The sequence below is a fragment of the Podarcis cretensis genome (assembly GCF_951804945.1).
Source record: "Podarcis cretensis genome assembly, chromosome: 10".
Taxonomy (NCBI): domain Eukaryota; kingdom Metazoa; phylum Chordata; class Lepidosauria; order Squamata; family Lacertidae; genus Podarcis; species Podarcis cretensis.
In genome coordinates, this window is record NC_137179.1 from 43,700,137 (window position 1) to 43,772,225 (window position 72,089).

Sequence of the window (72,089 nt, forward strand, 5' to 3'; positions counted from 1 at the left end):
TCCAGGGTCTAAAACTACCTAGCTGTGCTGCTGCTTCCAGTGTTGATGAAGCAACACTGATTTTTCCTCTACCAAAAAAAGCTATGCAAATGTTTAACAGGAGTCCATAGAGGATGTGGCTGCTGAAAGATGCTTCAGGCTGAACTGTGTCCATGACAGGGCTCTGTCAAAATCTTTTAATGTTAACAGTTGGAAGGGGAACTGTGCAGCTGGTAAAGCCTTTCATGCTAAATGCATTTTCAATGAGATAAAAGTAAGATTAATGTGTGATGATTTTGCAAAGCTCCTCATAATTCTGGAATTGTAAGAAGAGGCCTCTTAGAACACAAATAACCCAGCGATTTTCCACATACGGCAACAACCATTTCAGCAACCCCTGAGAGTAATCCTAGTGAGAGGAGATGTGAGCTTAGTTTCCCCTGTGAAATTTATTAGATTGCATTAGAACAATGGTTCTCAAACTTTGGGCTACAGGTTTCATCATGAAGGCACCCTATGGGTGATTGGTAGTTAAGGATGGGTGAATCTGTCAATTTTGGTTTCTCTTTGTTTCTCAATTTTCTAATCTGAAGTTTTGGCACTCCATGTTTGCGCATCCAATTGTGATTTATTCATTTTTTTTTTTGTTTAAAATAATACTCACCAGAATTTTAATGCAAATTTCTAATATACTCATTTTTGTACGTTACTTCGCCTAATATACACATTTTTGCAAATCATTTTCACTAATACATGCATTTTTATGCACATTTTGCCTTAGTATGTGCATTTTTTTAACCCATTGGCAGGAGAACTGAATTAAGAAATTCAGACAAGTACAACTTTGGAAAGATAACCTTTTTTCAGTTCACATATTGTTTTGAGAAAGGCAAATTAAATACATTCACTTTTAAATACTAAGTGAATCCAATTTAGCCCCCCCCCCCCGGTTTGTAATAGAAGACTCTTTGCCCACCCAGCTCCCAAAATCCTTGGCTATCCTGCTAGAAAAGTAGGCCATGTTCCTCCTAAATTGAACTCATCAGAGGGATTTCCAGATGATTGGTTTAATAAGCCCTCGTGGCAGTTCCCCCTAAGTCACCATGATACTCTGTAAATATTCAGAACTTAAAAACAAAACAGAAACTAAATGCTAATGGCAATACACTCACATCCAAAAGTCTACCCAAAATGCTCCATTGGATTTTTCATTGCTCACTTGGGTGTGCAGAGTGTCCAACTGCATTTTTGCTCCCCACAATCCTCTCCCTTTGCTCAGCTTGTATGAGTTTCTGCTTCTCAGTTAAGCAGGGATGGGTTGGGGAGGGGGAAGCTGGGATCAAACATCAGCTGCTCTACATTGCAAAGTATGATAAGATGATTCTTCAGCATATACCGTATATGGTATTTTTATAGGTGTAGACTTAGGGAAGGGATGCGGGTGGCACTGTGGGTTAAACCACAGAGCCTAGGACTTGCTGATCAGAAGGTCAGCGGTTCGAATCCCCGCAACAGAGTGAGCTAACCTAGCAGTTCAAAAGCATGTCAAAGTGCAAGTAGATAAATAGTTACCGCCCTGGCGGAAAGGTAAACGGTGTTTCAGTGCGCTACTCTGGTTCGCCAGAAGCGGCTTAGTCATGCTGACCACATGACCCGGAAGCTGTACACCGCTCCCTCAGCCAATAAAGCGAGATGAGCGCCGCAACCCCAGAGTCGGTCACGACTGGACCTAATGGTCAGGGGTACCTTTACCTTTACCTTTACCCTTACACTTAGGGATGAGAAATTCCATTATGTTAACATATAAAGGCAAATCTACCCAACTCTCATTCTCGGAAACAATACGAGAACCAAAATACAACCATTTTTCAAAATTCATTCTTAGATGAATTCTGCACTTCAGTTCTCCAACCAAGAAATGTGTACAAAATTTCAATATCTCCCCCTGCTCTGCAGCCTGATGGAATGTCTGTAGCCAGGTGACCATTGAGGAAAAGCCAGGCCCCAAGTCCATGGAATAGCTCTGCTTCCACTCTCTCCCTTGCTACACAGCCTGATAGAATGCTTCCCCATTAACATAGCATGTCATTACATTCAAAATTCTCCCACTCCACCTCACTGGCTGCTACTTGTGCAGGGAGCTCTGATTGCATTGATGTCACCATAACATGAAGCTTCTTCAACTAAACATTATTGGGGAAATATGGGTAGGAGATAAGGAGCTATTGTTCGCTTAACCTCTAGTTTTAGGGCACTAGTTCAGACCTTATAAAATCTAGTTTAGGTCTCAGGTTTCCACCACTATTTGAGACTTACGTAATTGCCCTGTACTACTTTTCCCTGTACAGTATCTCTGTATATTGCTTTTTAAATAGAGATTGTAAAAGCTTTGCATGCAGCATAAACAAATTAATTTTGCCTCTATTGCTCTAATGCAAGGGAGGGAGATTCAGCAATAGCTGAATATTCTGAAGATCTTCAACTGAATCCTTACACTTGCTGTGACTGAACCAACTGGCTCTAATTAAGCAAATGCCTCTTTGCAAATGAATAATGAAGGATTTTATACGAAAATTAAATTTTAATATCTGAGTAACTAAAGGCAGTGTTTGTGTAATGAGGGATTACATGTTCAGTTCTTAAGCATTAAGGATGTAATGTTTGCTTAAAATACAGCAAAAAGTCTTCTACATGATTTGCTACAATCACTTAATTAAATGGGCTTCCGTAGGATTTACCTGCAGCACATATGGGGTGGTGGTGTTTAAAATCCCACAATTATCTGCATGCTTAACTAGCCAGTGAAGTGTTCAATACAGTCAGCTACTTCATGTTCATCATAACTGAAAAGGGCTGGGTGCCTAACAAAGAGCAGGAAAGCATGATATCTGAAAATGTGTCTGAAGAAAAATGGGATTCAGCATACTCCTCTTTCTTCGTTGGTGTCTATTGCTGTTGAACAGCATTGCTCAAATAACTCATTTCCTCTCCAACCCCTTCTACTGCCTTCTTAGCAATAACACTCCAGATCTGGAAAACTCTCCCCTGTAAGCTTTGGTTGTCCCCGACTCTGAATATTTTTTGGTGGCAACTGAAGGCCTCTGTCTTAGCAGGCCTTTGGGAAACAGTGTGCTCAAAATGAACGATTGTAATGTTTTGTGACTATTGCTTTTAAAATGTATTTCTTATATCTGTTCATTGCCTTTGTGCTGACCTGCTACAAGAGCCCATGTGTGTGGAATGGGGGCGGGCGGGCTATAAAACCTATAAACAAAAAGACATCTTACTTGGTATTGAAGCCTTCATGTCTGCATTTGTCAAAAGTTCATTTTTTGTTGTGTATTCTTAGGAAGGGTGTTGCTGTGGGGACTGCCATGAAGAGCAACGGCACTTCAGAATTTACCACTGCTCCAAAGAGGATTTGTCATCCGAAGTGATGGCGAGATTCCAGTGACGTGATAATCAATGTGCTGCCCTTCAGATGCTGTTGTGCTACAGCTCCCCTGTTATCCCTGACCATTCACCATCTTGGCTGGGGCTGGTGGGAGTTGTGCTCCCCAAAACCTGAAGGCATCACTTGCTTGCTCCATAGCCCCTCCTGATATTACCTCACCAGTGTGGGACAACCCTGTAAAGAGAACTGTGCTGTAATTATAGTAACTGTTTTATTTTATGCTTGGATCCCTCTTCTTTACCTAATATGACTGCAGGTGCATGAGCAGTTTATATAATGCTTGCTAGAAGTACACCCACATATTATTTTATTTCTCAGCTGTTTCAGATGACTGGGCATTTTTCTTATCAGGTTTCTCCTGATCTGAAGTGATAGAACCAGATTGTTCTTCCACACTGGAGACCTTTAGCACTGCTGAAGCATTGCTTTGCTTGAATTAGCTGGAATGGGCCTATGCTGTAAGGATCTTGAAAGGCAGGTTAGAAATATTATAAATACATAATATGAGCATTCAACACAGCACTTAATAAAGATGGTATTATCTGATGATTCATTTCCCCATGTTCAAGAACTTTCTAAAATAAAGTAAGTCCCATTCAGCAAAAGTCCTTTCTAACAATCATTTCAAAGTTTCCTCTGTGCAGTTATTGTCTATTCTGTTTTTATTTCTCTTGATCATGGTTGGGGTAGTGATATATAGCATATAGCAGCAATATATAGCCTTTAATTGCCCTAATCCACCTTTATAGCTATCTAAGGCGATTGTACTCAGCACCTCATGTGGTAGTGAATTTCACAGTCTATGTGCTGTGAGAAAAAGTACTCAATTCTGGCTGTCCTGAAACTCACACTATTCACACCTTGGGATGACCCTAGGTTTTTACACTACGACAATTAAGAGAAATTATTCAGTTGACAATAAAAAGACTATTCTTCAGTAATCCACCAGCCATCGCCAAGAATTTGTTTCTCATTAGAATGGGCTGAACCTGCTCATTAGAATGGGCTGAACCTGCAAACAGGAGACTTCTAATCCAAGGTACAGGAGCTCTGAAAGTTACAGGAGCTCTGACACTAACAGCTTGCTACCTGCACTGGACAGGCTGATGCTGCAATTGTGTTTTATTGCACACACAAATAACACAGGAGTGCAACACAGAAAACACTGGAACTGTAATGGTTTGATAGCAATGTTTGCATACTCCATAAAAAGCGAATGAGCTAAACATGGCAACTTTTGAGAAAGAATCCGTGGGGAAGCAACCGTAGCTGTTAAGATTGTTTGATGCACCCAGTTTCAGAAAGCGATGTATCTGTTGAGGCGTGCGAGGCTTTTATTGTGCTTGTGGATTGCTAAGTTTAATACTAGTTCCCAGAATACCCAGTAACAAAGAATAGTTCTAGAGAGAAAGGCAGCTATTATTCATATGCCTGCTAAGTAGGCCAAGACAGAGGAATGCTAAAGTAATGTATTCTGTATATTCTTGCCTAAAAAGAGAGTTTTATAATTGGGGTTATCTGTAAAAGAAGAAACAAAAGGGGTGTGTGGGTGGGTGTATATATTTAATGCAATCAGCAAATAACTGCTATAAAACTATAGGAAAAACATATAATAATATGATTGTATTACTGTGAACTCATTTTTTAAATAAAGTGCATGCATTGTTGTGCGAGATCCTAATAGTAAGTTCTTCTCTCTCATAATTATTAGTAATGCATTCAAAAGGAACACAGTTACATTTTGCTACCACACTATGAATTCATTTCAGAAGCTAGTATCACAGCTGGATAACAGCATATTACTACAGTGGTACCTCGGGTTACATAAGTTTCAGGTTACATACGCTTCAGGTTACAAACTCCGCTAACCCAGAAATAGTACCTCGGGTTAAGAACTTTGCTTCAGGATGAGAACAGAAATCGCGTGGTGTCGGCACGGCAGCAGCAGGAGGCCCCATTAGCTAAAGTGGTGCTTCAGGTTAGGAACAGTTTCAGGTTAAGAACAGACCTCCAGAATGAATTAAGTTCTTAACCCAAGGTACCACTGTATAGGATCATCATTCTTTCATATTTAAAAGCAAAAGCTATGCCAAATGCAAATATACCTGTTCTTGAGTCTTATCACTAAGAATTCAAGCTTTTTATAATACAACTGTGCAGGAAAGTCATGCCTTTCATCCATCCGTTACTTCCTTGGTTGTTGTAAGAACATACCTGGATTTTAAAATATGGCCATTTGACAGATGCTTGATTTCCCTTATAGGCCATTTGATGATTTTAGTAGACATAATGGCATAGCTTTACTGAAGGCATTAATTGCATAGTCTTCTGTTATATCACTTATAAATTGTCTCCCCAGATGTGCAAACTCCTTGCAACCTGTGGGTTAGGTAGCCCAATGCACAGAATACCTCCAGAGGCACTGTCAAACAAATAAAAAATCTGCCTTTTACATTGGCACTGAGACCATGCAGATGTAATGCCCTGCTTTGTGGCTTTGTCTCAGTGGTCTGTCAGATTGTATTTATGCATTTGTTTATCTATTTATTCTGGAATACGGACTCCCAAAGCAGTTCATAAATGACAGCCATGAGACAGTCCCTGCCCTCAGAGTGACAATCTAAAAGACATGGCACAAAAGGAAAAGGGATTGAGCAGGAGGAGAAAATAGGCAAACTCAAGACACTGTTCCATATGTTTCAAAGTGTGACCAGGTAGAACTAAGTGATTTTAAGGCGATAAGCCAAAAATTGCTGGTCTTGCAGCAGAGGGGGCCCTACAGTACCATCGCTCTCCCTCTCCCATCCAATTTTAACCCATACTGGAATATCACTAGTTCTTCTAAAAGCCTTAAGGCTGTGTGGTACTGTACATGCAGGGGTGGGAGAAGAGAAACACTTCCCAGGCCAGGGACTGTGTGTGCATCGTTGATTGGTTACACACAACCACTGTCTCTAAATACTATTTTCAGCATAAGCTTTCTCTTCACACACTCTGTGGGATCTCAGCTCTTTTTATAAGATAATTATCAGAAAACAAAACACCTTCTTTCTTCTCATTTCCAGATATTTGTCAAAAAGAAACATAGTCCACAATTTGCGAGCTGACTGGTGAACGGTGACAGTGAACCCATTTCGACTTGCCTGGAAAACATTCATTTATTTATTTAAATGGCTGCCTTGGAAGCTCTTTTGAGGGAGAAAATTGAGGCTTTCCCCTAAGAAAGTTGCAAGGAAGGACCAAATAGGCAAAGTGGTATGTAATCCTGACTGGCCCTACTATGAGGTAAGGTGAGGCATCCACCTTGGGCAGATTTGGACGACATGAAAGGGTAGCAAATTGTCAAGCTCTTTAAACTGTAATTATTGCACTTTATTGCCAGGGAGTAGGAGAGATGCTTATGGGGTTTTCTGTCTGAGGTGCCCAAATAACTTGGTCTGGGCTGAGGTACTATGCACCTTCATTTGCTGTGGGGACATGGTACCATTTGCTACTCTGCCTCAGGCAGCAAAATACCTTGGTCAGCTCTGGCTCCTCCCTTTCCCCTCAGTTTGCACCTTCCTCCTCTGTAGCAAAGGAAGCTCCTAGCCAGGACAGTACCCAACACATTCAGGTATTTAATTCAGTAATGATTTAAGCATCTTATTTAAAATATATTCTTTGACCATTGGGCAAGCAGAAATGCTTTCACTGATGGAACAATCTCCTTAAGTTGAATTCTACCCAATATTCTTCCTTGTGTAAGTGATCCCAGAGTTTGCTTGCTTTTGTCTTTGGAGATTTCTGAAACCTCCAAACACTTAAAATGTGAGCTGTAGTTTGTTATTTTAATCATATGGGTCAATAAAGTAATAGTGGTTTCTCCTTACTTCCCCTCACCCCTTCACCCTTGCAGAATACATATGCAGATCCATAATAACAAACTGAGGACCAGTAGAGGTCCAGAAAAAGCAACTGGCAAATCCAAATTGATGGTAGACTGGAACCAATAGGGTTCACACATCCATCCCACAATAATACATTTGCAGAGCAAATATTGTGCAGACTAGAAGTTAAGCGAATGAACCCCTCGCTTTGATTTTGTCCTGCCAAACAGCCTCCCTCTCTCTATATGTGTGGTCACAATGGGCAGAAAGTGGCTTGCACAGCAGTTAGGACTACAGTTGTAGTCCAGCACATCTTGAGTGCATGAGGTGAGGAATGCTCTTCTATGGTGTGTACTTGCTTGGCCCCTTCCAGCTTATTTTGCTTCTCTCCATGGCTACAAAAATAGATTCCTGCAGGGTTATTTTCTATCAGCATAGGTATCTGATAGCCAGAGTGAGTCAGAAAGAATTGCCATCCTTGACATTTCTGATATACCGCATAAGGATGCTGAGTAACATCAATTAGCTTTATTACAGGCAGACGATACACCTTAAAAATGCATTAGGATAAGGTGAATCTTAATGCAACAGCTATTTTATTCAAGTATACTAATGTACACAAAGGAGACCACTGCTTCAGGTGCAAGGTGCATATGGCATAGATCCTATGCCATAACTTACTAAGTGAGCACATCTGCGAAGACTCTAACTAACCTACCCTATCTCAGCTTAACCAACCACAGATTGTTGTGCTAAAAAAGTGCTAGAGAGAACCATGTATGCAATGTGTGGGGAACTTTTTGCCCTCCAGATGTTGATGACTTACAACTCCCCTCATCTCTGGCCACTGGTCATACTTTCTGGGGCCAATAAAAGTTTTAATTCAGCAACATTTGGAAGGCCAAAGGTCCCTCACTTCTGAACTTTATGGAGTAAGACATATCATGTTGTGTGTCTCCTGGCCTCACCAGTCAATGATATGAAGTGGGCAATCATACATAGAAATATAATCTTTTTATTCTTAACTATGCAAAATGAAATTTGACTTTAATACAAAGCTCCATTTGAGAATAAACTTCAATATGAAAGACTCCACTATTTCAAACTGAATACCCAGAGAATATTCAAGAAAATTAGCATTTAAATTTTGGACGGTGAACTATTTTAGGAAACCCTCCAGATTGCCTTTAACTTATATACCGTTCTGTAAGACTACAAAACAAATTTTCTACCACCAAGAGAGGAGTTAAAAAGCTTTTTATTCCACTGTGTAGTTTCTTCAGTTGTAAGCCACCTTAAGGACCACTTCAATGAAAAGATGGGATATAAATCTTTTAAATAAACAATAAATTTTTGAACTCAGTTTGAGATGTGATGCCAGAGGGCTGAGATTTCAATGCTAAATATTAATCTGAGCATGGCTCACTGCAGTTAAAATAATAAAGCAAAAAGGCAGTGAATTAATCAAACTTCAAAAATAGAGCCTACTGAATTATAACACCAATTAATAATTTATGATAGCAGCACACGATACGACAGTTCCCAGATCAGAGAGACCAACGAAAAGAAGAGGCATTTGATAAGCTTTGGATAAAGATAGAAACTGATCCAGCAAGTTTTAAAAGGTGAACTTTCCACACAATAACAAGTAGGGTTGTTTGGGGGTTTTTTGCCGAGTAAGAGCCGCAGAGCCAACTGAACTTTCTTCCTGAGGAAATCTTAAGGATCTACAGTTCAGCCAGTGGCTTCTTAGTAGTTTGCAGCCAAGAGAAGGTGGGATGTTTCGAAGACAGTGAAAGAAAGGTAGAGCTCACCCACTGCTCCTATTCAATCTGTTTTCAGGACTCCACAGGAGTACATACAGTATATGAAAATGTAGCTACTGTACTTCTTTCGGTGTACAGTGGTGCCTCGCAAGACGAAATTAATTCGTTCCACGAGTTGCTTCGTCTTGTGATTTTTTTGTCTTGCGGAGCGCGGATTCCCCGGGTATTAACGGTTTTACGAAAAAGGAAGCAAACCCGCAATATGTTTTCGTCTTGCGAAGCAAGCCCATAGGGAAATTTGTCTTGCGAAGCACCTCGAAAAACGGAAAACCCTTTCGTCTAGCGAGTTTTTCGTCTTGCGAGGCATTCGTCTTGTGGGGCACCACTGTATTTGAAGGCGTAGAGTTCATTGTCTGCCAGTAAGCATTCAAGTCTTGAACCTGTCCATCCAAACTTAGGTAGTGTTACTAGAGAGCGAAGGTGGGCATGTGTCTCCTCTAAAAATGCCCCCCTTTCTTCCCCTTCTGCTGGAAAAAAACCACCGTATTGGAAGTGGATAGCCAAAGCGGGAACCACAACTGCTGATTGCGCCCAACAAGCCATATCTGCTTTCCACCTCTTTCTTCTGAGACATGCTGCAAGTGGCAAGGTTTTGTGTCTGTAAAAACCTATTTGACGTGGAAAGAGTTTTATGACATCATATCACATTCATCCCACCCACCCCTAATATTACCACTGAATCCGACATAATTGAGACAAGGTCAATGCAAGCATGTGGAGGTTCTTGCACAAGGATATGTCTGTCTTTTGTAGATATTTATCAAAGCATTATCAATCGGATTTTTAGCACAACAAATGCAAATTTGCTTACTCATTTGCTGTGCATAGTCTAGTGCCTTCTATCTTGAGGTCATTCTTCTGTTGCAGAGATACTGCATTTTCTGAGCGACAGATGAGCTGTATTTCATACCTGATGAAATGGGATGCTTTCCTTAGACAGTGCATCCATCGCTGAATGCTGTTGCACAACTGGCATGCCATTTAACTAATACTGTCTATGATGACATAACTCTGAACGATATCTGGAAAAGTTTACAGCCAAGGGAACTTTACAAGGTGCTGCTTATCATCATCTGAGCTTTCTTTTCTAACTAGCTTGCAAGCTGTATGCCAGGTGTGGGAATCTTTGGGCTCCCAGTTGTTGCTGAACTGTAACTCCCATCATCCCATGCCATTAGCGTGTTCAACAACATCTGGAGGTCCAAATGTTTCCCACACCTGCTGTGCATCATAAAGTAAGTTTACTAAGGACAAGAATATTGCAACACAGTCCCAGAACTCAGTCCATTAGACTCTGAATTTGAAAACCTGACAAAATGTAACGCTAATCATTACAAATATATTTAGTATGATAAATTCATGTTTCTGCGCAACTGCAGCAGAACTTGCAAATGGAAATATGTGAAACAATTGTTGTGGGTAGGTTACTGCATGTTAGTTCATCTTATATATCAGATTCTTAACAGCTTGAGACAAAATGTAAGGCATTGCCCCTTTCCCTTGCTCTCTAGCATTTAAACTGTACACATAAACACCGAGCATGTTTCTATATTATACATGCCTCACCAGCCCATTGATCTTATATTTTTTTTATGAATCACTTTCAGTTTATCGTGTAATATCTGCAGTTCCAATTGCAGTAATTGGGACAGTACTGGGATGATATAGGTATTGATCCTGAAACACAGTAAATATTTTGTATCATATGATTTAGATGAGTCTGTTTTATACAGACTGAATAGAACTGCAGACAGAGAAAACAAATTTATGCAGCAATTTTATTTCAATCAATACTTTGTCATCTAGAACTGACTCATATCTAACCCATGACCTTCAGCTCAGTCTGACATGGAAGTCTCCCAGTCCTATTTCTATGATGTCTGCTACCAACTTATACTGTAAAGGTAAAGGTAAAGGTGAAGGTAAATGGACTCCTGACCATAAGGTCCAGTCGTGGACGACTCTGGGGTTGCGCACTCATCTCGCTCTATAGGCCGAGGGAGCTGGCGTTTGTCCGCAGGCAGTTTTTCCGGGTCATGTGGCCAGCATGACTAAGCCGCTTTATACTGTAGCATCTTGTAAATAATTGTTCAGGCTCTGTTTCTCTAACATCTACTGTAGCTCTCCAGTTACCCTTTATCCCCTTATTACTATCCCAAAACCTGTCTTGAACAGTCGCTTGTAGCCCTGTGATCATCCCAAGGCAAATCTGCTTCGACTTGGTTTTCGCTAACACCCAGAGACCATGCTAGTGCCAGGCTCGCTGGCTACCCCCACGCCTTCATTCAAAAATGCATCCTTCCAATGCTTCCTTTCATTAAAGAAACAAACAAACCCTGTCAAGCTTCATCAGAGGTATTTGCATAAAACATGCAGTTTGACCCAGAAGAGGACTGTGTCACACTTTAGTATTGTTATCCAAAGCTACTAAAACACACTGTTTTGCATCTTATGCCACTTTCTGATTTTCTCTATGCACTGTACTCCCTGTGTGCATAATTAATCCTTGTGGTGTTAAGGCAAGAATCACGGTTTGTCCCTGAAGAGTTGAAAAACTAGTAAGAAATATATTTATGTCAAAAAAATGTATAATCACATTTCAACTTTTCATTCCACCCCATACCACATTCTTGTTCTCTTTTCTTTTCTTCTCATGATGTTCCAAGAGGTTCTACCTATATTTCTCTTCTTGACTGTTGTGTCCCCTGGGTGGATAACTACTCTTTTTTCGCTAACGCAAAAGAAACAAGTGAAAACAGAAAGATGGGTGGGAATCTCATTTAAACTTACATGGGGAACTGAATCCCCTGCAATGTGATAGCATCACTGGAGCTCTATTAAACTATAATCTAACTTGTTTCCTGATGAATCACTAATCTGCCTCTGCTCTAAAAATATCAGTCAGGAAGTAAAGAACAATAGGGAAGGTACTGTGAGTCCTTCACTGAATTACTATCTTGATTATATATGTAACATTTTCATTGCCAAGAAAAAGTGAGCATGTCATGTTTGATGCCCCACAACTGCCATAGAAAAATATATCTTCCAAACAGACTATTTACTGAGCCATCAATTTCTCTAGCACAATGCTGGCGCCATTTATTACAAATTACAATGTAAGATCCAAAGAAACCATAAATAATCCATATGCTAATGTCACCAAGCTCAATGAATGAACATGCTCTGATCCCGCAGCTTTAAGAATTTTGTTAGTGGCAAAATTCACCAAGTGGCACAGCTTTTCCCATCACAAAGCTGCAGTGATGGAAGAAGTCACGCCCGTGATAGTTGTCTATCCACTGTATCCACTTAAGTTGGTAAGTCTTTCAGGTGCCACAAGACTCCTTATCCTTTTTTGCTACAATTTAACTAAAACTGGGAAGGTATTGTATGTTGCAATTGTGTAAGCATCTAAATATGTCTCTCTACAGTCAGTTCAATTATGAGTTCTGTAATATAGTCAGTCCTATTAATACTCACTTTATTCTGGTAAAGGTCTCCTGTGAGGCTGCAATCCTACCTGGAAAATATAAGACTCATTGAATAAAATGGTATTTACTTCTGAGTTAAAATGCATAGAATTTGGTGGATACTTTCTGGTCCACTGCAGAAAAAGAAGGTTTTTGTTTCAAGAGTGCACAGCATTCTTCATTTTTGGGCACTTCCATGCTAGCCATTTACTTTATGCTTGCAGTGTCCCAGGCACTCATTTTTAGGTATATTTCCACATGACGTCATGCTGGAATTGAGCATGTCTTGATTCAAACCCCTCCCCCACCTAACATATTATATAGCTTTACCTAAGGGGGGGGGGATAAGACCAGTAAAATTACAAAAACTGGACAATTCAAAGAGAAACTATTTTATATTGTTGTAAATTGTCCTGTGATCTTTGGATAATTCAGGAGCAGCTGACACACACACACACACACACACAGAGAGAGAGAGAGAGAGAGAGAGAGACCTGTGTGAGTTATTGTGCAACCAATAATAGAGGCATGCCAGGCTTTTCAATGAAGCATAAGTCCTACTCCACCATGAAAAAAAGCATTCACGTCCAGCTGTCACCTCCATCCGCTACCATAGGTGCTGCATGAGTTATAAGTGTGGGCAGACAGTGACAACTGTACAACAGTGAACTTCATGTGGGCATACAATTCCAAAATCCCTGCTGTACTTTGTGATTTGTACATACGCTCAATGAGGTGAAGCAGATAGTCAGTGGGAAGCATTAAGAAAGGGGGAGGGCCTACATATGCAAAACAGGCACACTGAGTCATGCACTGATGTGGACAGGATACAGCAGACGTAAATACTTAAAATTCACAAAGGTGTGTGCCATTCCTGATCCTGAAACAAAGTCAATGCTGGTGCTGAGTCCTACTGCAAATTAAGGCTTGATGTCAGGAGTATTTTGAGCCTAACTGCTCAGTAGTAGAAAGCAGTAGGGCTCAAGCTTGCTTTGAAACCATCTGGGTATTGCTCCTGATTCACCAGATGTGAATTAGGCTGTGGCTGTTCAAGGGGGTGAAGGGAATGCACTCTTTGGGCTCACAAGCACTCTGTAATGGTGGTATCAGCATTGTTAAGGCATTTCTACAACAGATAAAAAGCTGGACACAGTACATATGCAGTTCAGGAAACTGATCAGAAGAAAGTCTGAATATGAGAATCCCCACAATACCTAACACTAAAAAATCAAGATGTTAAGTCTGAGCACTGCAAATTTCTCCCGTCTTCTGTTCTCACCTTGGTCCCCTCCTGTCTATTCAGCACTCTGCTTTGACAGGCAACACCTCTGCTTAGAATCTTCATAGCCTCACCCCTTTCTGATTGCTCTGCTTTTGAATCCTGTACATCCCTGCCTATTTATTTACTTATGTTCAGGACAAAATATCTAGGTGAACATAATACTTAGCCAATACCTGGACAATGATGCACAATAACTGATGGTTGAGCTATACATCTTAAAAATCCTTAAGTAGACTTAAGTAGCCATCTGAAACGAAATGATTCTTGCTAAAGAGTAATAGGCAAGAGGTTTAGTGTGTGCAGACACTAAATGTCCTCTGCTTTGTAGAAGCAAGGCAAACATCACGTGGCACCCTTAACCATGCCTCCCTGGCTGAATGTAATGATGGAGCAAATTTATATGGGGCAAGGCAGTGCCTCAGTTAACTGGTCCCAACCTGTTCAGGGTTTTATATACTTCTAGCAATACCTGGAATTTGGTCCATTAACATTTAGACAACCAATGCAGATCCTTATGCAGAAGTGCTATTAAACTGTTGATGGGAATCCCCCACCAGCAGCCAGACAGTTGCATTTTACACAATTTGTGGCTTCTCAACCAAACACAAGGGGAGTCCCACATAAAGTAGTAGTGTAATTTTGAGATTACCAATGCATGAAGCACAGAGACCAAGCTATCTTGATCCAGGAATGGCTGCAGTTGTCTTACCAGATGAAGTTTATAGAAGGTGCTCCCAGCCACTGAGACCACTTGGGCCTCTAGTGATAAAGATGGATGCAGAAGGACCTCCATACTTCAGACCTGTTTCCTTAGCATAAGCCCATCGAGGATAGGCATTTTACCTGTCTCCTAAACACAGAAACCACTCACACACTGTGCATCCATCTTACCAGGACTCAAACTTTGTTTATTGGCCCCCATCCATCCCACCACTGCATCCTGGCATTGGTCCAAGGCTTGCACAGTCTCACCTGATTCAGATGTAATAGAGAAGTAGAGCTGAGTGTCATTGGCATACTGATGATTTCTCACCCAAAAACTCCTAATGAAGCTTCCACCAGATTTATAAAGCTGTTTAAAAGCATTGGCGATAAAATGGCGCCCTATAACCTTCACTTGTCCATCTCCATAATCCTCAATTGTCCCAAGTCTCCAGCTTCCTCAAATGAGTCAGTCCTTTGTCCCTTGCTGACCCTTTGGCCTAGAACTCAGACCCAAAAGGACACCTGCGTTATTTCCTTGAAATCGCTCTCAAACCCCACTTTTTTGAGTGAAGCCTGGACAATTTATTTCACACTGACCTGTAATCAAGCTTAAGTACTAAAATAAACACATTTTATACTCCTGGCTCCATCTTCCTCTGCCACCTGTCCTGTATCAATCTGGAAACTCTTCGGGGCAGAGATCTGTCTTCTTACACTTTGTAATACACCGTGTTTGTGGATGGTAGCAATCATGATGGTGAACAGGTCAACATGGCAATATTGACCAAGTCAGCGCCAAAATGGGACAGAATGGAAAATGGGATCTCTCTCTCTAACACACACACACACACACACACACACACACAAAGTATATATACAGTACTGTGTACAGCGCCTGTGCATGTGCTTGAGTGTGGCCCCTTCCCACCGCCTCTCTGTACACACGTTGGCTGCAAGCGCACAGAAAAGACGCAGGCAGGATGTGCTTGAAGCTCTGCTCAGTCTGTGGCCAGGATTAGCCAGGCTGGCCGTCACGCAGAGCCGGAGGGAACCACCCAAGGCGCGCCCCAAGCTCTCAGCTCTCCCTTTCCTTGCCAACTGCCCGTCAGCCCGGGCTCGCGGCGCTGCAATCCTCCCTCCCTTTTCACTCCCCCCCCCCAACTCCACGCACACGCTCCACACACCCAAGCGCGCTCGCGCTCTGTTGTTTGTCCCAGGGAACCCGGGACCACGTGGCCTTGCCTGTGGCGTGCCCAAGGCCTGGCTCGCGCCCGGGCCGAGGTGGTTGGCTGGGACTTTGGTTGGCGGGCTGATTGGCGGGCGAGAGAGAGAGAAAGAGAGGCGAGAGGAAAGAAGAGCCCATTGCTTGTCACTAGGCAGCAAGGCTCGCTTTTCCAAGGCGCGCGCACGCACGGGGTTGCCTGGAGACAGGGGCGCGCGGGAAGAGGAAGGGGAGGGGAAGGACAGAGAGGAGGAGGGGGAGGGGGAGGAGGAGGGGGGGATGTTACGTGGTGACGTTAATTCTATATGAGCGCGAGCGGCGGGAGCTCGGGTCTTTTTACCGCCAGCCGCGCGGCGCTTCTCCCTCGCTCCTGAGTCACTGCGAGACCCGGCCTCGCGCAGGTAGGTAAGCGGGGCGCGCGGGCTCGGAGGGTGGGGGCAGCCTGTTACAATAGGAGGCGGTTGGTGGCGGGGGAGGGAGGGAGGGGGGAGCCCCTGCCCTGGCAGGATGGAATCTCGCGCTCTGCTCTGAGGCGGAGGAAGAGGGAGAAAATGGGGAGGGAGCAGAGGCGGCCCCCCTCTCTGGCGACCCCTACGCAGGGGGGGGGGGAAACGTTCCCCCACCGTGGCCGTTCTCGGTGGGGGGCAGTAAATGCGGGGAAAGGGCCGCCCGCCGGTCTTCGCTTCTCCCTCGGGGCGAGGCTGCGGTCAAGCGGGCCGCCCCGGCTTGGCCTAGTCTGGCCGGCTGAGCCACAGGCGAGCACGTGGGGACGAGACGGGGCTCTGGCTGGGCGGCCTCCGCTTCCTCGCCCGCCCGCCCGCCCCGGGCATGTTGAGGAGAAAGGAGCCGCGGCGCTGTGGTGCCGAAACGTAAATAAGCCTCGCGGCGACTGTGGCGGGTTGGGAGGGCGGAGGAGCGGGAGGGAAGCGGAGGGCCCGATGGGGAAGGGGAGGCACCGCGCCTGGGCAGGGCTTGGAGGGGGGGGGGAAGGTTGTGGCGGGAAGGTTGAGAGTCCCTCCTCGCTTCCTTCTGTTCGGAGGAGAGGCGAGACCGGCCAGAGCAGCTCCGGGAGGGCCGGGTGCTGCTCGAGGAAAGGCTCCCTGGCCGGGCTGCGTTCGCCAGGTAGCAAACAACCTCGGGCCTCGGTTTCCCGCATTTTGTGTGCCCTTCTTGTCGCTCTTGGAGATTGAAAGCCCGCAGGGTGAGTGCGTGTGAATAAAAATGGGCGTTTTGCTCTTTTTGAGGTGTCAACTAAGTGTAACAAATAACCGGCCGTTTCTGGCTCTGGGGGTAGTTGTGCTGCCTTTAAATTATTCCAAACGTCCTTTATTAGGTGTTTTTTTTAAAGGTGCCACAAAACCCGAGGTTTTCTTTTTATATGGTTAGTTTACAGTCGCCTGGGTGGGTTGCACTGAAGACGAGGGCACGGGGAATGACGCTGGGCGGAGGCAGGGAGGCTTACGGTCTTGAAGGTACTGCCCACTGCCGCCTTGGTTTTCAACTGGCAGATGGATCATCGCACGTGGGTTGCGTCTGATTCAAGGTGGGTCTCTTCTTGAAGCGGTGGATTACTGGTACCGAGAGACGTGCCATGTAAAATATTAAAAGAAGGGTCCGTGTTGTGGGTTAGGTTAAAAGTGCGTCTGAAAAGGCAGCAAAAGACGGATTTGTCTCTGTAATGATAGGCTGGCTAAGTGGAAAAGCTTGTTGTGGAACGAAGACCTTCAAGACATGGCTGTTTTCTGTAGTCTTTGTTTAACATCCAGCAACAGCCTGTAGATTTTCAGATAAGTGCTGAGAAGGCCTGACACTTGGCTTTTCTTAAACTGTAAATACCAAGCAAATCAGGCTTTAAAATTGGCTTGGATTTCAAACAGTGGGTTTCAAGGTTCATATTTACCTTGAAGATCTCATTGAACAATGGATGTTGAGTTTTTTACAAACAGGGATTTTAAAGATCAAAAGTGACCCTTCTAGGCTCCATGTTGTGTGTCTGGCCTAATATTAAATTTTGTGTGTGGACACTAATGTCAATTTTTGTGGCCTTAGTATAGTTGCTACATCAGTATAGGTAGTGTAAAAACATTATATAGATTTGTTGTTAACCTCAAGCAAGTCACTAGTCTTGTTTCAGTTACTCTTCTGAGGGTAGATTTGCAGAATTGTAAAGCACTTTGTTCCCCATGTTATTCAGATATTCATAGCAGGCAGTGATGAAACATTCAGAATAACAAAGTCTTAGTTTAACAGATTCCCATTGTGTGTGTTTTAATAGAGGTCTAAAGCTGGAATTCTTTTAGCAGTTAATTAGGAGCAAGCCCTGGTGAACTTGGTGGGACTTACTTCTGAGTAGACATATATAGGATTGTGCTGTTAGTGAATGCATTGTGGCTTAATTCCACATAGGTGTGTTTAGGATTAACCATGCTTGGCTTGCATATCTCATAAGGCTCAAAATTGAAAGGGGTATACAATTGATATTACTTACCACTGTGTAGTTCAAATAAGAATTGCAAAAGTGACCCTTCAGGTGTTCCTGTGCTTCAGGATTTAATAAAGTATGATTTAATAAACTAAATAATAAACATTCACACTTAAGATGGAGGAGAGTTGCTCTTCAGGACTAGGTAAAGGGGTTATGTTTAAAGTGATGGTGGTTACATTGGGTATTTCTTAGGCCCCTCAAGATGGTGAAATGTGTATTTCAACAATACTATGTGAGTTGAAATTTGTTTGAGATTGATAGTCCTATGTAGGTGCTGTGCCGATAAGTAAGAGGTATCGCAATATGGCGTGGAAGACCCCTGTTCCCCTTCCCCTGTGACAGTGCATGCACAGATGCTGTGTGTCTAGGTGCAAAGGCCCTGTATGATTTTTATCTTGTTCAGCTGTTTGCATTCCTTAACCTATGGGTGAGGGGAGCTGAACAGGAGTATTGGAGATCTGCACAGGCCTCCATTTTCTGTGTTCCCATGCATGTGTGCCATGAGGATGCATGGCACTTGTGCATTGGGGGGGGGGGATCCCTCTGCATATGCTTGTGGTCTGCTTTGAGGTTTCTATCTTACCTTGTCTCGGAAGGTTGCAAATGGCACCATGCATGTACCTTTAAATAAATGACAATCCTGGTTTACCTTAGTACAGTGACTTCACCTGACTCATAGCATCAACAGAAGTGATACTTAATGAAACTTGTGTATCGGGGTCAATGCATGGAAGTTAGACTGCATTTTGGAATTATAGTGCAGAGATGTAATAATTTTATCCAGCCCAGTAGAGAAAAGAAGAGGAGGAGTTTGGATTTGATATCCCGCTTTATCACTACCCGAAGGAGTCTCAAAGCGGCTAACATTCTCCTTTCCCTTCCTCCCCCACAACAAACACTCTGTGAGGTGAGTGGGGCTGAGAGACTTCAAAGAAGTGTGACTAGCCCAAGGTCACCCAGCAGCTGCATGTGGAGGAGCGGGGAAGCGAACCCGGTTCACCAGATTATGAGTCTACCGCTCTTAACCACTACACCACACTGGCTCTAGTGCATCCCTATCTACTATAAAAGTGCTTAATATGGGTAAAAATTGTTGAAAGAAGGTGACACTAGGTAGACTAGTAGCAAACTATGCATAATGTTGACAGAGAGAACTGGCCAAACACTGAGACCAAAATACAGCCACACCTGCTATGATGCTGTTCTGCCTTTAGTTCATATGACTCTTCTATGTCCGAACTCTTTTATTTGTTCTTTAGCAGTTCTTTTTTGTTGACAAAGTAACTCCAGGTCTCTTTTTACCATCTTGAAAGCAGCACTTTTTACACTTTGATGACTAGTGTATGTATTTCTGCTAGTCTTTTTAACATACTAGTAGCACAGTACAATGTCACAACTTGTTCTATTCACCAGTAAGGTCTCTTGATACAAGTTTGTTTTCATAGTTCAATTAAGTATAAAATTATTTCCTTTACAACTCAATCCTTCTCTATTGATTATATTGGCAGGAATTCTATTTTTATGTTGTAAGGATTGTGTGAGCTGTGACCAAAATGTTTGGGAAAAGTCTCAGAAAACAAGTAAGGAGGGGGTACTTAGAAGCCTTTGTCTTTCAGTTCCGTTGAATACCAGAAAACGGAATATAATGTGTGAAAGTTTGAGGTGGAAGAATTAGTTGCATACTGCTCCTCAAGTTGTCCTTTGCCTTTGTCCACTTCTAGAGGCTATCCCCCTTTACATTGAAATGCCTGTTGGAACATTTAACCTACTGCATGTTGATTGAATGGATCTGAGAGGGTTCTAGTGTACTGTTCTTGAATATACTTTGTTACTTCTAAATGATTGGCAGAAGTCCCTTGTTCAGTTTGGAAGCTCTAGGAAATACAGTGGATTCTTGGGTTGCGAACGTGATCCATGCAGGAGGCACGTCCGCAGCGCCTTGCCTGCGCATGCACGGGTTGCGATTCAGTGCTTCTGCGCATGTGCGACCGCTGAAACCTGGAAGTAACCCATTCCGGTACTTCCAGGTTTTGGCGCGTCTGTAACCCCCATAAAACACGCTACCTGAAGCGTCTGTAACCCGAGGTATGACTGTAGTTCTTAACAGAGGTAGCAAACATAGTTGTCAGATATATGGACTGCAACTTGTAACATTCCCAGCTAGGATTGAACAACAGACTTGTTTGAATCCCACACTGAATCAGACTGATTTGTGCTGAATCAGGATAGGGTCAAGGCAACTATAGAACATGTCAGGTAGACCCAAATTGATTTGTAGTGATATGTGCTGATCTAGAGCTCAAAACAGTCTCTCAAAACTCCAGATAGACTGCCTCCAAAGTTGTGCAATTATTGCAACATCATTTAAGGAGAACATCCAAGTGAGGTAGGAGCGGGAGAGGAGCAGGACATTGCTCATTAAGGGTCAGAATCTCATCCTGCATTGTCTCTTAGGAGTTCTGACTCTTAGAAGTAGTTTGGTGGCATTTATGTTCTTTTTCCTGCACAGTACTCTACCTATCCTTAGGCTTATTCATTTTCCATTCTTGATCAATCCCAGTCCCATACCTACACAATAACATAAACATATTTGTCTTTGTCTTAGCTACTTAAGCTGTGTCACACACCCCTCCCATTTGGACCCTAGTTTTTTAAGGTTAGGTTTGCATTTTATTTACATCGGTATTCTGTTTTCTGTGTCTATTTGTGCTTTTGTGTTGGCAAGTCTTCAAAGTACATTGTGTGTAGTCGGTACACAAGGAGCACACATACAGTATAATAGTGCATACATCAGCATTTTATTTTTTTTTCAAAAAAGCAAACTTCAGAGATGGCTAGCACAAAACCCCTAGAGGTACTAGTCTTAAATTTGGCAGGGTTAATCTCCTTTTGAGAAGCTATTCTATCTCCAGATTTCATGCACCTAGGTGAAAAAACAAAGTTATGGTCATTTTGATTTCCTGGTGCAAGTGAATTGGAATACAGTGGTAACTTGGGTTACGAACCGTCCTGCTTACGAATGCTTCGGGTTACGAACTCTGCAAACTCAGAAGTAGGTGTTCCGGGTTGCGAACTTTGCCCCTGGATACGAACGTAATCCGCTTCCGGGGCCTATGTAGGGAATATGCGCCTTGGGTTAAGAATGGACTTCCGGAACGAATTAAGTTCGTAACCTGAGGTACCACTGTACAAGTTTTGGATTTTAGGTAGTGTAGTATATGAGCTGTGTATTCTATGGGGCATCCACTGAAATAATTTTCTGTGTGAGATACTGTCATCTTAAAGGGTGTAATGGCAGTAATAAAGTTTGGATCATTACTGATTTTTTTCTTAATAGGACCTGTTTGTTACATCATAGAAATATTAATTTTCAGGGTGTTTTATCTTGAGGTCTGCATACTATTTCTATTTCTCAATAATACATATTTTAGTTGCTCACAGTACTGATAGTTTTTATTTTTACTTTATTGATGTATTTTCTATTTACTAACTGGGAATATTAGTCTTGTTCATGCTAGGGTACAGCAGCATACAAATCTTATCTCTGGCATGTTGTAGTAATTTTCAGTATTTTTTTCATAAGTCTATCCAAGTACTGTACTATTTTATACATAAACTAGATATGAATCTAGTAGCATCAGCATGCTTGTAAATTGACCTGCTCATTCAGGTGGGACTTACCCTTCCTTTTGGTCCCCTGCAGACCCAATGTGCCCCCAAAACCTGCTCTGGATGTTGGATGACCCTCAAGAGCTCATGGGAGGATAGTAGAGGACTGTAGAGGGAGACCATCTTAACATGTACATAAAATATTTGGGAAAAATTATTCCAAATATTTTAAAGTCTCTTTTAGGAAATACATTTTATCCCCCCACCCCCATGGTTTCAGAAACTAATATTTCTATACCATTTAATGTTTAGATGTGTTCTTTAGTACATTTCGGTTGACATACCATCTTAGCAAATTGCCCTGTCAAATATGTACGTGTTTACTTTAAAAAGAGAAATTCATATGAAAAGAGTAGATAGAATTACATTTGAAGCAACTTTGGATCTGGCGATCCTTTGTGTTTAACCAAATATGCTGTCTTGCATTCATCTTCATTTTCATTTCTTAAGCTGCCTTTAGACTTCAAACCATAAGGTATATATAACAATACTTTATCTCCCTTCTGCCCAAGAGCATCTCAGATAAGATTTGCTTCAAAGCTAAAGAGAAGGTACCATGTTTATGTTAATTATCATTTTCTAGCAGGTTGAAGCTAACAGCAATGACAAAGTATGAATGTTATTGTTTGAAATACATTAACTTCTGCAGATTGCTTTCTAAAGAATAAACTTGTACCAGGAATAGTTTTATAGAAGGCCATCCAACTACAATGTTTTCACTAAGTAAGACAGCTACCTGTCACAAACTTGAAATTTACTCCCCATCCACCCAAGAGTTCAAAGAGGAAACGTACAGTCCAGTTGAAAGCTGTGAGGAGAATTTCAAGGGAGGGGAGGGGGAAATCACTGTTATGTCTTCCTTTACCCCAAGTCTTTGCAGACTTGAGCATTGTGCAGATTGATTTTACCCCCTAGAAAAATCTAGCCATGGTTTTGCACTTTAAAAATCTTATGTATATGTCATGGTCTTTTTTTTTAATTAAAAAAGGACATCCTGCATGCATGAAATATGCAGGAAGTGACAGGGCTCATGCCTAACCCAACTTTTTGTTAGCAAGTGTTCATATTCTGACATTTCAGGATGAAACGGGCTGTTCATTTGGCTGAGAACCTGCTTCTACTGTATTACATCTATTTTCACTTATTCCATTAATATAGAAGTGCTTTTGTAACTTAATTCCTCCTATCAATATTTTAGTTGTCCTCCAAGTTTAACGTAAGTATATTTAACTGTGCTTAAGAAATGAGAGTTTGAACTTAGGGTTTGGTCTTTATAAGCAGCTGTTCTGATCATTATTGGTAAAGCCTGATGACACTACCAAGCAAGGCTTCAGAGTGAGCCCTGGCATTGTCAGCATGTCTTGCTACTTTGTGCCAGCAACTCTGGCAAGGCAGAAAACTGTTCTGGAATCTCTGTTGAAGGTCTCTTGAATATCACTGCTGCTTCTGTCCTAGTGCTGGGGTGAAAATACTTGATAGAAAATTCTGATAGAGAATTCCAATGAGAGATTAAATGACTTGCTCTGCAGTGCAGAAGGAGTGAATGATGGAGAAACTGTAGTTTTGGAAGATTCGTGGATATTAGGGTTTTTGATGAGGGGCAGAATCATTTATTGAATACCACTGTTGAAAATGTGGTAAGGTCACATACTTGCGGATACATACGTAAGTTTGTGAAGAATAAATGAGAACTTTCAATAATTTCCACATTCTTTTAACCCCCAGCATGCAAGGCTCGGTTGTACATCATGAATCTACTCTTTCCCATCTCTTACTCTTCTTTTTTTTATCCTTACATATTTTTATTTTTTAAAGAAAATGGAAGTTGCTGGTTGCAACTCATCTCTGGGATGCAATCATTGATCACATAGTGAAGACTCAGGCACTCTTGATAAATCCTATGCCATGCCACTGTTGCTTCTATATTTGCACTCCAACCATAAGAACAGTTACTCCTGTGCTCCAGGAGGCTCAGTTGAAGTTCTTCCATGGCCTTTGTTACTCCCATTTAAGATTCATCTGATGGCTTGGCTTGCAGAGCATCTACTCAAGAGTGAAGAGAAGTGTTCAAAATTCACCAAGCTCATTTTGCACCTGGCCATCGGCCACTTGCAACCATGTGAAGATGCCTGGGCTGACTGACATCTTCACCATCTGGAAGCCCATGCCTAGAGTTCATTGGATCTAGACTGTTTTAACACACTTCTGCCACATCCTGTAGAATTCTATCAATTCTAATTTATCTGTGCAGCTTGAGCAGGAGCAGTGAACAACGTTAGTTAAATGTTGTAGCTTACCTCCACCCCATTGCCCTGCTTACAGTTGTGAAGAATATCCCTGCGTTATGAATGGTCTGTGTCACCATTCATTAAGGGGGGAAAAGGTTATTCTGAGCATTGGAGTCCTGAAGTCAGCAATGTGCTGGGAGATTGGAACTTTTCCTTTTATCAGTGTGTTGCTTGTCTGCAAGGTTCTTTGAAGTCCAACTTCAGGACCTCAAAGCACCAAACATCAAATCACCTGACATAATTTTTGGCACCACTTATTTTGGTCAACAGACCCAGAATGTTTCCACACTTCTGCTGTAAGAAAGCATTTTATCAAGTTGTAGATGTAAATTGCTGACAGCCACTTCTTAACAATACATTTTTCTTTTGCCAGCATAATCACAGGGATCCTGCAGTTATATCCATGCAGTTCACACCTGAATTTCTTAGAGTCACCATAATTTTTCTCATGCTGATAATGCACAATGCTGCAATTTATCCCCAAAATGTATATATCATGAGATGTAAGAAGAAAGACTCTAAGATGATGAAATCAAAATAGTATTTACACACAGTATTTAAAGTTGTGCTTCCAGATAACATGAAATACTGCCATATAAAAGGTTTTGTATCATGCAGAAACTTTCAAATCTTGTATCTTCATGTGCTGAATCTTAGGCCTGTGACACTGGGTACAGGATTATTTCATATGAGTATGAAAGGATGTGACCAAATAGGTGATATGGGTGAGAGGGGTTTGTGAAAAAAAGGAAATGGACATCAGAGAAGGAATTGAAATGGGACATGCCTCACATAGCCAAAAACGGCTGGAAATTGGAGACCTTAAAATAAATGGTGGCTGGTTGAGTGATCAGCCCTGGTGAGACCACTGTGTTAAGTCTTCCATGCAGAAGCCTTTTAAGTGGTCTCCCATCTGATGGCTGCAGTGGAAGAATTTGCCTTAAATTGTACTGTCTCTTGACTGACAAATAGTCCTGTAATTCAGAATGTGCACAAACCTAACAATTTTAAAACCTTTTGTATATGTTTTTGGGGTGGGAATACAAAGTTTAGACACATTGGACTTCAGTAGAAGTAATGTCATACAATCATTAGCTTTTTCAAGCAGTCTCCGACGTTAGTTGTAATGTTAGAATATGAAATGATTGACAGTATGACAAAACTTCAGACTGAATATCTCTTTCCCAAAGACATTATAAAAGGGTCCTATCCTGTTTTATTATTTTATTCTGTTTATTTTATTGTTTAAGCTGCAACTTAATGTAAAATAATGTTTTCTGTTCTTTTCTAGGGGTTTTCTGAGGTCTGGGAAAATGGCAGACATTGACAAGTAAGCATGCTAAATTTTGGCTAATGCGTTGTTCTATCTTTGAAAGGTTCTATTGTGTGAAATCTGCAGTTGTGTTCTTTCTTACAAGGGCAGATATAGTTAGTAGCAAACAATGTTCTAGGTCTTCCAGTTGTTAATATAAATTTGTAAATTTATAGTCAATACTTTTTAATCCTAGACTTACGTAGTTCAGATAGACGTACATATCAGGTGCAAACTAGAGAACATTGCATGCCTTCAGTCCTGTCACAGTGAGGACAGGGTGTTTTCTCTTCAGTTAGGATAATAATGTTAAATCAGAAAGACAGTGTTGTCTTACCTCCTCCTGAAAATGTCAATTACAGTTGCTTTTGATGCTAAAGGCAAGGTAGTGCAGAGTTGGGGAAAGATGCAAGTAGAAACATTTATGCAAGGAAGGTAGAACATCAATTAATTTTCAGTATGTCTATGTAGAACATGGGTTGCAAGTTGTGAATACAAATTTTATTTCATCCCCTCCCTCAATAAAGTTAACAAATCAAAACAGTCAGCTTGGAGAAGTCTGATTCTAATAATCTTTTATCACTCTTGGAGGGTCTTATCAAACCTTTGTTCTGTTGCCCACCAGTTAAGCTGTGCTGTGGCTCTCAGTCCAGAAGTGTATTATTGTGGCTTATTATCAGGATGTGACCATTACAGAGTACAGTTATGCTCAATCTCCTGATGCCAAAGGGTTTGACAAGTTATATCCTTCCTTCTACTTGTGATGGATCTCTGGTGTAAATAATATCTTAAAATACTTTTCACTAGATTTTTCTTTTTGCAAAAGGTCACATATTTAATCTGCTTTACACTGCACCTAACACCTTCCAATAACATACATGCAATTGCAAACTATCCAAAGGTTCTCTATATAGCTGGAGTAAGTGTGCATCTCTCCTCTTCCTCCAGCGATAATTGCTTTTTAAATCAAACTGGAGGGAAAGTTAGGATATTGCGGATGAGAAGAAATCATTGGCTATATCTGTCATGCACAGTGCCTCTTATGGATCATGAATATACACCTTAATAGAACAGTGTTTGTCTCTGATTATACTGGCTTTTTCCATGTTGCATGTGCTTTTGCAATGAGAGCCTTAAAAAGCTCAAGTCCCTGCCAACTTAGAGATAACATATGGGATGTGCATTAGAGAAATGGTTTGAAAGACACTAGCTTCTGGGCATTTTCTGAACTTTAATATGCTAGATTAAATCTGAATTGGTAACTTGCTAGATGTACTCTCATACTACATTTTTTGGGTTAAAGAGATTCAAATTCCTGTTTTGACTTGGAATTTAATAGCAAAGAACAGGCTGAGCTGGACCAGCAAGATATGGAAGATGTTGAAGAGGTAGAAGAGGAAGAAACTGGAGAGGATGCTAACAGTAAAGGTAAGGGGAAAATGAGCCCAGGCAAAGGTATTATTCTGTAGGCATAATGGAAGAAGTGCTTTTCTTGGCTCAGTCTGATACCTGCTGGTTAAATATTCACCTTCAGCAGATCTTGCCATTCAGAGGAAAAACAAATTGATTGTTTAGTGCAATGCTTACCCTAAATGCTTTAGGCAAAATTGTCCTTGCATTAAATGCTAGTGTGATTTTTGTTTCCCATCTCATAATCTAGCTTTTCCTGTGCATGCTTACTTGGAGGCAAGTATTGCTGCCCAAGTAGTGTGTATAGGATTGCTGTCTTTATACACATAGATATTTAGCATTTAATTTTGCGACTCTTGAGGTGTGTGTTAGACCTCATGTATCCTAATTATATGTGCTACCTCTCGGTTACTTAACATGGGAGGTAGACATTTAAAAATAGTTATCCTTCTGCTATTATATTAGATCTGTTCAGGCAGGTTTCTTTTGACGCTTGACTTCTAGACAATAAGTAATGCAAAATCTTGACATTTTATGTTATATCATTTGGTAAAATCTGAATTGCAAGCACTGGGCTAAAATTTCATAATGGAGTATAATAGTGTTTTTTAAAACTTCTTTTGTTTTGTTAAGCACGCCAGCTGACTGTACAAATGATGCAGAATCCTCAAATTCTTGCAGCCCTTCAGGAAAGACTTGACGGTCTGGTTGGAACACCTACAGGATATATAGAGAGGTAGAGTGTTCTGCAGTTACATATATTAATTCCTCTTTGTTCTTACCTCTTTAATAGATAAAATTGTTTGCATTATGTTAAATGGTCATTGTTCTGCAATATTAAGTACGGAAGTATGACCTACAAGTTAGAAATAGTGATGTTGGAAGGTAGTCTAAAATCAGGACATAGCAATCTGCTTGAGAGAGTAATAGTGACTGCTGCTTCAGAAAACTTAAGTAATTAAGGCTGCAGTTACACACACACACACACACACACACACACACACTGCTTGAGAATAAGTCTAACTGAACTCAGTTGGCCATGGAAACAATTGCACTTTTAGTATTGAAGATCAGAATGTGGTATGCACAAAACATATCTGTTTTGTGGGTGTTGTATGTTTGAGCAGTCTATACAGGTATTTCATTTTTGAGACATATACAGAGCTTGTTTCCTTTGAAATTTGCAGAGCATATGTGTGCTCTTCATATTGCACATTCTGCCCCTCTTGAGTAACTTCTGATTTATCTCAGGTTACACTGACTCCTTGTCAGTGTAATAAAATGTAATAAAATGATAAAATTTTCTTGGTATGCATTTCGTAAGAGTGGGGATGGAAGATTGAAACCGATTGACCATACTGCTGAAAATTCGCAACTCATGTACTATTTCAGGCTTCAGGTATAAAAGTGAATGTTGTGCCAGTGTAATAGGCCCCAAGTCCACTGCTTTCCACACAATGGAGAGCCACAAGTTTTTGGTAGGTAGGTAGTACAAGTAGTAACAAGCCTCACAGCTGAGTGGGCAGTGATCTCCATCACTAGCATTTTGTGGGCTACTTCAGAAAAGTATTAATTAGTACAACTACCTTCAGACCATCTGCAAGATTGATGGATGCTGGGTAGAATATACTGCTTTTAGGTTGGAAGAAGGAAACAAGTTTCAAATGATATGTCCTTTAGATAAATCCAAAATGTGAGAATTACTTTTAAAAAAGGAAAAAGCAGGTATGCATTTGAATAGAGCTTCAATAAAGTAAGTTTCTCACTTTTTGTGAATACATCTGTACAAGTGTTGTCCCCAAGAAGCACCTGCATTCCCCCCCCTTCTTTTCCTTTTCCTTTTTACATGCAAATGTCTATAATGATTCCCTGATAACTGTTTATCTGAATAAAAAATGTAATGGGAAGCTGCAATTTTGACCACAGAATGAGGCATGTTTGGTTTGTTACCTCCAGGCTTTTTCTGTTCCAAAAAGCCTCTTAGGTGTCCCATCCTGAGGTGCCACATAAGCATTTTACTTCTATTCAAGCGTAGAAGTGGAATTCTGTAGGAAGGAAACAACTGGGCCATCAGTTTGGAGCAGAAATGGCAAGCAAGGAAAAGGTCAAGCACCCTAGAGCTGCTGCTCTGAATAAAAAAGTCCCCACACCATCTAATCGCTGGCCACAATTGATCTCACATCTGCTATGAACTTGCTTTCTTTTCTCTCATAGCATATTTAAGTAACCTGCAAGGTCCTTGATCCAAGATCAGCAAGTCCTTACTGAGTTTCATGCTGTGCTTTCACTGAGATACTATACCTTTTTGAGAGTTTTCAAAAAGCCAGCTCTTCATCACTTCAAGTACAGTAGCTCATCCTTAAAGCTTATATAGCATGTCAACTAAAGCATTTGAAGCAAAATAAATTAACAGGAGTACTGTGTTTGAGCTTTGTCTAATACTTGCACGTTTGCTTGATCTTAAAATGTTTTGTAGATGTCTTTTGCATTTCATACTTGATATCGCCTCTGAATATGAACTAGAAGGGCATGTTTGGACTACTTACCTATAGAATATGCAGTGTATTCCTTGCCTAAATTGATTCAAGAGAAGCTACTCTCTGTTACACAAACTGACAGATGGAGAATTGGGAGCCCTTATTTATTACTGTAACTTTTACTCCTTTGTCAATTTTTAACTTGATCTAGTACACTGGAATATAGTCTCCCATATCAAGCTAAAGAAATACTGCTCAGCTATATCATTTCCTGTTTGTAAGTAGACAGCTACTGTCCCTTGGCCAGCTGATATAACTGGCTGGTGCCCCATAATCCCTGACCATTTACCATACTAGCTAGGACTGGAGATAGCTGTAGTCCAGGCACCTGAGGGCACAGTGTTAACTACCCTTAGGCTGGCTCAACTGCTACTCAGTTATTGAGGCACCCACCTGTCAATCACCTGTTGTCATTAAGCCATCAGGTGACAGCATAAAATGAGCTCACTATCAGCGTTGATTAGCTTATTGGCACTGACAGTGAACCCCATTTGGTCCATTTACAGGCAGTGTTTGGATTCAAACCATGTCTGGAGACAGGACATTTCCCCCCACTGCAAACCTGTCTGTAAAGAGTCTGCAGAGGACAAATGCCACTTACCTTTGATTTGTAACAGTTTACTCATGCAATTGGTGGGTGTGCAAAAATGCAAAGGAGCAAGAAGTTCTCTATGTCATTATTTGTTGGTCTCTGTTTTTTCAACCCAACATAAAGAAATTTTACTGAAGCCAAACAAAAACAGGTATCTCATTAAAAAATTGTGGGGAAACACAGCTTCTGCTTTTAATAAATACTCTTTACAAATATTTAAATGTTTTTCTCTTGACCATAAACTAAAGGTAACAAATATTGTGACCTCCAGGTGTTGTTTGGCTGCAAATCATGTCTGATGAAAGTTAAAGTCCAGCAAAATCTGGGTGCTCCCCCTCCCTAAACCCATCCTATGACCAGCTGTGAGTTGCTGCTTTGGAATCCCTGTTGTAAAAAAGGCTCTTTAGTAGTTTAATTACTCCACAGCTCCTCAGAAGCAAAAATGATTGGTATTGGATTTCTGGAAAAAGAGTATCGCATACACATTTAGATAAAAAATACCCATCAATACAGTCCTATTTTTGTATGATTTAATATGGAGCGGTTATTAAGAACCTGATTTCTTGTTATGTAAAACAGAATTGTTGTATTTCCCCCCTTTTTGTGTGTGTTTACTAATTCCCCCTGCTTTTGTGATTGACCAGTATAGGCCACATTAGCCCAAACAGAGTAGGCAGCAAAGTTACCCAATTTTGAAAAAAGACACAGTAGAGTGTCCCATTGATTGCAGTGGTATTTTTTGGAGTGTTGCTGTACTTAAGAAGCATTCACTTGGGGTTCTCCCCCCACCCCCAAGGTTTCTGGAAGAATATTGCTTACCCCTTTGTTAAATAGCCTTCACAGTAAACCTGGGTCTCGCTTCTGCAGCTTGTAAAATTGCTTTAGTAATGTGTTGCAATCTTTTTTTCTTTTCTGGTTTTGGTCGTGTTTCAGAACATTTTCACATTACCAAAAATAGGATATGAATAACTGAAAGCAAAGAGAATATTCAAACGCTAAGTTATATCAAATTTAGAAATAATTACTAGAATTTCAATTCCATAGACTTCTGAGCCAAATATTTGCCTATCTAAAATTCTCCACTCATTGACCACCTTGTCTCAGTAAGAACTGAAGCCCTCTCCTGAATGTCTGGTGTTGGGGATCCAGGAAGGTGGGTAGTGTCCTGAATCTGAAAGAAGGCACGTGTCCACTCACATTCATTACTGAAATGAAGTTATCTGAATGGGTTTCTGTAAGAGGTTGTAGTTTTGGCCTCAATATTGAAATATGCAACTTTCACACTATTTTTCAACTTGGTGTGAACAGATACAACAATATAAAATTAACCCTGAATTTTACTGACTTGCAGCTTTATTAGGTTTTGCTTGCAAATTCTACATGAAAGGCGTCGCCATGCTATTTATTACAAAGCAGACCTAATACTGACATAGCTTGTAATGTAAAGCAGTTGTGTGCTGGTGTATCAATCCTGGGGACCATGTAACACATTGTTTTTATCTAACTCTGACTACAGTAAACACTATATAAATAAATACTAGATAGAGCTTTGAATTTGGAGCTTCTGCTTACTAACTGTCCTTAAGTCCACCCAAGACTAACTTAAAATATGAAAAGGGGGCGGGGGAGAGAGAAAAAAGTAGGTGTATAATGTTAATATTTTGAGTGAAATATCAGTGCAGGAACTGATATCACTATTGTTGCATATGTGTGTGTGTGTGCGTGTGTGTGTGCGCGCATGTATGTATAGATGTTCTTTTTAAACAAGTCTCATCTATTCAAGAAATGGCAAGTTTTGTCCTAAGCATTGGTGCTGCAGGGTTTAAGCAATTGGCTATTGGACACGCTTGGTGAGACAGCAGTATTGGGGAAGTTAAGGAACTTACCATGCTGTACTTCTCCCGTGTCTTCTGCTTGTATATGACGAGGTGCCAGAGGCATGCTTAAGTCTTGACTGGTGATCTTTGGAAAGTTGACATGTGCAAAGCACACCTGAAATTGCTTAATCAGTGTAAGGCTAGGGGGCATGATGAGTCGGGTGGACCAGGCTGGACTCCATCCAGGATACCTCAGTATCTGGGATTGACCCTGTTAAATTGTTAACCTTGTCACAAATTAAAATTACCAGCTCAGAATACTGTAATAGATCTTTGATGTCTGTGCCTAGTTGTTGCCAGAATAATACACTTTTACTTCAGTATGTGCTGAATTATTAAAGAAAACAATGGGTTCTTAGAATCCAGAGAATTCCAAAATTCTCTCAATGTTCAGCACTCGGCCGAATCCTTTATCCTAAAATCAGCTGACCTGAGCAGCATTTTTAATGTGTTTACTCAACTTTTCAGTTGTTAGTGTCATGTCACTTTAACTTTTGAACTGCATGGAGTGCACCTAATATACTACTTGCAAAGAAGTCACAGATAGTTGTTTAATCTGTCTTTTCAGGTGCTAAATTAAGTTATTTAAAAAGTTAGTTTCTAAAACATATATACACCTTGAATTCTGAAATTTCAGTTGATAATTGATATTAAGAATTGTGTTCAAATTGAACAATATTTTCCACAAAGAAATATGGTCTAAAACACTTAAGGGAGGGGCGATTATGGGGTTTATCTTGTTCTGCATGTAGGTGATTCAGAATTGATATTGTATATGTTAATATCCATAAAACCTTCAAAAATAAAAATCACTCTTGTGTTAATATCACAATTTTGCTCTGCTGTTGCTCTTGGAAATAAAAGTTAACAGCATAATCCAACCTTTTAAAGGAAACTTTATTAGGAGAATGAATCCACATGATTGTCATTGATGTAACAATGCAGTATTATTTTCCTCCCTCAGCTTGCCTAAAGTAGTTAAGAGACGTGTAAATGCACTCAAGAATCTTCAAGTTAAATGTGCACAGATAGAAGCAAAGTTCTATGAAGAAGTTCATGAATTGGAAAGGAAATATGCTGCTCTTTATCAGCCCTTGTTTGACAAGGTAATCTTTATACTTTTACCTCTAGGGATGAGAGTTTAATTCTGCAGAGTCAAATGGGACCAAATTCCCACTGGTTCAGTAATTCTGTAACCTTTTATTTGCAAAAAAATAAATAATAATACTTGTTTGTTGCTTTTGTTGGGTATTGGGTCAAACTAAATTCTGGTAACCTGAATAAACAAGCACTTTACTCTTCCAGAGGAGTGAAATCATCAATGCAGTTTATGAACCTACTGAAGAAGAATGTGAATGGAAAACAGATGTTGAAGAAGAAATTTCAGTGAGTACTTAAATATGATTGTGGGTGGGATTAATTGTGTATTCGTGCTTTACAAGTTTGAAGTACTGTAGACTTATTCTAGTAGTAAATGCAGATAAATCATTCAATTGTTTGCCCGCTTGATGGTTAGTAAACATTTTGATTGGGTTGATGTTGTTTTGTATTGGATTGATATAGCAGCCCACCAATAAACATTTCCTGTGTGTCTTACAACAATTAAACACAGTGACCCCTTCTCATGTGGCTCTAAGATAAGACATGGCTTAGTGCAAACATGTGGATTTCCAAAGAGCAGATTGCAGCTGCTGCACTCTTCCCTGGTCCTCCTGCTGCCAAGAGGTCTGAAACACTTAATGTGCTGTGTGAACCAGGATTCATGGTTTGCCTCCTCCAGAGAAATCATGTCCTTGTAACCAAATTTTGTTTGGGGGTTTATAACTCATGGTTTGTCTGGGATGAGACAAACAAAGAGCCTCGGTTCAGACAGCACATTGTACCATGGTTTACCTCACACCAGTACAGTAGCAGAAGGACCAGTGGAGAGCGCATTCACACTAAGCCAGGATTAGGCTTACTATTATATGCATACTGAACCAATATATAAAAAAGTAATTTAAACAAGACAGCCAGAAATCTTCCTGTACAGATGCAGCATAAAAACAGCATAAAACATTTTACAACTCATATTTAAAAGAGTTAAAATGTTTTGATATCCTATGTGTGCCTTGAGAGGTTCTGTGTAGCTTTAAATAGTAAGATGCCTGTCTTACATAAATATTGGAGTATACAGCCACTAATCTGATAGTATTTGACTGAAGGTTTTTTTCCCTGTTTGTTGTGGTTACTAGTATAACACTAGATTTCTTGGTTAGTGTGCAGCACTCAAATTTTAGAAAGAGTAACTTCTTAATTTTAACAAGGAGGAAATGAAAGAGAAAGCCAAGCTTGAAGAAGAGAAAAAAGATGAAGAAAAAGATGACCCTAAAGGAATTCCTGAATTTTGGCTGACTGTGTTCAAGAATGTTGACTTACTCAGTGATATGGTTCAGGTAAAAGAATGACTTAATTTCTTGCAATTTTGCTCATAAGCTAAGGGTTGCATCCACTGTTTTCTTGCTTAGAGTAGACCCACTGAAAATTATGGGCATGACTTTCCCAGGTTCACTGATTTAAGTGGGTCCACTTAGAGTAGAATTTAGTTCCAGACTCTAAGGAGCCTGGTTTTTTTCTGGAATTCAGCTTTAGTTTCTAGTAATCCAGTAATCCATTTTTTCTGAGAAACATTCAGAAAGAATAGATAATTTGTCTTTATGAACTCAAAATTCTACACCATAAGAACATAACATAGTTGTCTTAGATCAATCTACAGTGGAATCTCATCCAATATTTTGTTCCTAAGTGTTTCAGCAGTGCCTTTTGGGAAACCCATAAGTTAGGGGGTGAAGGGTGCAGCCATTTAAAGTTGGTCCCTAGTATCTCATATTTGGTGGCATACTGCCTCAGAACATGGATGACCCAGTTAATTTCATGGACATCAAGTGCTAATCTAAAAGCTTTTTAAACTAGTGGTCCTGGTTACATGCTGTGGCAGTGAATTCCTCTTAAGTTTCTGAACTTTCTACCACCTATGTTGAATGTTATTCAGCTGTCATTGCTCTCACATGAGTCTGCATTAGAAGCTGTCATAAGGGCTAAAAGTAACATGTCATACAACAAAAACTCTGATTCTTGAAAAGCTGGATACCTCACTCAGTATCACATTCCACATTTGCATCAAATTGCAAAGTACATACAGCCCTGGGCATGTGGTATGCTTTTTCATTTCTCAGAAGCTTGTGTTTTATGAGAGTACTTGTTCGATGGTTGCCACCACCTGGAGAACTAGCTTTGATTGAAATATGGATTTATGAATCAAATGCTCACCCCAGATTATTTGTATTTGCTTCCTTTTGCTATGTTACACTGCTTTTTCTTCTTGTAGCTACATGATAATTGTCATGTTTTTTGTAGGAACATGATGAACCAATTCTGAAACACTTGAAAGATATTAAAGTGAAGTTTTCAGAGGCTGGGCAGCCTATGGTAAGTTCTTGATGAGAGTGCATTGAATATTGAGATACATAAACTATGCTTCTGTTCAGTACCGTTCAGTAATCAACTGCAACACTTGAAAATTTTGCAATCTATTCTACGCTTGTAGGAGTCATAAACTTTATGGTCCACATGACTTGTTAGCTGAAAATAAGGGTTGAGTTACATATGTAAGATTTTGATACTTAATCATGCAAAGACTTATCTCTGATTTGCAGCTGAATGTGTGGACTGGCTCCATTTCAAAAGGATATATTATGAATATGGATATGTGAAGATTCCATAAGAACTTTATAAAGATTTGTGTTTTCAGTTGGGTATTGCTAAATGAGAGCTTTACTGAAAATGGGATCCCACCAGTATAAGTTCCCTGAAAAAATGGGAAACACAAATGAATGCCATACAGAAAATGAAATGTACATTTACGTGTTTGTTTTGCAAAATTGAAGTATAACAGTTTTGTTATACTTTTGAAGTATAACAAAACCTTGGGTAGACCTGCTTTCCCCAACTTGATACCCTCCTGATGTTTTAGACTCTAACCCAGCCAACTCCCTGCTGGCCGAGACTGATGGAAGTTACAGTCATAGAATCATAGAGTTGGAAGGAACCCTGAAAATTCTCTAGTCCAGCCCCCTGTAGTTCAGGAATATGCAGCCATCCCTTATGGGGACTGAACCTGCAACCTTGGCATTATCAGCACCACACTCTCACCAACTGAGCCATTCAGCTGATGTGTCCAAAACATCTGGAGGACATTGAAGGTGTAGAAGGCTGCTCTATCCAATGTATCCATTTCAGCAAGAAATAGAACTTAAGCAGCACTGTTTGCTGCTTCATTTTACTAAAGTAATTCCATTGTTTTGACATATTGGATAGCTGACCTGTGGTGCTTAATGATGCATCATTCAATTCTTTCTAACACAGTCTTTCTATATTTATTTTTTTAAAAGACTTTCACATTAGAGTTCCACTTTGAACCCAATGAATATTTCACAAATGACGTGGTGACAAAAACATACAGAATGAGGTCAGAACCTGATGATTCTGATCCTTTCTCCTTCGATGGACCAGAAATTATGGGTTGCACAGGGTAAGTGTGATGTTCTCTTAAAATAAGTGGTTGAAAGTCTTCCATAACACGAGACTGGCCCAGTTTGCATGTAATTCTAAGCCAAACTCTTTGCAGGCTCCTCAAAAGGAGGTAGCAGCCCAGTCATTTTGATACTATGCTGAGCCAAGCTGTGGTTTTGCTTAGCATCCTGTTCAAATTCACATTCATAGTTTAGCTCTCTCCAGGCAAACCAAGAGCTATAACCAAAGTTTACCTGCTTGGTTTACCGGCACGTCTGCAAATGAGGGCAAAATCTGTAATATATTGTAAGAATATATACAAGTAAACTATGACAATCCAGTAAATTAAAAAAGTGAGGCAAAGAAAAACAAAGAGTAACATAAATTCCACTAATAGCAGCTGCTATTAAGTTCTCAAGTAAAAGAAGAGTTTTTTTAGCTGTCAACCTAAAGGCTAGCAATGTTCTATCACATGAAAAGAACTTTCACTTGTTGTTACCCACCTTGCCCCTGAAGGTGGGGGCACCCAAACCAGGGCCTCTGTTGAAGTCAGTATGGGTGTTTATGAATGTGTGCCTGCTTACTTCACAATGTAAATTTGCTTTAGTACAATAGATCATATTTTAATGGACACAAAATGTTTTAACTTGTGAGTGATATACCCCTTACTCTAAAGAGAGAGAGATAAGATAGATATAAATTATATGTGCATGCTCTACACCCAGCAATCGCAGTGCAGAAAATTACAAACATTTAAACCTGGTACAAACCATTTAAATTCATAGATATTTCCTGACTCTTACTCATGACCAAAGTCCAGCCCATATTTAAGGCATTGCAATATTCACTATTACATTTTAATTAGCAATTTTATCTCTCCTAACCTCTAGGAACATTAATGCTTTGCCTATATGCTGAATTTCTTGTGTAATATGCATGCTGTAAAGGTTGCTGGGGTTTAGCTTGAGATTGCTCACTTTTTGATTTAGAACCCTGTGCATTGCTTTGAAGTCAGGTTCTTCTGATCCTGGTATTTGAACCAGAGTTAGGAACCTAGTTTCTGGTAGTTGAATGGTGCTTGTTATCCTGCCTGTGGACGATCATCACAAGTGCCTAGATACTAATCCACCCAGCTTTGACATGCCAACCTAAAGACAAAACTAACTTGTATTGCAACATGTTCAAAGGAAGTTACTTAAAAACATCTGTATGTTCAAATATGGTTACTTAAAAACATCCAGACCTTCTCTGCATAGGCAGAAGAATTCCCCCCCACCCCCAGCATGTTCAGCATTACTTGAAGTAAATAGTGGCAGAGTTTCAAAGTGATGGTAACACCTTTGATACTACAGTGCTGCTTACAATACACTTGAGAGGCTTTATGGAGAAGATTCAAATAGGGGGTTTAAGGGCAAGGGATCAGGACAGCCTATTGGAGAACTGAATGTCCTGGAACAAGAGAGACCCTGTAGCCTTTCAGCTTAGATGTATTGCAGGTGGGTTATGTGTTGAAATACTGTATGATGAGAGAACTCATTTTCAAACCACGTATTTTGCGGTTTTATGACCCCTCCTCCTGTGAACCGCCCTGAGACCTGCAGGTATAGGGTGGTATATAAATTCAATAAATATTAATACTGTTAAGAGGGAAAGAAAAATGTAATTGATTCATTTAATTCAGGTGTTACTTTCTTCCTCATACTAGACAGCTCCGGGAAAAATAGCATAAGAACAGGCCTGACACTGGCTTGTTATTCATAGGATTGAATTGGACTCCAGCCCCACAAGTACTTAACTGCCAGTGTTCTAAACTACCTGAAATACTTATATAAGGATACCCTTGATTTATTAATTTAATTTTCTCATAGGTGCCAAATAGATTGGAAAAAGGGAAAAAATGTTACTTTGAAAACTATCAAAAAGAAACAGAAGCACAAGGGGCGTGGAACAGTTAGAACAGTGACAAAAACAGTTTCCAACGATTCTTTCTTCAATTTTTTCAGTCCTCCTGAAGGTAAATGATTTCTGGTGGTTTTTTTTAATTATAGTAAAATCTGAATATTGTGGATTTTTAAATATAAGTATAATCCTATATCTTACTACTTTTCCTTTGCAGTTCCTGAAAGTGGAGACTTGGTAAGTCCCTCTAGTTTAATTTCCTAAGAAATATAACTTGGAGCATATTTAAGATAAAAGCAGTAGCAAGAGATAAATTTTAGGCTTCTTTAAGATAATTTGAAGTGATTTAAGCAATATTTCAAGATTTCAGACCCAAATTAAATGTGTTATTTTTGGTGACTGAAATTGAGAATTCAGCACTCAGTTGGGGCACAAATAAATATTTATTTATTTTTTTGGAGATAATGAATTAAATTTGCAATCTGTTATAAATAATTGGGGAGAATATCGCTTTAGACAAATTTTGTGTCATAGAATGGTATCATTTCCCCCCCTAAATGCAAAGTCATAGAGCTTTGAATTCATATTACCTGTGCAGGATGATGATGCTGAAGCAATTCTGGCAGCTGATTTTGAAATTGGTCACTTTCTACGGGAGCGCATAGTTCCACGATCAGTATTGTATTTCACAGGAGAAGCCATTGAGGATGACGATGATGATGTAAGTGGTGCTTGTTTTCAGCTGTGCCAAAATTACCTTGGAACAGTAGCTGTACCCCAGGGCTTAAATGGAGCTATAACTTACCACACAGACTTCATTAATTATAATAGAATTAGACATAGATGAAAGTGCATGTTATGTTACGGTGCTAGATTGTACCATAGGGCTGAATTTCAGGCTGGTGCTTTATGTTCTTCATGCAAGAGCTTGTTTTTATAACACATAAAGTACGAATTGGGATACAATCAGAATGAGTTCCCCCCCAATCAGGCACAACAATTAGATGTCAAAGCAATTTGGGTTTAGATTGCAGATTTGATTTTCATGCTAAGGTTTAAGTGTATGTAGAATTGTGCGATTAATTGGGTTTTTGCTAAAAGTTCCCATGCTTTGCAAAGTGCTCCTGTGCAGTGTAAATTAACATTGTATGTCTGGAAATACCTGCAACTCAAAAGCTCTAATTTGCAGAGTAATGTCCTTAAAGCTATTGTACTACTGTCCTCTTACCTTAATTTTTGTCTCCCTCCTTCTCTCCCCAGTATGACGAAGAGGGTGAGGAGGCCGATGATGAGGTGAGTTTCATGGTGGCTTAACTGGTTTCAGTAGTTAAAACGTAGCACAAAGGTGCTTACAAATCCTGGAATGTCAGACTCTCAGCTTTGCTCTTTATAACACCAAGTGCGCATTCAATGTATGTCCTGTATATTTCAGGAAGGGGAAGAAGAAGCGGATGAGGAAAATGATCCAGATTATGACCCCAAGGTAAGTAATTGATGCATATGATCTTTGTAAATCATTTTCCTCCAATAAAGTTATCAAAGTCCTGTAGCACAGCTGTAGTCTTCACACTGATGTTGATGTGTTTTTTCTTCAACAGAAGGATCAAAACCCAGCAGAATGCAAGCAGCAGTGAAACAGTGTGTATGTGGCCTTGAGGATTATCTGCACTGTAATAGCCTAAATACAACTATTAGTTACTTACAGCCTTATGTTTTGTATCTTGGTAGAATTAAGTAAACAATTTGTTAAAACAAACTGACAGAACCAGTTTAAAATGTAGGTTCCTTGTACCTAGCATTTTAATAGTACTTTTCTGCCAAAATGTAGAATGCAGTAAATCCCTAAAGCATGAATAGTTAATTCATTGCTATATATAGTTTGGTTCTTGTGAAGTCTGTTGTCATGTAGCTATTAGACTGCAGCTGTGAAGATACCAGAACTGTTGACGGAGACCAATCTTTGCCTCCTTTCCTGAAGAACCAACCAAATCTGTCAATTTCCATCAAGACCACATTGGACGTTCATAACTGTCTGCTTGTTTATGCTCTAGGTTTTTGTATTTTGTGATGGTGACCTACAGGAAAAAAAAAACTAGAGACATCATATTAAGGTTGTTTACCACTGGGGTGTGAATAAACCTAGTATTTTCAGAAATTAGTTGTGTGCCTGTGTACATTAAAAAAAAAATCTTACAAGTATATCACTGTAGGATGTTTTTGCTGAACAGGACCAGCCTCTGAGGGTTATGTGCATAAGCAACATTGAAATGCCTTCAGGGTTGTACTCCTGCACAAGTTTGTTTCAGTAGGCTTGCATAAACTATCTCAAAGGACTTTTGCACTACAACTGTAGTACTTTCCTGCCTAGAAACTTTGAAGATCCAGTAATAATAAAACTTTTTAACTGCCTTATCCCCTTAAAAGTAGGACAGGAGAACCTCTGATCATCCATATGTTTTTGGACTCCTAACCAGCATGATCAGTGGTCAAGAATGATGGGAATCGTAGTTGAACATCTGGAAGGCTATAGGTTTCCCATTCCTGGTTTGTTCAAATAAGGTTATAGGATTAGGTACTTCTCTGACATGTTTCACAGAGGGTAGGCATCTTCAATTACTCATTTAACATGGTCTTTACTTGTAGCTGAATTGAGATTCATCCTATCTAAATCTCCAGTGTGCTACAATAATAAATTTTGTACGTCCAGTTTTGAGTTAAGCTGGTGATTGTCTGACAAACGTCTCGGCTGTAAACTACTAACCAATCTTTATCAGAACATCCACCTGGAAGGTTGGCCAATTTAGGTATGCCATTTGCTTTTTCCTTCACTACTTCCTTATATTCCATCTGGATATGCGTTGGGGAGAAGTAAACTATCCATACCCAAAGAAATAAACATTCAGTCAGCTTGAAACTTTCCCAACTTTACAATCTGTCCAGGACTACTACTTTTTTTAGAAGTAGTGTGTCAAAATTATTCAGACTCAGGATAATTGGGCAAACAGAGATGCAGAGTTTTGGTGAATGCTCTGAGGCTATTGATGCCCTACTTTCTATTGTAATTCTAGTGCCTTCTGAAAGATGGAAAAACCTTTTTGCCTGGCACTATGACGAACCACAGTCAGGAGAAACTGAATAGGAGTCCTAAGCCTTACAACAGAATTCTTTCTGCAAAACAAGGATATATTTAGGCAGGGCCAGCCCACCTATGAGGCAAGATGAAGCAACTGCTTCAGGCAGCAGGGTCCACAGGGGCAGCAGATCCTGATATTAAACTTTCTCTCTCCCCCCCCCCACCTTCCTGATGTAGATCTTTACTCACCCCTTCTTCCCTGGCAGGGAAGGAGCCACCATTTTGCGGTTTGCCTCAGGTGCCAAAATGTCTTGGGCCAGCCCTGTCTTTAGTACATAGCAGGTTTTTTCACACCAATACCACAATTGCCGGAACAGCAAGTTATATTTCACCACTTAAGGTACAAATGTATTTTCATACTACATATATTACCCCCACACTGCTGAATATATATCTTTTCCTGTTTATTGGGAGGCCTACTCTTAATACAAGAATTCCAGAAATAGACCTTGGGCTCCCAAGAAGAAATGCAGCATAAAGAACTGTGGGTGCAGGAGCCAAACTCTTAAAAGCATGAAAATCCCTACGAAAAGCTCCCAACTATTGCCCTTCGGTGGGGGTGGGGAGTATGTGTGAAGCAAACAAGCATGGGGGGGGGGGATTCCGCAAAGGCTCTGTACAGTTTGTATGCGGAAAAGATTGAAACATTGCTTATTCAAAGGCAGTAGCTTCACTGTTTAGATGAGTTTTAGATTCTTATTAGAGAGCATATTGATCCTGTGTCAAAGCAGATTCAGTGGAAGAAATGATTCTCAGAACCTGCAGCTTCCTTAGAAATGCTACCTCTTTTAGAGGAGGGTGGGAGGTGCCTTCTGTTAGTACTCCCTCAAGTACCAGCTGTGAACCCAATAGCTAAATAACTTTCAGCTGGTTACAGGGTGGCTGCTGGGGTGGTCTGATGCAGTGCAACAGATTGTAGGCACAAGTTCAACTGCAGTCACTGAAAAGGCTCTTAACTGAACAAATTCAGTTTTAACTCCCATGTAGCAGCATTCATCAAGGCTCCGTTCCCTGTACATCTGGCCGAAGGTAAATATGTTCCAGTAACATGTTCTGTTTGTGTATTTCTGGTAGCTATGCTTTTCCACAAGGAACAAATTTGGCAAGTTTGTAGGAAAGGATAAAGACAGGCTGCCAACGCCTTTAAAATTACAGTTTGTTTTAAGTTCAGCATTTCCCAACACTAGTTTGGCAACTTCCATGCATGTTGAGTTGCTTTTAAAGGAATTCATTTTGCACAGAGTAATATGAGCAATTACATTTTGCAACATTCCTAACGGATGAAATATTTCAAGTGCGACATTTAAGAATGTTTTGTACATACCGCTCGTATTTGACCACTGACAATGAGCCCAACTTTGGGTTACCTGACAAGTGAATGGAAAGTGCAGTAAGTATCACACTTTGCATACTACTGAAGCAGGGGCTTTTACAGGATCCTAGAGATGGTTAGGGATGCAGGTGACGCTGTGGTCTAGACCACGGAGTCTATGGCTTGCCAATCAGAAGGTTGGTGGTTCGAATCCCCGCAACTGGGTGAGCTCCCGTTGCTCGGTCCCAGCTCCTGCCAACCTGGCAGTTTGAAAGCATGTCAAAGTGCAAGTAGATAAATACCGGTAAGTACTGCTCCGGCGGGAAGGTAAACGGCGTTTCCGTGCGCTGCTCTGGTTCACCAGAAGCGACTTAGTCATGCTGGCCACATGACCCGGAAACTGTACGCCGGCTCCCCCGGCCAATAAAGCAAGATGAGCGCCGCAACCCCAGAGTTGTCTGCAACTGGACCTAACGGTCAGGGGGTCCCTTTACTTTTACCTTTAGAGATTGTTAGAGTTTGTTGGTGCTATGTTTAGTTTTCAGACAAGTGCCTGTATCTGCTTCAGGAAAAACAGCTAAATTATGTTCCTCTTTGAAAAGTAAATTATCTTAGCATAAGCCTTCATTGGCCAAAACAACTTGATTTGATGTCTGGGTTATATATATGTACATTGAGTACAGCAGACTTTTGGGGAGGTGGAGGGGAAACACTTTGGCAGACTCAACAGGTCAAGTGAGAGCTATAGGTGTACCACATTTTTATGTTGAGCATAAACACAAAATTTAGTTTGACACTAGAGGGCGTCTGTGCTACAGTATCCAAGGCCAAATTACTTAGGCTTGCTGCTTGTTTTGGTAATGCATCTGATACGAAGATGCAGACAAAGCTGATTGAACTATGGTTTTTGAAAGTGCTAATCTAGCAGAACGTAAAGGTAAAGGGACCCGTGACTGTTAGGTCCAGTCACACAAATTCAAATAATGAGGTATCCGTGTGTCTAAGCATCATTTACTTCCATTATCATGGAACCTGAACATAATCTTTAGGAATATATGCTGTGCTCATGGATGCGTTGAATTTTAAAATGGTATTGAATAAGTATCCCTACCAAATGTATTCTGCTTGTATGAATGTTAAGACATTGTATATAGGACTGCCATGGTAGCTAGAGCAGTGCTGTTTCCTTATACAGGAAGAATTCATTATATTAGACCTGCATATCATAAAGCCTTCCCCCACAGAGGAAATCTAAATAAACGTTGATAGCTTGGAGTGGCAGAATGCTAATTCAGAAGTGCATGAGGGAGTTGACACCCATTTTTGCAGCCAGATGTTGCTGCTGAACTCTGCTATAAGTAATAGAAACAAGGCTATGTAAGATAAGCAGAACAGCAAAAATGGAGGATAACATAAGATGCCAGAGGAAAAGGGGATTCAACCACGCTTTGAGATCCGTGGACTAAAAAGAAAGATCCGTGGACTAAAAAGAGAAATGGGGGGAGTGGAAAGAAGGGGTGAGCTATGAGATGGGCAGAGAGGGAGAGGGTAAATTTGAGCAGGTTTTACAATTTTAACTAAAAAGCCTTGCTGCTTATAAACGATGTAGGCTCTCAAGTTATAAAAGGGGTCTGCAAAGGGATTTGATGCATTTGGAAACCCTGGTATATTTTTAAGAAGGCATTATGAAATAGCTTCCTTTCCTTCACTAGCAAGGATTGTGCTGTAGCTTCCTTCCACATATATTTTAGAGCTATTTTAGCGAAGGTATTTATAGAGAGGCTTCAGAAAGCATGAGTTGCACTCAGGGTGTTTTGATCCAAGTCTCAGCTGCTGTGTTCACATGATTACGTAGATTTGTACACTTCCTTGACAGTTGACAGATATAACTTGGGTGTAAGCAACAATTCTGTTTATTTTTCTTCTGTATTTTTTCAGTCACAAAGTGCTGGCTTGTATCCGATTCTTTCTTTGATTTTCCTGTTGTCAGTCTATCACTTGGTACAAAGTAGAAGAATGCAGCCTTCCTCTGAAATAGATTCAGAGGAATCTTGACTACTTCCACTGTCTGAGTCCCTGAAAAAGATACCTCTAAAAGGCTTTCTGCAGCACTCCTGCTAAAACAAGGGTCAGCAACCTTTTTCAGCTGTGGGCCGGTCCAATGCCCCTCAGACCATGTGGTGGGCCAGATTATATTTTGGGGAAAAACCAAAAAACCCAAACGAATTCCTATGCCCCACAAATAACCCAGAGATGCATTTTAAATAAAAGGACACATTCTACTCATGTAAAAACACACATTCCTGAGAAGGCGATTGGGCTGCATCTGGCCCACGGGCCTTAGGTTGCCTACCCTGTGCTAAAACAACTCAAACTCTTATTATTTGGAGCAGTGCCTATAATCCCTGGCCATTAGCCATGGTGGCTGAGGGCTGATGGGAGTTGGACTCCTCCAGCATCTAGAGGGCCATAGGTTCCCCATACCCAGTTTAGACCACAATAAGTTGGTGTGTATCTTGGGTCCCCACTCGTGCCCTCAGCGTCAAACCGCCTGCCTACTAAGCCCTCCCAGCCCTTCTCAATTTTTTACTTCAAATTGAGGAGTTCCGGTGCTTTGTTTTGTTAGGAGGTTGCCTGTGTTAGGAGGAGAGCCAGTGTAGTGTAGTGGTTAAGAGCGGTAGACTCGTAATCTGGGGAACCGAGTTCGCGTCTCCGCTCCTCCACATGCAGCTGCTGGGTGACTTTGGGCTAGTCACACTTCTCTGAAGTCTCTCAGCCCCACTTACGGTACCTCACAGAGTGTTTGTTGTGGGGGAGGAAGGAGAATGTTAGCCGCTTTGAGACTCCTTAGGGTAGTGAAAAAGCGGGATATCAAGTCCAAACTCCTCCTCCTGCTGCTTCATTGTATGTATTGTTTGGGGAAGGTGTATGTTACCTGTTTTATTGGGGACAAGTGTCCTGAGCATCACTCATTTTTCTGTGCAAAGAGCATTTCATTGATTTTCAAATGTCTCCTAAAAGATTGGGGATCTGCAGTGTGGGCTCTCACTTGCTAGCCAATGTAGGCTGTTGCCTTACAAGAAATGATAGTGTTATTTGGTGATCCTATGTGAAGGTGCATTGGGTAGTGACTATGACGCTCCTTTATATGTTCAGTCTTGAGGCTGCGTATTTCGGCGTTCGGGCCCCTAGGAGTTTTAATCTCCACATCAGCACAAGTATCATATAAATGCCTCGGGGCGTTTTTCCACACCGTGCGTGCCCCCTTCGATTCAATATAACGATCGCACTGCGGAGGAGTTCCGCCGTTGCAGAAATAAACAAAACTCTGTTATGGATGATTCGTGAGGCACCTTTTTTTTTTTCTTTTTTTAAAAAAGGAAGCCCCGCGTCGTGACAGAAGCAGCTCCTCAGCAGAACTGTTGCCTTCCGTCGGGAGGAGAAGTTGGGCGAGCAGGGAGGCGTCGGGAGGGCGGCCCTCCGCCCCCCCCCCCGGTGAATCAGCTCCTGTGGGTGGCGCATTCTCCAGGGGGCGCCAGGACTGCAGCCTGCCTGCCCGCCGATGCCATTTAAAAAGTGCTCCAGCCCCGAGCGCGCCGGGTTCTTCGCCTCCTAGAGTTTGAGGAGCGGAAATGGCCAGCGCGGGAGAAGCGCTTTGTTCTTTGGCGGCGCGGCGGCGGCGGTTCGCGTGAGGCGCTCCAGGCCTCTCTGGCGGGAGGGCAGGAGACGGAGAAGCGAGCGAGGCGGGGAGGCGCGCCGGCCCTGAGGCGAAGGGTGTGCGAGCGAGAGCGCGGCGGGGCTTCCCTCCTCGGCCAGCCTCTGCGAGCGCCCTCGGCCCCCTTGACGCGCCCGGCTGGGGTGGAGGAGCCGCGTTCAAAAGCAGCGCGAGCCCAGCAGCTTCCCTCAGTGGCTGCGGGGGACGCCCGGGCGCCGTCGGAGGCGGAGAAAAGGCTCCCGGGACCCCGAAGGCTCCTCTCCTTGCCCGGGTCTTGCGGGAACTTTGTTCCGGCGGCGCCGCCGGGAGGATGCTGGAGGGCGGCTGCAAAGCCGTGAAGGAGGGCGTGCTGGAGAAGCGCAGCGACGGCTTGCTGCAGCTGTGGAAGAAGAAGCGCTGCATCCTCACCGAGGAAGGGCTCCTGCTCATCCCGCCCAAGCAGCCGGAGCTGGCGGCGGCGGCGGCGGCTTCTGCTCCGCCGCCTGCTGCTCCTCTCCCCGGCCTGGAGACGACGACGACGACGACGACGACGAGCGCGGCGCCCTCCGTGGTCGCCAAGATCAAGGAGCTGCCCTTCTCCACCATGAAGACGGTGGACTGCGTGGAGCGCAAAGGCAAGTACGTGTACTTCACGGTCGTGATGGCCGAGGGCAAAGAGATCGACTTTCGGTGCCCGCAGGAGCAGGGCTGGAACGCCGAGATCACGCTGCAGCTGGTGCAGTACAAGAACCGCCAGGCCATCCTGGCCGTCAAGTCCACGCGGCAGAAGCAGCAGCACCTCGTCCAGCAGCACGGGCCGCGCCTGCGGAGCGCCTCCAACTCCGCCTAGCCGGGCCCCAGCCAGGGCAGGTAGGAGCCAGGCGGGGAGAGGGCTGCCCTCCTGCCGCCGATCGCCCCGCTCCCCTCGCAGCTCTTCCCCAGCGCCTTTCCAGACGGATTCCCTAACAATCACCTCTCTCTGCCGTCTTAGTTTTGCCCGGCGAAAAGTGCCGTGTGGGGTTGCCAACTCGGGTTGCTTTCCTGAAGCGCGCGTCTGGATGGGCAGCCCGCTTCACGCGCGCGATGTTTTGCTAGGAATCATAGAGTTCGAAGGGGTCCTGAGGATCATCTAGTCCAATAAAATAATAATAATATATTCTTTATATCCTGCCCATCTGGCTGGGTCCCCCCCCCCCGCACTGCAGGAATATGCAGCTGCCCCATGCATTGGGGTCGAACTTGCAACCTTGGCGGTTATCAGCACCAGTCTGTAACCGGCTGAGAGAAGTTGTGCATGAGGCTCAAGCATGAAAAACACGCACAAATGCTCTCCTGTGGTTCGTGCACGTGTGTGTGTTTCATTAGCTGTGTGTGTAAAAGAGAGAGAGAGTCACTGGGTGACTTTCATTCCTTTCCCTGCACAGAAATCCTCTTCTGTGATTAAGAGTAAGGCTTGAAGTGCTTGATCGGATCCCTCTAGCAACCCTAGAGCATGTTGTTTGTCTTGCTCACTGGACTAATAGCCTCAGTGGACAGCTCTCCCGGCCCTTCTCAAACACAGCATGTGCTTGCAGTGTGCTGTGGCATGATAGATTCTTGTGCAGCTGCTAGATCAAGGCTGGCCCAAAGTGCTTTGCCACCGGAGACAGAGCAAGAAATGCCCTTCTCCGCAAGTCAAGGTGAAGAGCACCCAAAGTCAATCAGGTGAATTTGCAACCATGATTGCTGTGCTTTAGCGAACACCAAATATATATATATATATATTAAAAATCCCTGCCCGTATCTGCAAATCATTCAGTTCACATGTCATGCTTCTTCCAAGCAATGGGGCTGAGAACAGTTAGTGACTCTTTGCATGTAACTGTAAAAGGAATTGGGGGTGGTGGTGGTTAGAGCTAGCATCTTCCTGGTGCTGAAGCCTAGTTGTGGAAATAGCTGCCAGAGCCTCAGGTTGTTGCCTCTTGGAAGGACACTTCGCAAGAGATCCTGTTCTTTGTATTGTCGCTGTTTTAGGTAGGAAGTGTGTCTGTGGCTGTAAAAGAAGAATGCTGCTCAGTTATTCAGATCACTCTCCTGTGTTGTTATAGATGGAATTCAAGCAATGCTTCTGGAAGCAAGGTGGACCCTCTCCATCGATCACAACCTTGGCAAACAAAGGGACTGCAGACACAAGGGAGAGCATCAGTTCTGCTGCTGGAGTCTTTCCACTTTTGATACTGCCCATGATTACTCCAGGGAAGTGTTTCAACTCTTGTAACTTTGACTACTGCTTATGAAGATTTGAAAGGATTATTTGGCCTGCCGGGCCTCAAAAAATATAAGATTGTTGCTGCCATATTCCACCCCCCCCCCAATCTGTTTTCTTTTTTATGTTAATTTATTAGTGGAGACTTTTGAAAGGTATTTCTGAATGTAGGCCATTTAGAAAGGAATCACACACAGAGTATAGTTGCATTGGCTATATTGCTACACTTGAAGGGAGGAGGAAGGCAGAAGAGAGAAGGTGATGTTGGAGAAATGAAGAGATGTACCAGAATATGGACTTTACAACTAGTCCCGTCCCCCCCATGTCACTTTTTACATCCGTTTTCCGTTGCCACAAGTGAGAGACTATTATGAAACGAATGTGTGAAATATGTCCTGGAATATGGAAAGCAATGACTTGGAACCTGATTTCTAGGTTGCTTTAATTTTTATTATATGTTCATTTGAAGAGTATTATATTTTGTATTCAGTAGTAAATGCATTTGGGTATGCCACTTGTATGTATTCCTGCTTCGTGAAGAGGCTAAGGAAATCTGACTTCATGATCAAGGATAATCGATTTAAAAATACAATCATGCTATGTTCTTTTATTCAGATAATAGAACCATGCAGAGAACTGTTCATTGCACTTCTTTAAGTTTGGGACCCTGTCTGTAATGTTTCTCAGAGCTGTTACTTGATTCTGTTCAAATCATTCTAAAACCTCTTCAAATGCTACACTAATCATCCCATCCAGTAAATGTCTTACTGTTTAACTGAGGAACTTTCCCAGAATTCCTGTAATTGAGTTCCCTAGATGAGCCTCAGCGCAACATTTTCCATTGCCCCCTGCCATAGCCTCTAAGAACATCGGACATTTCAGTCAGGGAGCAGCACTTATTTTATATAAAAAAAAAAACTAAGCAAAGATTCTGCTTTTGTTGTTTGTTTCTATTTACAGTCTTAATATGGAACAAGTAAGGCTTCTAATAACATTGTTTCTTTTCAAAGGTTATTTTTAAATTGGTTCATTCAGTTACAAGGAGCCTAATGTAGTTAATTGGATAAGGGAAGGCCTTGGGTTTTTCAAGCATGTGTTGAACTTAAATCCAAACTTAACCAGTCCTGCATCAGGAGAAGACATTGTTGGGCACCTGCTGATACTGAAAGCATCGGTTCCTCTGAGTACCCAAGGCTGTTCTCCTCTTCACTGTTAAAACCTGTTTACCTGAGCATGCAAGCACTCTAGGTAGATATGTGGATCGGGCAAGTGAATAGATTGCAGCAACAACCACTGAAGTCATTCAGGGAGGGACCTTATGAAGCATGCCTTGCCCAAAGGCTTCCCAAAAGCCAACCCTTTATAAAGGGTACCTTATGGTTCCTTTTAGCATTTCCAAGTTAGTCTAAGTCAAATAATGAGAACTTACTCTGCCCCCATTAATAACAGATTAGTACTGCAGAGCACACTCTGTTAAGAAAGCAGGCCTATACATACTAATTCAGACAAGTTATGAATGGCCTGTCTTAGGCTTTGGTGATACCCAATGTTGGTCATACCCTGAGTAGACCTACTGAAATTAACAGGCTTAAGTCTATTGATTTCAGTGGATCTAATCTTTATGTCTGTTGACAGTATTCATGGCTTCTTTCCTCAACATTATCTAAATGGTGTTTAAATTTTGTAAAATAAATCACCCAGAAACACCAGTGGTTTCAGAAACAGGACTTAACATGATTAGTTTTGCCAATCTCCTTTTCCCACCCAAATCATTGAGAGCCTCTCTCCGTGGCTACCTCCACTTCCACTGTTTAATGTTATGGAATGAGGAATTGGACCAAAATATTAAATTCCATGCTCAATTTCTTGAGGTTAACTGATGTTGTCATAACTTCTCAATACAGTGGTACCTCTGGTTACAAACTTAATTCGTTCCAGACGTCCGTTTTTAACCTGAAACCGTTCTTAACCTGAGGTGCCACTTTAGCTAATGGGGCCTCCTGCTGCCCCCATGCTGCCCCCACGCAATTTTGTTCTCATTCTGAGGTAAAGTTCTTAACCTGAGGGTTAATGGAGTCTGTAACCCGAGGTGTTTGTAACCTGAGGTGTTTGTAACCCAAGGTACCACTGTGTGCTGTGTTTTTTGAAAAACGGTGGCATAAGTATTCAGTCATGCCAACTTTGGTTATTTTTCACAACGTATTGGAAAACTTTGATGCTAGCTAAGCCTTGTAAGCTCCGGCGGGAAGGTAAATGGTGTTTCTGTGCGCTGCTCTGGTTCGCCAGAAGCGGCTTAGTCATGCTGGCCACAGGACCTGGAAGCTGTACGCTGGCTCTCTCGGCCAATAAAGCGAGATGAGCGCTGCAACCCCAGAGTTGTCTGCGACTGGACCTAACGGTCAGGGCTCCCTTTACCTTTAAGCCTTGTAATGGTGGATTCAGCTGATGCTACTGTCTTTAATGCATGACTGACTAGGCTAAAGGCCCACATACATTACCCCCAGTCACCTCGGAACAAATTGTAGGAAAAATATGAGCTGTGAAGGAATCATTCTTATTCTCTGATATGAGGAATAAACATCTTGAGGCCTCCTGTTGGGCATATCTTAAAGACAAACTTCCTTCCCATCCCAAGTTCATTTTTTTGTACTGAGAATATGTGACTTGTATGATCAAAAGTTGGCTGTGGCTTTGTGCTTCTTTAGGATTGCTTTATTTTGTATTACCTTTAAGACTTAGAAGAAATATCCACAGGAATTGCTCCGCTGCATCTCTGTTGCTAAGAAATGTCTTTGCAGTGTATGAAACAGAGGTCATTCCTAGACTGTTTGAGACTATGACAGAGGGCAACAACTTTAGGGTTGTCTCCAGCTATGCTTTACTCAGAACACACCCATTTTAATTAATGAACCTCAATAATATTACAAGTTTCATGAGGAAAGGACAAATTTTACCAAGGAAATTCAGGGTATAGTTACTTAGTAATAATGGATGGTTTTGCACATGTGCTTTTTTGAGCTTCCCCTCCCTCTGTGTGATGTTCTGCATGATGCAGAGACCCCACAAATGGAGCCTGTTACAGTGGCTTCGCTACCAGCCTATCTCCAAATAAGGTCCCAGTGAAAAGTTTTACATTAGTGTTGCAAATTAATGGTGTGTGTGTGTGGGGGGGGGGGAAGTAACAGGTAGGCCACCTGTGATTCTCCTCAGATGAAGATAGAACTTTAATAAAACAAACAAATTTTCGCGTCATGGTAAACCTATGAACTGCAGAGGTTTTTCGTACTTCGCTCGTTCCTGAACAAAAGCAGGAGCAACCAACCACGGTCCCTGACTTAGAATTACATTGGAACTAGGGATCAGGGTTTCTTTCATGCCAAACAAACTACAATTTCGTATTGGCTTACTAATTGTGGTTTGTTTGAGCAAAACAAAACAAAATCACCGGCTTGGATTTATCATGAAGTCAGGGGTCATGGTTTGTTTACTCATCCTAGGGGAGGAGTGAAGCTGGAGCAATCTCCACATTCATTATAAACTTTATAATGACGTGCAAACTGGACATTTGTTTCTCAGTAGGAGAAGCCTGTTTTCAGTTTTCAGAAGAACGGAAATCACCCCTGTGGTTTTTCTGTTACATTTTGGAAGTAAAAAAAACTCCCCACCCTTTTCTTTTTTAGTTCATTGTTTTCAATTACTGGCTTTTGCAAAGTAGCTGCAGTGATGTACCAAATGTTTTCTGGCACATTGTGAGCTGAAACAAGTGTTATCAAACAAAATATGTGTAAATATGATGCAAATGATTTCTGAGAGATGTGGTTTATTTTTCAATATGCATTCCATTTCAAATAAAGAAATATTCATTGAAATGTTCCCTTGATATGGTATGAAAAGACTACATCTTCAAAGGAAGATGGAAGCAAATTTTCTGGACATAATCAATAGACTGCTGTAAAGCTTACATCTGTGGAATATCACTTTCATTGATTCAACCGTTTTGAGGTCACGACATAGAAGGTAGCCTGTTTTTAAAGAAAATCTATAATTGGTTTTCATTAGAGAGAGGCCTCCTAAGAGAGAGGCTAGGTGACAAAAATCTAATAATTACAGTGGATCTTTTCAAGAAGGGTTTTCCCTCTTTATGACTCACTTGAATGCAAGGTGCATCAATAACACTCTGCTCAACAGGACAACCTTCATCTGTAGCGTCTGTTCCTTTCCTCCTTCACAGCATGGCCCTTTTGGAGAAAATTGTGCTTGCCACAGGCTATAAGCTTTGCTTTCAGGCTGACTTTTTAATATTTCCATTATAGAAAAGAGTAATAGAGGCTGGGAGGTAGCGATTGCACAAGACCACCCAACAGGTTCATGACTGAGCCAGAATTCGATGCCATATTTCCAAAGGTCCAGGCTGAGTATGATGTTCATATAAAAAGAGGGAATTTGGTAGTTCACTAAAGTATGTGTTAATATGTGACTAGGAGCCATCACATCACAAGTTAGCTCATTTCCAGTAAGGAGGGAGGGGAAGACACTGAAAATACTGTATGTTTTGAAACAAGGCCTTGTCTGTCCATGCATGGCAATTTTCAGCACTCGAGCGCCTGGCATGCATTCAGCCAGCATCAAAACATTGTGACCTCCTTATTACCCAAGGGAATTGCAAAAGGAATTGCTTAGTCATCATCACACAGCAGTTCTGTAAATCAGTGGGAGGAATACATCATAGTCGTCTTGGATGACTGAATGGTGACTCTGGAACGGTTTCTTTTTCCTTTGCCGATAACAAGTCCCTAATCCATTCTATAAATGTTGGGAAAACAGCTAGCTCCAAAGCTTTGGGGGCCTCCCTAGAAACCATGGGCTACTTGCACTCTACTGCTGAGAGGGCTCCATTGGTTACCAATCTGTTTCTGGGCCAACTCTGAGGTTTTCAAGTTAGTTCCCTAAACAACTTGGACTCCAAGTACCTTAGGGACCGCCTGAATCCTTACACTCCCCACCCCTTAGTTGCTAAGATCTTTGGATAGAGCAATTTTGGTGGTCCCAAATGCCCCTGAAGGTTCAGCTGGACTTTACAAAGGATTGAGCGTTTACTGTGGCAAACGCTGCTCAGTTTTAGGCATCTTCTAAAAGTCACATTATTCACAAACCTTTCACATGTGAGGTTTTTGACGTCCAGCTCTTATTGGTGTGTTCGATGTTTTTATTGTTTTTATTGTTAATACTTTGTTTTTAGCCTGTATACTTACAGCATCCATGAAAGTACAGTTTGTAAATATTTAAATAAAGACACTTATGAGAAGAAGTATGTAATAATTTCCAAGCAGTGGCATAGCGTGGGTTGTCAGCACCCGGGGCAAGGCAAGTAATTTGCGCCCCCTAACCCATGGATTTGCGCCCCCTAACCCGTGGATTTCCCTAACCCCCAGATGTTGCGCCCGGTGCGGCCGGCCCCCCCTGCACCCCCCACGCTACGCCACTGTTTCCAAGCAATCTTCTGAATTACGATGCATTTTTGGGAATAGATCGGTGCTTGCTTTCCTGAACTAAGGTTTATCATACTGCAGTGCACTGTACACCATTAATTGTATTATGAAAGACAAGCTAACGTGCATTTCCCACAGTCTAAATTACTTGCAGAGAGTCAAGAAATGTTTCTGATTCTATTCTGGGCCCGACAGTAAAAAGTCAAAGATAAGTTTGCTTGGAAATGTTTAGATCAAGGTCTCATTGTTCTGATTGTGCTAAAAATTGGAGGCTTTGATATCTTTGGGAAATGTAAACTCAGTACAAGTTTTTGAGCTTCCCAGTACTGCCCTTTAGCCAACATTTATCCCCCCCCCCGCTTCAGTTTTCTTTCAATTTTTGCTGAGTTTTCTGTGTTCTTGCATTTCAACATGTTTATCTTCATGCCAGAAGCTACTACACTTACTTAATTTCTGGCTGTCACACAGCTAATAAAAACACTTTGGTAAAAGGGGAGGGGGGAATTGCAATGCTGTTTTTAAGGTCTCTGATGAGTTTATGCAACAAATGCACTTTAGCAAGCCATTTGGTCCCTTTGCATGTACAGTGGTACCTTGGCTTAAGTACTTAATTCGTTCTGGAGGTCCGTTCTTAACCTGAAACTGTTCTTAACCTGAAGCACCACTTTAGCTAATGGGGCCTCCTGCTGCCGCCGCGCCGCCGGAGCCCGAGTTCTGTTCTTATCCTGAAGCAAAGTTCTTAACCTGAAGCACTATTTCTGGGTTAGTGGAGTGTGTAACCTGAAGCGTATGTAACCTGAAGCGTATGTAACCCGAGGTACCACTGTATTATGTCAATTACATGCCTATTCACATGCCAAACAACAGGAAGAATGAGATGGATATTGGTATTGCAGCAGTGAATGTGCAAACTCCACATTGCACCAAACTTCATTTCAGCCAAGGCCATTTCAAGTCATCTGAGAAGCTGTTGTGCAGATGACCCCTTAAGGTCATGTGGCAGCACCTACTTTCTCATTAGCACAATGTTGCATTTGTCATATTTACAAATGGTTCCATAAAAAGATTGTGCGAAATGTGCTTCACAGGACTGTTATGGGAAGCAAAAGGCAAACTTAAGAAGTTGTTCACTCTCAGTTAAGGAATGTAAAAGGTCCCTAGGGTGTAGGATGACCTTTAAGTTCTGCCAGAAGACTGGTAAGACATATGCTTTCATTTAAAATAAATGTGTATCTTGCTCTTTCCCCTATGAAAATAAGAGCAAAATGGTGAAAAACTGCCCGAGAGCCTTTGCCACACAGCAATATCCAATTTGAACAAGATTTTCATGTGAACATTTTTCTACTGGCTTCTCCGTAATGAAGATGGCATTAAAGTTGTGGATGGCTTTCTAAATGTATTTTGAGGTTTTATTGTATCTTCAGCGTGTACATTTTACCTTTGATCTCCTTGTCTTATGAAGGTAAATGTGTAGTTGCCAAGGTAATGTGACATTATGAGCCTCAGAAAAGACAATGCCCTACTGCATGCCAGAGCCATAGCTAGGGGGTGGTGAGGTGGGCCCCAGCCAGGGACACAGGTGATGGAGGGGTGCAAAATTGGCTAAAAATATGTCCATAAATATAAATATTGATTACTGCCTCATAAGAAATGGTTTTAAATAGAGGGTGAATTGAATGGGAGGGGGAATGTTGGACAAGAGGCAGAAAGAAGAGCTAATTAGTCTGTGGCTAGGGGGCACAATCTGGACGGTTCTGCCAGAGGCGCAAGATCACCTAGCTACGGCTCTGCTGCATGCTATGATACTGCAAACAATACAGTGGTACTTCGGGTTACATACGCTTCTGGTTACATACACGTCAGGTTACAGACTCCGCTAACCCAGAAATAGTGCTTCAGGTTAAGAACTTTGTTCCGGGATGAGAACAGAAATCGTGTTTTGGCGGCGCGGCAGCAGCAGGAGGCCCCATTAGCTAAAGTGGTGCTTCAGGTTAAGAACAGTTTCAGGTTAAGAACGGACCTCCGGAACGAATTAAGTACTTAACCCGAGGTACCACTGTACCTTCATGTGACAAAGGGACTTGTCTCACCTCTGAACAGAGTAACATTTTCATACAGGCAGTCAGGGAGTCCTACTTGTCATTTTCATCTTGCCTTTATACAAGATTGGATCGTGTGTTTTATTTCTCATGGGGCAGGCTACTTACTGGAAAGGGTAAGAAATAATCACCATGATGGATAGAAATACCACATGGAGTTTCTTTCAGAAGGCAGTGTGGTTAGATGCAAGGTTCTTGTAACTGATGGTTGTGGTTGCATTGGCAGGCGATAGTAACTTTAGGAGAGCCCTGAATTTAAAAAGTATGAGGAACGGTGGTTTAGTTGTAAGGTTAGACCTCTGAAAACTGAATTGTCAACACAACTGTGCTTAGGCTATGCCCATAGATAGACTATATTATTGTCCAGCATTACCGTCACTTTGCTTGTGGTTGGGAAATATGGAGGAGAGGTTTTGAATTGCTTATTTTGCAACTCTTCCAAGAGCAATTATTTCACGTACAGCTAAAAGCTTTGAAAATAATTAAAACTCTGCTGCAAGTGTGTGTGTGTGTGAGAGAGAGAGAGAGAGAGAGAGAGAGAGAGAGAGAGAGAGATCATTCAATGACAATTATGCTTCATGGCCTTCAAGACTCCTTTCCACAGTTCTTAAAAGCAATTAGAAGTAAGTAGCGAGTCTGGATTGTTCACCCCCTTTTCACAGCTGCAATCTGAATGGTACTCATTAAGGTATAATCTGGTTTGAATTTGCAGCTGTCTGCTTCCTAAGTTCCCTTTATTTTTTAAAATATCTATAGCCTGAAGCAACAATAATAAAGGGAAGAAAGAAGCGAAATAGCAACGATTTACCCTGCAGTATTTCCAAGACCTCTTCCTTTCATATGTATGATCATAGCTTCAATCTTATCCCACGCTTTTTATGCAATACTGTTCTCAACAGAATCTTTAACAATATAGTTTCTGAGTACCATTTTAACACAACATATAAATGATGAATTAATATAAGTGTATCAGTGGTAAAGAGAGCTCTGTTTACCAGCTTAGGTTGATACGCCATCTGTGACCGGTGTCAGTGGTTGGACCTGATTCAGTTATTCATGCATTAGTTACTTTCAAAGATGACTACTGTAAGCTACTCTACGGAGGACTGGTTTTGAGGAGGGTTCAAAAGCTCCACTTTATGCAAAATGTAACTGTCCAGATGTTGACGGGAGCCAACAGGGCGGCGGCCGGGGGGGGGGGGGGGTCCCTGAGCTCATAGCACCAATTTTGCACCAGTTGCATGCATTAGTGGCGTGTTCCCAGGCAGAATTAAAAGTACAGTGTTAATAACCCTTAAATTCCTAAATTGGTTTGGGCCAGGATAACTAAAGAACCACCAATCCTTGTATAATCCTGCCCATATATTAAGAACAGCTACAAAGGTCCAGCTTGTATGCTTGCCAGTAAAATCTATTAGGCTGGTGGCATGAAAGACAGATCCTTCTTGATGGTGGCTCTGTTGTTATAGAACTCCCTTTCTGGACGGTGCTTGCTCATCTCCCCCCACCTGGTTCAACTGGGTCTTAAAAACATGTCTGTTCCATGTTGCTTTTCCTTAACTGTGTTTCTTGAGACTTTGAGCTGCCTTACAATTGTGTATTCTTATGATTTGACACTTCAAATATTTTATTTATTTATTTATTTTTAAATTTATAGATCACCCTTCATCCAAAGTGCTCACAAGATAAAAATAAAGGATAAAAATATAGCTTAATGTTTTGCATCTCACTGGGTACATGTCCTTGTGGGTGTTATGCCTTAAAAGGCTGGCTATATATACTTTAATCATCCTAACCAAATGGTTGACTATTTTATGATATTCACTAAACAGGTGGTGGTAATGGTATCTGGCTGGCAATAAAGATATTTATACAAAAAAATGATGGACATAATCATAATAACAATTTGCAATCATTTTTAAGTCACCCTCCAGAATTCCAGTCATAAATTGTGCATTCACATAAATAAACATCTCCTTTTTGATAGCTTTGGTCTATCCCCCAATCCAGTTTTCTTTCCAGCTTTTCAGTTTTAATTGTAGGTTTTATTCTACATCATATAAAGCACCTGGCTCCCTTTCTAATGGCTAGTCTAATGGCTACTTACGCCTTTAAAGACCGGAGAAGTGTTTCAGCTGTTTCTGGAATACAGATTGCTCAGTTTTACACACAGAAATTCCAACTACATCTAACTTTCAGAAAGGCAATACTCCCTCAGCAAAAGTGACTATTGGAAGTGGAGTAAGATGAACCAGGGTAACACATGTTCCCAAGGTATTCCCAGTACAGAGGAGTTGAGGCCAGATGTATTTGAACATGCAGGAAAATCGTAATGTAGAAAAAGCCTCACGGGACTGCAGCTTACAGGACCTTTGGATCTCTTTCGCCCAACTGCAGTTAATGTAAGTAGAAATCTTGGCTGCACTCCAGAAAGCACATACTTGGAGCCATTTCACCGGAATCGGAGTGACATGTTCATTGTAATTAATATCAAGACTGCAGGGTAAAGGGCCTTTGACCAAGTATCAGAGAAAACAGTCCAGGAGACACAGGGAAACACAGAGTTTGGTTTTTATCCCCCACTTCCAACTTCCCTATGCCTTTGTCTCCTAGATTGTGTCAATGCCTTCAACAGATTTTTACATGTTACGAGAGTGCAGATTCCTCTGTTTTTACCAGGTAAAGGTAAAGGAAAAGGGACCCCTGACCATTAGGTCTAGTCGTGACCGACTCTGGGGTTGCACGCTCATCTCACTTTACTGGCCAAGGGAGCCGACGTTTGTCCACAGACAGTTTTTCCGGGTCATGTGACCAGCATGACTAAGCCGTTTACCTTCCCGCCGGAGCAGTACCTATTTATCTACTTGCACTTTGACATGTTTTCAAACTGCTAGGTTGGCAGGAGCTGGGACAGAGCAACGGGAGCTCACCCCATCATGGGGATTCGAACTGCCGACCTTCTGATTGGCAAGTCCTAGGCTCTGTGGTTTAACCCACAGCACCACCCACGTCCCTTTTCACCAGGTACATCTCACCTAATTAATACAACTTCTGGACTTCTGCTTTTTTGGTTCCATATTACATTGATAGTTCATATGCATGCAAGAATCAACTGTGTGAATCAGCCTGGAAAGCCAATGTGGGGTGGGTGGTTTCTCCACACAAGGCGTGCAACATTGAGAAGATCCATATTGAGAAAGATCTACTTGGGCGCACCAAATGTGAGCCTTACACAAGGTGCCATATTATGAAAGATTACCAAAATCCACCTCTGATGCAGGCAACCCAGCTTTTAGGAGGGGAGGCTAGACATGGCAGTTGCTTCAACCCAATTTGTGCAGTGATTCTCAGCTTGTGGAGAGTCCTTTGTGTGCAGTACTACATTGGACTGTTTAATGCGCTGCTGCAAATCCACATTGAGGATGTAAACAAGTGCCAAGTTCTCCACAAGGCAATTACTCCGCACAAATGTCTTGCTGAGCTGCAGTTATGTGAGTAACCTTCTAGTGGCCCCATTCCCACTTTCTCTGCATGAGTCCCATAAGAAAACGGGGTGTGTGTATTTGTGTACTCTAATCTAGCCAAAAGTGCTGGACAGCTAGTCTGCCTAAATAAGTACACTTCAGAGGGAGTGTGGATTTTTAATTAAAGGAAAAACACTGAAATCGAAACTTGGGCAGGTTGGCAATGTTAATTCCTCCAGAAAATAAGGATTCCCACAAATTCTTTTTTTAAAAAACAAAACAAACCAGCAGCCCATAATTCAGCAACCAGCAACCAGTAATTCAGACATGGTGTCTGAATTAATTCAACAAAATAGATGACCAACAGTGGGATCCTAAACTCTTTATACCACTTTAAAATGTACTTTATTCTCTGAGGGAACATTCACTCCAACCGCTAAGCAAATCTGCTCAGTTTGGCTTCTATCATTTAGGACACCACCTACAATTAATATCTAGTTTTGTTAATAAAAACACTACCCAGTTTCTCTTTATTACAGCCATGGGTTTAACACGGTACCTTCTGTGTTCAAAAGCATATGCTCTACCACTGAGCTGTGTTCCCTCACACACACCTGTTTTGTTTACCATCTAGCCTGCTGAAGAGTTATGGAGAACTCGAAAACTTGCATGCTATTTTGCGACATTTTTGGTTTAGCCTAATAATGGCCCAATATGGATTTTTTATTGTTTATTATGGACTGACATTACTACCTTTACTTTTAATGAGCGTTGATCTCTCCCATAGAGATCAACAACACAACATCATCCTGGTCTTGTAAGAAGAAAAATAATATTGTGTTTAGTCACCAGTTGAAAACTTGTTTTGCATATATTTGCATTTGATACAGAGCCAGTAGTTTGACATTACCATTCTTTACTGCAGCAATAGGTCAGAGGAAGGGACGCAGGTGGCGCTGTGGGTTAAAGCCTCAGTGCCTAGGGCTTGCCGATCGAAAGGTCAGCGGTTCGAATCCCTGCGGCAGGGTGCGCTCCCGCTGCCCGGTCCCAGCGCCTGCCAACCTAGCAGTTCAAAAGCACCTCCGGGTGCAAGTAGATAAATAGGGACCGCTTACCAGCGGGAAGGTAAACGGCGTTTCCGTGTGCAGCTCTGGCTTGCCAGAGCAGCGATGTCACGCTGGCCACGTGACCCGGAAGTGTCTCCGGACAGCGCTGGCCCCTGGCCTCTTAAGTGAGATGGGCGCACAACCCCAGAGTCTGTTAAGACTGGCCCGTACGGGCAGGGGTACCTTTACCTTTACCTAGGTCAGAGGAAACGTATAGAAAATTAAATAGAATAGCCATAGCTTATTGTTAACTGTCTGTGGACATCCCTGTCTCTTTAACGAGATATTTCCAATTAAGGTTTTAATGGGCAACCTGAAAATTCACCACTACAGTGTTAGGGGTCAAAATAAATTGTATATAAAGGAAGGACTGACATTTGGATTTTGCAGCATTAACTGTAATTAAATCAATAGTATCCCACCCTGTTCCACACACACACGTTTTTCATGAGAACTTACTAGAAACTGTATTGATTATGTTTCCTTTGTTCAGTTCTTTAGCTCAGGCTTCTAACATGATTTTGTTGGCATCTGTCTGTCTTGAGAGACAATGAAGGAGTGTGCCTTTGGGGGTGAAGTCAAGCCATTGAAGAGTTACAGCGCCTGCTGTGGCTGTGGATGCCAATATGGGAGAGACATGTTTTGTTGCAGCTGGGACAGATGAAGGCATCCAGTTGTGCTGCTGCAGAGACACCATGGTGTTTCTTCTTTCTGCACTCCTCCCAGTGGTCATTCCTCCTCTGGTCATTGCTGTGGATACACGACGACTGCCTGTCTCCAGGCACTGAGCTTGTCTGCAAGGGATTCCCACATGGTGGGGTTAATGTTGCCAGCCTTCATTACATGCTTGCGGACATCTTTATAACACAAGAGTTGGTCTGCCAGCAGGTCTAGTGCCTGAAGGCAGTTCCCTGAAGAGTATGTCTTTGTGGATCCTGCCATCTTTCATTCTGTGGACATGAACAAGCCAGTGTCAACATCCCTGAGACAGGAGTGCAAACATGCATCTAATTATTTAGAGGTAGTCAAATTGTGAATTCTGCAAAGAACCCTAAAGCAGGTGCTATTTATCCTTCCCTAAAATAAAAGATGCTCTGTCCACAGCATCCAGGATTTAAAGTATCTAAAAAGAACACACCATTACAACTTGACACTTCTTCTTTTTTTGCCCCTTCCAATTGCTACAAAGCTTTCAAAGGCAGTTCTGCATAAAGCACCTAGGAGGAGTCTAGTATTTGAGGCTTCAAATGCATGAATGATAATTGTCCAATCTGAATGTCAGAAAAGCTTCTAGCTCACTTACCTGAGGGAGCTAGTGAATGCAACCCTTGCACACCATTACAGATAAAGGGATTATGGTTGTGCAAGTTGGTAGTGAACTGGAGCTGTGGTAATGCCTTCACTTTCCACTCCTTGTGATGCTATAAAGTCTTTCTGGTTATAGGTAGCCAGGTGCGGTATCAACTTCTTCCCATTCTATCCCTGACCAATGCAGCACCCTCTGGAATTCGGTATTTTTTTTAAAAGGCCAGGCTGTCTTTCTTTCCTGTTTTGACCTTTGGTTAATTAAATAATCTATGGCCTTTTAAACTGTGTGTGTGTGGTGGGTTATTGTTTTTATTTGTCACTATGTTGTGTATTTTTGTATTTTTATACTGTAAACTGCTCTGTAATACTCAGATGAAGAGGAGTATAGACATTTAATTATTAACAATAATAATAATTTATTTATTGTATTCTTCATTATGTGTTTATAGCTCTACAAAAAGTCAGACTAACAAATTGGTGGCAAGCAGCAGCCACTTACTCAAATTATGGAAAGTCTTTTCATTTACATAAACCTGTTTTGCTTTTGCATCTGTCTTTTCTTTCTTGAAATGAATCTGCTGTTTGTGTTGCATTTCCCAAATGTAGAAATTAGATGAATCAGTTTCATAGAATTCTTTCCAAAACAGGACCATTTCCCTTCTCTACTCTTTCTCCCACTCATCCCACCTTCTTCCAAGTCAAGCATTTCCAAGAATCAGTGCTTCCTACTGAGGCCATTTTTCAAATATCAAATTGATAGCACAGCATAGGTAACCTTTATGATACATTATCTGATTTTCATTTTAACCAAATGATCTGTTTAGTGGTTGAATGCTATGGCCCCAGCTCTCTTAATCCTCACATATGTGCTTTGCTTTGCAAGGGTAAAGGTCAGTAATTATGAATCATTTCCTCCTACAGCTCCAGAAAAAGGTTTACAGAATGAATCACCAAGGAACAGCTCATGGCTGCAATCTTCTCTGAAGGCAAGTCCCCAGGCCCTGAGGCCTAGACAATGTAAACAAGGATGCCCTTTAATCTTCTAGCTATCTAAAATACTCTCCTGCACTATAAAATGTTATGTAAGAATGCTGAGGAAATGGGTGGCTACAAAATTCAGGAGATGTGTACCCTAAGGTGGCCGCAACTAAGAATGATAGTCATCATGCAAATCTCTACTTCTAACTATTGCATTTTGTACACAGCCCAATGGTGTGATTGATGGCTGTGCATAACTGATGCAATCCTTGCACAGAGGTTTTACAATCTGTTACACAACGTAAAAGGACAGTTCAGGGTTGAAAAGGAATGGTTGTGGAGGAGAATCAGGAAGTTGTGGATATGGAGAAGAAGGGATGGTGAGGCAGTAGATCAGGAAAAGCTTTGCTAAGGAAGTGCTTTAAGATAGCGCTTGAGAAAGGAAAGGAAAACAGCTCGATTAATAGTGTGAGACATGCACCCCAACACCCTGAGGGTGAGGAATTTCAGCGATTCTGCTGTTTACCTGGGGTTAGTTTCCTTATAATATGGTCACTGGAGACATATGACATTTCCACCCCTGCTCAAATTCATTTTGTTTGTTTGTGCCCTGTTTCCCAATCTGTTAAGGTGATCTTGAATCCCGATTCTGTCTTTTGTGACATTAGCTACCCCTCCCAGTTTGGTGTCATCTGAAAATTGGATGAGCATCCCCTCAATTCCTTTATCCAACTCGTTTATAAAGAGGTTGAACAACAACAGTCCCTGGACAGAACCCTGAAGCACCCACTTTGTAACTTCTTTTCATAATAATGAGGAACCATAATTTAGCACTCTTGGGGTCTGGACAGTCAACCAGCTAAAAAAATCTACCTGTTACCTTGTCCGGCCCACATTTTAACAGCTTCTCCACAAGAATGTCATGGAGCCGGGGACTCTGTCAAAAGCCTTACTGAAATCAAGATACACTGCGTCCACAACATTCCCTTGAGTCATGGAGTTTACTACCTCTTTGGATAGGCTCTTAGGGTGATATTCAACCAAGTCACACATTGAGCATCCAGGTAATCAATTTGATTTCAGTGGGTCGTCTCTGAGTATGATAAAACTGGATTGTGTAGAGTAACAGGAGGAGGGGGGGGGGAAACAAGTTGGAATAAATCCATTTGCTTTAGTTCCTCGATAGCAAATTGGAAATACTAATGTATTTTGCATATTTATTTACATGATCTACTGCACTGAATAATTGTGTGAAGGGAACACACACAAGAGGCTTGTGTGATGCAGCTTGATTTCCTCTGGCAATGCCACTGGAGGAGAACACTGAAGGGTTTTTGGTTTTTTTGATGGGGAGAGGTTTCAAGAACACAGAAAAGGGGAAACTTTGCACCCCTTTAAATTATGAAAAGTGTGAGGGACACCACATATGGTTGGGGGCACTTTCAGCCTCTATGAAGAGTCTAGAAGCCAAGCATTAGAACTTTGAAACACTGATCATTTGGCAACCCCAGGCTGGAATGATCTCTTGTGAAGAAGATTCACGTCCTGAAATAAATGGTAGTTCAGTGGAGAGTAAGTATATGTTTTGCACCTCAGAGAAAAAAAACTAGTCTGTCTTATAAGGTTTCCGAAGAGATCTCACATTTCTGAAATGGACAGCTGGCCTGTTCAATCTGGGACATGCTAATTAACCTACCCGTTATGAGAATATTTAACGAGCCGGGACCATAGAAATTGCTGAGGAATTTTGGCACAGTGGACAAGGATTGCCTTGTGCACAGTCAAATCCTTCCCACCTGCTGCCCAAGTACCAGACTGTCCTGGCCTCAGTAGGATCATTAGTCAGGCAAGCCAGCATTTGCCCCCAAATGCAGAGAAACTTTATGGGATTGTCTTTTTTTTTTTTTTTTAAGAACTATACACACACACACACACCACTTTCCCCCCTGATGGGACTCAAGGCAACTTACAGATAAAATCAAGAACTGTTGCACATTAACAGCAGCAGCAACAACAACAACAACACTACAGCTTAAGGCCGACAGTTCATGTCATGACCACCTTTGGTAGCAAATGAATAGACTCTTTGTAATCATTGGACTAGATGATCCTCAGCGTCCCTTCCAACTCTATGATTCAAGAACATTTCAGATCATAGAAACATAGAATTTTAGAGTTGGAAGGGACCTCAAGGGTCATCTAGTCCAACCCCTCGCGGTGCAGGAATCTTGACGAAAGCATCCATGACAGATAAGGGATTCAAGTTAGTTACGTTAGACATGCCTTCTGTAGAAATCCTATAGAAAGCTGGTGGCGTGCGGCTTGGGCCTTATTGCCAAGTGAACATGGGTGGTTAGGTATTGCAAATGATTGCTTCAGTGTGAATTAAATGTGGCTGAATTTGTTCATATGGATTCTAAGTTCAGTATCTACCTTGAGCCATACTGATAAAGAGGTCTGTGTGTGTGTGTGTGTGTGTGTGTGTGTGTGTGTGTGTGTTAGTCCCTCTACTGAAATGACAAAAAAGAACTGCAAGTGGGAACACTGAGTGCAAAAAATTGCTGCACCCAACATCAGTCACTGACTGGGTCCTATCTGGGTCCATTCAGAGTAGGAGCACAGGTGACATCAGCAGAGCAAGGTGCACTCAAAAAGAATCTCACCACAGTTGCATTTTGTAGCAGAAACTTAGGCCAGCCTCTGACCCCCGTGCCAGCTTGTTCTGATACATGGTACAGTGGTACCTCGGGTTAAGAACTTACCGTAATTCTTTCTGGAGGTGTGTTCTTAACCTGAAACTGTTCTTAACCTGAGGTACCACTTTAGCTAATCGGGCCTTCCACTGCTGCCATGCGATTTCTGTTAACCCGAGGTACTATTTCTGGGTTAGCAGAGCCTGTAACCCAAAGCGTCTGTAACCCGAGGTACCACTGTACTTATTAATCTATAGGATAAAACAGCATTTTTAAAAAACAAAACAAAAAAAGTGTATTAGTGCATGGTGGAATATTACCATTTTAACTGGCACACATAAAATATGAAACCCAGCATTATAGAGACATTACTCATTGTATTTACCGCACTGATAGCTGATTTGAAAAAGTGTCATGGGTTATTTTGAAAACAGTATCACATTCCTTTCCCAGTGCATCATTCTACAGTGCTCATGACAAACCACGGTAATTGCTAGTTCCTAGAAATGATTGCACAATATATACATACTTTTTATATAAAAAAATGAAAACACACCCATCTACAGCATATTAATCTATTCATGCATTAGTGAATATTTTTCATGCTTCATGGTTGACTAGGCTGACAGCACCGCAGAGACGTTCAAAATATGGCACAGATTTGGCCTTTCTCATATGACTATAAGGTGCTGGTGCTTCTCTTTTAAAGACCTTAGAAGCTTGAAATATATATGTCTGAAAGATGTTTATTCATATATGAGCTCGTTTGTCAAATCTGGTCTGTGGGAAAAATGCATTAACTCATAGAAAGAAACGGGATATGTCTGGATCCAGGTTAATATAGAAAACACTTCCACCAGTGCACACTAAATACACACTAAATTGTAGTGTGCACACAGCCTCACAAACCAGTTTTGATGTGAAGAGAGACTGATGGAATTCAGCCTTTTATAGCTGGCATACACTGGACCAGTGTTTTAATTTTTTTATTCCTTTCCTAATATATCTAGCAGATAATCCACCTTTTTTTTTGCAGCTTCTGCACATTGGGTCAGTGTTTCAGTTTTTCTTATTTTAGATTTTAGCAATCTAGGCCATTCTAAAGAGCTCTTTTTATTTCTCTCCAGATTGAGAAATAATAATTCATACAGAGTACTGTTGCAATGTTTGAGCAACTCTGTTGATTTCATCAGGAAAGTACTCTTATTGAGGTCAGTGGTACTGCCACACTGAGGACATGGGTCATCAAGCCAGTGGTGTTGCAATAAACCATCTAAATATTTTTTTTCAGTTGTATTGTTTCAACATTGTATATTCTTCAAGGTAACAATTACTATGTTATCTCACACTCCATAGTCATCTACATTGTATTATTGAGCTGTTTTCATATGTCACCATGTAACTACTACTAAAAATACTACTTCCACTGGCTGAGCTTTGTATCACAGTTTTATCACAGGCTAGCATTGCCTAGATTATGTGGCTAATTCTCACTGACCCTGGAATGAACCATATAATATGAATTTCTCAGTTTGTATGTGCTACAGATGAGATGTGGATCCCCTTAGAAGTAGCATTTTGGCAAGGAGCATACCGTTATGAAAATCAGCAATTTCTAAATGCTTATCTAAATGCATATATTCTTGGTAGATCTTCAGATTGCTGAGGAACAAGATGTAGAATTACAGCAAAAGCTAACAAAATGCCTTCTGAAGCAGTAGAAAACCGCTGTGGCAGGTCCTATAACAAGATAAACCTTATATTTATAAGCGTTCTTAATATACACTTTTTGTCAACTACTGGCTTGTCTGATATTTCTATGTCATTGCTGAAGACATGGCAATGGCAAGGTACCGAAGGATGTATTCATTATGGAAAGATATATTGGGCTACATAAATACACACACACACACACTCACTCACTCACTCACTCACTCACTCACTCACACTCAAGCATTGTGAAGAAGGGGGGCTCAAACTGTATAAAGGGCACACGCAGGCCCTGTCCTTGTATGTGCCAGCCCCACTCTTATTCTGTTCACGTGTTCAGTGTATAGAACTGAATGAAGTTCTGCTGCACATGAATGAAGAATCTCTCTAAAATGAGATTTTAAAATCTACATCTTTGGAAACTCAAAGATCACATGATTCTTTTTGTAAGCAAAGTACTTTTCTTTTTATGTCACTTGGAACCTTTTTCATCTTTATTTTACTGCCAGAAGATGGAGACTTGTTTGCGGTAACTTCTGGAACCTATGAGTAAAACGTTCACTTATTTGCAAAGCTAAGTGTCTGTGATTTATTCTAGCCTAAGTATTTTTTGTGAGGAATGTTTGTTTATAGTTGGATGTGGGCAAATGCAAATTTAACCATGTTTCAGTGTGTTTGGATCAATCACCATTATGCTTAACTCTGCTATGAGAGAGTGAAAGGATCTCTCTCTAATAGTTCCAACTACAGGAGTTGCAGTGGTCTAATTAAAGACAGTGCCCCCACCTTCTAAAACATCATTGAGCCCAGGTGTCCTGTTAGGCCCAAAGAGGGCCAAATTTGGTCCACAAGACCATAGCTCCCAGTACACATTCACCTGTCCCACTCTCTGCATCATATACTGTGGTACCTCAGGTTACATACACTTCAGGTTACATACGCTTCAGGTTACAGACTCCACTAACCCAGAAATAGTACCTCGGGTTAAGAACTTTGCTTCAGGATAAGAACAGAAATCGCATGGCGGCGGCACGGCAGCAGTGGGAGGCCCCATTAGCTAAAGTGGTGCTTCAGGTTAAGAACAGTTTCAGGTTAAGAACGGACCTCCAGAACGAATTAAGTATGTAACCAGAGGTACCACTGTACAGGCCTTCACTTCAGAAGAAACTGCTTGAAAACACACTTAAAAGGCAAAGTCTCTCAGCTCCCATCAGCTGATGAGCACTGAGAGACAGCCCTTTGAAACCACTTGGAAACACAACTCAAAGGCAATGGCATCAACTGTATGATTTAGAAGAATAAAAATTAATCATGTGAAAAATAAGGCAAGGAATATTTGATTGGAGGGAGTAGTAAAGTGGCAAACTTTCAAAGCTTAGTTTTTCCAGTGGATAAGGTCTCTAGTTAACTCGGATCCTTTCAATTTAAGTGACTGGGAGCTGCACATTTCCACATCCCCAGTAGGAGATCGCACAGATGTTTTTGTATTTTCTATTTCTATTTTCTTCCCATCAACCCGCTTTCCAATATTGCTGTGAGCAAAGAACTGTGAAAAGCCAAAGGACAGGAACAGACAGCTTTTAGCCAGTGAGCTGCCTTTTCCTCACCAAATTCTTGCAGGATGACAAACTGCAAGCATATTGCACAAAACAACAAAAATCATCTGTCCAGCTAAATATGGTTGCCAGCATTTTATTGTCTGAGACATTTCAAGGGCATTCCCAAATTACTTCAGTATTTATCAGGCACTGTGTTGCAGCTCTTACAACATGCCTCATGAGTTGTCCATGATGCAGTTTTTACTGATGCTAGGCTTTTCTTCCCAGATATCCTTAAATATTGTGTGAACACCATCCGGCATTCATTGCAGAAAGCAATTTACTAGCTTGTTACCATCTAAGGTGCACTTCAGCAGAAGTTTAATAGTTAGCATCTGGTCCCATTAACCTCACTCCGACCTTGTTGTCCTGACCAGGGTTTGTGTGGAGCGTGGGGTGGCAGTACTCACTGCTGCAGATGACCAGCTCACTATTTTTTGCTGCCAATGGCAGCCATTTTGTGCTAACACCCACAGTACCTTTATCAATACGGTGGTACCTTGGTACCTGAACGGCTTGGCTCCTGAACAAATCGGCTCCCGAACGCTACAAATCCAGAAGTGACTGTTCTGGTTTGCGAATGTTTTTTGGAAGCCGAAATGGACTCCTGGAACAGATTAAGTTCAAGAACCAAGGTATCACTGTACATGAATACACTGTTTTTAGCCCCCCCCCCCAAAAAAAAAAAAGCTTGTGGAAAACTCAGAGCAGATGACTTACATGAGGTCCCGAGGACTTTCCCATCCATCCAGTGTAGGTAAAGGTAAAAGACCCCTGGATGGTTAAGTCCAGTCAAAGGTGACATTGGGGTTTTAGGGCTCATCTTGCTTTCAGGCGAGGGAGCCAGCGTTTGTCCACAGAGAGCTTTCCGGGTCATGTGGCCAGCATGACTAAACCGCTTCTGGCACAATGGAAACCAGAGCACATGGAAATGTTGTTTACCTTCCCGCCACAGCAGTACCTATTTATTTACTTGCACTGGCCTGCTTTTGAACCGCTAGGTTGACAGGAGCTGGGACAGAACAACGGAAGCTCACCCCGTCACAGGGATTCAAACCGCTGACTTTCTGATCGGCAAGGTCAAGAGGCACAGTGGTTTAGACCACAGTGCCACCTGTGTAGGGGAAAGTATAGGATATAAATAAATTTACCTGCCTCTCTGCATGTGTGATACAAATAGGATTCTTTCATTACATTCTGGGATGCTCTTATCTAGCTCTTTGATCTTTTCTACAGCATGACCAGCATGTTCAGTCTGTCCTGACTCATAGTGATGTAAAAATTCATATGACATTCTGCAATATACCTGCAATATCCAAATTATATACCTAAATTGTAAACACCCACTTAATTTCTTTTAAAGTCTCAAAAAATATTTCATCCAACCAAACTTGTAACTATTTGGAAAATCTTTTAACTGGAGTGGGGCAACTGTGCTGTATTGTTTTGTTTTGGGTTGTGTCTCTGCCCCAGATTATTAGTATATAGTAAGCCATGATTCTTCTCACATCCACAGCCTGTTTCTGTGAAGCTGTTTCAACATACTGTACCAGATAACATGAGCCAGAGCCAACTAGCTCTGGTTCTATCAGAGTAGTTTCACCTTGAACACAGTAGTTTTAAAAACTGGGCCAATTTGGAAATGCAGTGAGGCCAGCTAAGTGATGAAATGTTCTTAGTACATCCTAGGCTTGTTGGCAGTCTCTGTTCATATGAAGCCATTGGTCAATGAATCATTCAAACAGCAACAGATGCAGAGTAACCCACTCCTTCTCAGTCTGGAAGAGTTGTGAGAATCAACTTGTAAACTTATGCATTTCCTAATTTTTGTTATATGTGTGAACTCAGGGTACACTCTCTTTATTCGAGGCCTGCACCCTTCCCTGGAGGCCACCTTATACCTTGACCACCTGTCTAATTCTCTTTATGAAGTGACCATCTGGATGAGGACTCAGCAGAGGACCCCAGAGACACCCCAGGATTTACCAAAGCTCTGTACAACTCTGTTTGCTTTGTGATACTGATGACTTATGCAAATGCATCATAATCCTATCGGAATCCTATTTGGGAGTAAATGGATTAAACTTAGTGAGGGTTACTCGCAAGGAAATATGAGTAGCAACGGGCTGTACATTTGCTTTGATGTGCATTTGAACACAAAATGTGCAGTTAGAAAAAGGAGGAAGGACTGGAACAGTTAGGTGCAGTGCTTTTTTTTCTAAAAAAAATGTTTAGGGGTGCTCTCATTTTCCTACTCATATTGAAATGCTGCCCCTCAATGAGGTCAAACTTAGATTCACAAAATGTTTAGGGGTATGCATACCCCTGCATCCCCTCAGAGAAAAAGCACTGGTTGGGTGCATGTGTTTATTTGTAAGAAGAGGTCTCTCCTAGGCTGCATCTATCCTGGAATTGTTTTGAAGATGTTTTTATTCTTTAATTGCTTGTTCTTTGCTGCCTTGAACTCATTTGCGAGGAAGGGCTAGAAACAATCAATCAATCAATCAATCAATCAATCAATCATGCACTTAAATGCATATACAATATATGGTCAAACCTCCGAGTTCCAAGGTTTGACTGTATACATAGATATGGGTAGAATGTGCGCAATTTCCCTACTTATTCTGCCCAAACCATATTAAAACAGCTTTTGGTTTTGGCCAACTTCATTTTCAGACAGGTAACACTTCATCACATTCCTTAAAATATTATTCTTTTAGTGCCTTAGGGTTATATCTCATCCACTTGCCACATTCCTCCCTTGCTGACATGGGTGTTGGCCATGTCCACAGGTGACTACGTGTTTCGTGGGAAAGAGACTTTATGGAAGTACATC

The 72,089-nt window shown here is 41.5% G+C and overlaps 2 protein-coding genes across 5 annotated transcripts; both read left to right on the forward strand.

Moving 5' to 3' along the window:
• Positions 1–16,080: 16,080 nt before the first annotated feature.
• NAP1L1 (nucleosome assembly protein 1 like 1) lies at positions 16,081–40,579 on the forward strand. Of its 3 annotated transcripts, none has more exons than XM_079993851.1 (15): positions 16,081–16,205; positions 25,538–25,576; positions 26,898–26,986; positions 27,650–27,704; positions 32,939–33,080; positions 33,280–33,360; positions 34,281–34,409; positions 35,371–35,442; positions 36,405–36,544; positions 38,394–38,539; positions 38,642–38,661; positions 39,023–39,145; positions 39,685–39,717; positions 39,857–39,907; positions 40,023–40,579. In XM_079993851.1, the coding sequence occupies exons 2-15, from the start codon at positions 25,560–25,562 to the stop codon at positions 40,056–40,058; spliced, it is 1,134 nt and encodes a 377-aa protein (XP_079849977.1). In that variant the 5' UTR covers positions 16,081–16,205; positions 25,538–25,559; the 3' UTR covers positions 40,059–40,579. The 3 variants fall into 3 exon arrangements, with proteins under 3 accessions (XP_079849977.1, XP_079849975.1, XP_079849976.1); XM_079993849.1 differs by having other exon boundaries at positions 16,082–16,205; positions 27,602–27,704; XM_079993850.1 differs by having other exon boundaries at positions 16,082–16,205; positions 27,602–27,704; positions 34,284–34,409.
• Positions 40,580–46,739: 6,160 nt separating this feature from the next.
• On the forward strand, positions 46,740–52,677 carry PHLDA1 (pleckstrin homology like domain family A member 1). 2 transcript variants are annotated; one of them, XM_079993834.1, is made up of 2 exons: positions 46,740–47,202; positions 48,651–52,677. In XM_079993834.1, exons 1-2 carry the CDS (start codon positions 46,895–46,897, stop codon positions 48,775–48,777), a joined length of 435 nt encoding a protein of 144 aa, XP_079849960.1. In that variant the 5' UTR covers positions 46,740–46,894; the 3' UTR covers positions 48,778–52,677. The 2 variants fall into 2 exon arrangements, with proteins under 2 accessions (XP_079849960.1, XP_079849959.1); XM_079993833.1 differs by having other exon boundaries at positions 46,740–47,433; positions 48,651–48,787.
• The last annotated feature ends 19,412 nt before the right edge of the window (positions 52,678–72,089 follow it).

Coding starts and splice junctions, on each gene's coding strand:
- NAP1L1 (XM_079993849.1), top strand. Junction 38,662..39,022: donor TTCCTGAAAGTGGAGACTTG/GTAAGTCCCTCT, acceptor TTACCTGTGCAG/GATGATGATGCTGAAGCAAT. Junction 39,146..39,684: donor TTGAGGATGACGATGATGAT/GTAAGTGGTGCT, acceptor TTCTCTCCCCAG/TATGACGAAGAGGGTGAGGA.
- PHLDA1 (XM_079993833.1), top strand. CDS start 46,895: ATGCTGGAGGGCGGCTGCAAAGCCGTGAAGGAGGGCGTGCTGGAGAAG.